General features: G+C 47.0%; 3 protein-coding genes across 3 annotated transcripts in view; all 3 read right to left on the minus strand.

Moving 5' to 3' along the window:
* Positions 1–4,883: 4,883 nt before the first annotated feature.
* Positions 4,884–43,512, minus strand: LOC113585115 (solute carrier family 45 member 4). The gene is made up of 9 exons (XM_035525578.1): positions 43,359–43,512; positions 41,989–42,082; positions 28,757–29,727; positions 16,239–16,427; positions 12,337–12,516; positions 10,008–11,125; positions 9,528–9,627; positions 8,925–9,136; positions 4,884–8,383 (listed from the first exon to the last, which is right to left on the minus strand). Exons 3-9 carry the CDS (start codon positions 29,052–29,054, stop codon positions 8,012–8,014), a joined length of 2,469 nt encoding a protein of 822 aa, XP_035381471.1. The 5' UTR covers positions 29,055–29,727; positions 41,989–42,082; positions 43,359–43,512; the 3' UTR covers positions 4,884–8,011.
* An 11,398-nt stretch (positions 43,513–54,910) lies between these two features.
* LOC113585114 (G-protein coupled receptor 20) lies at positions 54,911–56,098 on the minus strand. Its single transcript, XM_035525095.1, has one exon. It carries the CDS (start codon positions 56,096–56,098, stop codon positions 54,911–54,913), a length of 1,188 nt encoding a protein of 395 aa, XP_035380988.1.
* A 5,607-nt stretch (positions 56,099–61,705) lies between these two features.
* Positions 61,706–72,089, minus strand: part of trpn1 (transient receptor potential cation channel, subfamily N, member 1) — an 18,326-nt gene continuing 7,942 nt past the window's right edge. The window contains exons 8-29 of the mRNA XM_035524928.1: positions 71,701–71,802; positions 71,480–71,578; positions 71,198–71,398; positions 70,861–70,962; positions 70,622–70,720; positions 70,030–70,158; positions 69,795–69,923; positions 69,455–69,571; positions 69,122–69,220; positions 68,596–68,796; positions 68,409–68,507; positions 68,085–68,291; positions 67,614–67,715; positions 67,370–67,468; positions 66,900–67,055; positions 66,605–66,712; positions 66,017–66,214; positions 65,017–65,226; positions 63,517–63,974; positions 62,477–63,393; positions 62,217–62,363; positions 61,706–62,109 (exon numbers count right to left, since the gene is read on the minus strand). Coding sequence (XP_035380821.1) covers positions 61,952–62,109; positions 62,217–62,363; positions 62,477–63,393; positions 63,517–63,974; positions 65,017–65,226; positions 66,017–66,214; positions 66,605–66,712; positions 66,900–67,055; positions 67,370–67,468; positions 67,614–67,715; positions 68,085–68,291; positions 68,409–68,507; positions 68,596–68,796; positions 69,122–69,220; positions 69,455–69,571; positions 69,795–69,923; positions 70,030–70,158; positions 70,622–70,720; positions 70,861–70,962; positions 71,198–71,398; positions 71,480–71,578; positions 71,701–71,802 — 4,137 coding nt within the window. The 3' untranslated portion in view covers positions 61,706–61,951. The remainder of the gene's footprint in view (positions 62,110–62,216; positions 62,364–62,476; positions 63,394–63,516; positions 63,975–65,016; positions 65,227–66,016; positions 66,215–66,604; positions 66,713–66,899; positions 67,056–67,369; positions 67,469–67,613; positions 67,716–68,084; positions 68,292–68,408; positions 68,508–68,595; positions 68,797–69,121; positions 69,221–69,454; positions 69,572–69,794; positions 69,924–70,029; positions 70,159–70,621; positions 70,721–70,860; positions 70,963–71,197; positions 71,399–71,479; positions 71,579–71,700; positions 71,803–72,089) is intronic.

A 72,089-nucleotide genomic window follows, 5' to 3' on the forward strand; every position in this document is an offset into this window, starting at 1 on the left:
GGGTTATAGAGGGGAAACCGCAGCACATTACTTTGGAGGTATCTTAGCACCTGATGGTTACCATAGGTTTTATTACATGCTTGGAATGGGACACAATGTCCCTTTAATATAGGCTACAATAAAAACAGGAATTGTCATAGGATGTTAGCCTGAGAGATGCCACAAGCAAACATCTTTGGTTCAGATATCATCCTTCCCTCAGCCGACATATGGACCATTCAAATAAGATTTCTACATTGAATTACTGTTAAAACAGTAAAATAAATGGTTTGTGACCTAAACAAATTGTTTTTACTGGCTTTTAATATTCCGAGAAACGTATTCTGACAGCTCTTACTAAATTAAAAAAGTTGCCAGGGCATTTCCTGTAGTGGTCAAAGTGGTAACTGCTTGAATGGCAGTGACTGTGATCAGTGTATTGTTGAGTAACTGGGCATGGAATTCACATGTAGTGTGTTTACTGTATACAGAGAATGTCTAATATGGTCTTCTTATAGATTGTAGTGGCAGTTGTTCCTACATGAAAACCTCACATAGGGCTCCCTCACCTCTAATTATGATCATTATAGTCTCAGGTTTCATTAAAGTGTGAAAACATATGCTATGTAGAGTTATAGCACTGGGTATGTAGTATACCATTATAAATTTCATTAAATTAGGGTTTCTACAATCCAAATACTGCACTACATAAAAAATACAGAGCATTTTATTTCAGTCATCAAACAGTATAAGAACTGGGTTACTGTAACGAAGGGAGGCTTGGCAGGATGCAAAGACGAGCCGTCTGACAAACAGCAACGCAGGGATACCGCTAGGTCAAACACTGACAACATTCACGTTTAAACAAAGACTTATATCCTCGCACCACTAACAACACAACGAGGAGCAGTTGTGAAACACCGGGAGGGCGTGGCCATACGGACAAACGAACACACACACACACACACACACACACACACACACACACAGGGAGACGTTTGGGAAGAGGGGCCGTACCGTGACAGTTAACACGATTATTAATTGGCTGATTGTGAGAGGGAATTAAGGGGTGAGGCCAAAGTTTACACTTACTTTGGTAAATATGCGGAAAAAAAACCTTTCATAGGCATGTGGCCTATTGCGATGGAAAACAAAAGACATAGTAAACATTGCCTTTTTATTTTTGTTTTGACATGTATTTCATGAAATAGCCAAAAGCCAAGCTGGATGTTTTATTTTGCTTATTATTTAATCGCAGTTATGGGGCATGAAATACCACGCTGATGAAGTAAATGAAAAACAAAAAACCTGTTTTAATTTTTATTTGTCATAAATACTGGTATCGGCAATTATTCCGAAACTGTAGCTATTTTATTTCAGCTTTCATTTTGAAGGATATTTGCATGGAACATTTTGTATGGGAAAATACATGGAAAATGAGGGTATGCATTTCATTTGATTGTTTTAATTACAAAAACATTTCTGTCCAGATTTCGATCCCGTGAGACCGGCACTATAAATTTGTTTTGCACTTTTTAAAAACTCCTTCTTTTTCAGTTCGTAATCTACATGTCATTTTCGACCGCACACTTTCTTTTTCGGAAACATGTAAACACAACTAAAACTATATCTTTCCCCTTTGCAAGGTTACTCGCCTCTATTCATCCATCAGTCTTCAGGGTGCAGAAATACTCATTCATGCTTTCGTTATCTCTCACGAGATAACTCTTAATAAACTGAAGTATATCCAGAATCTAGAAGCTCGGCTACTTACACATATCACCCCAGTACTCTGTCAGTTAGAAGTCTGCATGTATCACCCCAGTACTCTGTCAGTTATAAGTCTGTACATATCACCCCAGCACTCTGTCAGTTACTTTGCCTTCCCATGGCAACTTGTGTTAAAACTCTTTATCATTGCATATAAAGCACTAGTTGGACTTTCCCCTCTCTACTTCTCTTAACTCCTTCATCCATATGTACTGTTCTGCTCTCTTAGCTCTGCTGACTCAGGTTTACTGTTTACATCTCACATACAACTGTCATCTATGGCTGCTAGATCCATCACTTCTGTAGCTCCTAAACTTTAGAACTGGCTGCTTCTTCACCTTCTGAACAGCACACATCCCTTTCAAATATAGATTAAATTAAGACTGATATTTGCATACAGTGGTACTCTGTTGAAAGTCAAAGTAACACCCCCACAACTCAGTCTCAGTTCACTAAGTTCACACGTATATACATATGTGTACATGTCTTATTCTTTTCTTTGTATGTCTATGTGCTTTTTAAATTTCGCTTTATTGACTTGTACTTTTTCTTTTATATTGTACAGCAGCCTTGGCCCTGAAAAAAACACACTTTAAAATTATTATTACTATATTTATTTGGCTTCCTTGCAAGTGTTAGTGTGACGTGAGGTTTGTTATTCAGTTACAACAAATGACCGCAAAGGTCAACCTTTGGGCCTGTGCAAAGGTTGAATTTTTTTTGGACTTCCAGTGCTTCTAGACTACAGTTTAGTATTTCTCACCTACGGAGGATACAGCAGGGTATTCTGGGACGTGTTCATCTGTTTTCTGCTTGGCAACATTTTATGAAAATACTCTCTGAGGATGATACCACAAGGGACTGCATGGGCGCTGAATGGACATTTCCATGCTGACACTGCACAGAGTGGAAATAGAAGGATGGAGACAGAGAGACAGAGAGAGAGAGAGAGAGAGACATAGAGAGAGACAGAGACAGAGAGAGAGAGAGAGAGAGAGAGAGAGAAGGAGACCTTTCTCCATCCCCCAAGGATCAGGTGAATTCACCTAACTTAACCTCCTCTCATCTCATCCCTCGAGAATTAAGATCTCCCTCTCCAATTACCACGCCACACCCAGCATGGACACCCTAACAAACACACGCACTACACATATACTACACCACACACACACACACACACACACACACACACACACACACACACACACACACACACACACACACACACACACACACACACACAACGTGCCCAGTCCATGCAACCATGCAGTGCTCAGCATGCATCCAAACAACATTGTTGGTACAAATGAAACACACACACACCTGCACACACCTGCACACACACACACACACACACACACACACACACACACACACACACACACACACACATGATTTAAGGCCCCACAATCAGAATATGGTAAGTTTTTCTTTTTACTGAGCCCCCGGATCTGCTCTATTTCCATCAAAATCACATGTAGAAAAAACAGTATCAAAGCAGTGTGAGATGTGCAGTTTCCTTCAGTCTCTCTCAATTACCACTCCAGCAGTCAGCACAGTACACCATCATAAAACCTGGTTAGTGGAAGTAACTTCCATTGCACACTGGCTAATCTTTACGGATGCTGGCTCAGCCCTTTGTCAGCTAGCTAGGCAAGCATTTTGTATTCCCAGCATAGTGAACACAGTGCTTCTGAGCCCAGTCCCTGAGGTGTAGCATATAGAGCTGAAGTTTCGCATTAGTGGGGATCACTGTAACTGGCTTCCTATCCCAGATCCAAACACAACCAGTGCCATGCTGTTAGGAAACACTAAACACCTCTTACACATGCATGCGCCACTGGAGAGAAATACACTTCTAATATATTTCTTAATGGCGATGGCTATATCTGTGTTTATCCATTTATTGATGATGATAATGGATATATATGTTAATTTGGTCAATGTAATAAAAGACTCTTTGTTTAAAGGTTGCTTATTTTCAAGCATGATTAAAACCTATTTGTTCTGCTATGATAAAAGTGTGATCAGGTCATGGTAAACTGCGGGATTCTAGTAGGATTATAGCTCCACCCATTAGACCCTATAGTGGTTGTGTAATGACCAGTGCACTGGGGAGTATTTAGCGAATGTATGGATCCATTTGAAGCGACTCCTCATTTTCTCAGTCACACCATATACCACTGTGATCTGGAATTAGAGAGCACTAATACCACAGTAGCAGTATGCAGGAATCCAGGCCACCCTGATGTAAACCGCCTGTACAGCAGTGCCACCTAGTGGCAACGTGCTGGCCTGCAACTTCAGAATTCTACAAGTCTTGGTGCACACTAGTTAATATTATTATGCTGTAGGATATATTAAGAAACAGATATCTTCAGGGTTTTTCTACTTTCATACAGGGAAAGGTGTGAAATGTCAGATGTGTAATAACAGAAAGAAATGTAATTTTGTTCAGCGATTTACTAATATAAGTATATTTACACCACTGGAAGATTTGCTATTCTTTTTTTCAGCAGCCTTAACATTTTAAGATTTGACATGGCATTTGTGTTTGGGGGAAGGGAGGTAATCTGAAATATTTTAATTTAATTGAGACTTTCATTTGGAGTGATGAGTTTGCTCTGTTTTCTAAGCAGTGTGTTTCTAGGCCTGTGTTGCCATGGGGTTGAGTCATGCAGAGATCTTCGTCTGGGGCTGTTTGTCCTAAGGTCTCAAAATGTCCTAATGTCCTCATGGGACTTCTGGTCTTTCATGGCTAAAGACTAGTCGCCAAGCCACTTTTCAGGTTTAAGTTTTGATGGCTATTAATGCAATGTAGGGGTTATATTTCACTGGGAGACACCATATATAAATGACGTATTCATGAACACTTTATCTCTGTCCACTGGGATCTCAATTATAGCCAGTATGTTCTTTATTATGCCTGTTTAATCAGGAAAATTCTGAGAACTGGATCTTCATATCCATGTTCAGCAGTTTCATTCACACATAGTCCAGAAGTGCATAACATATGACTAGTACCAGAATTTCTTTTTACCATTAAACTAGATGAATGATCCAGTTGTGATATATTTCAAGCACCCGTAAAAAAATGGCAGTTTTCTGAACATTGGAATCACATGATGCAAAGGTTCTGAATGTTTCAGGTGAAATTTAATGCCAAGTTAAATGTCGTAACACATGGCCGAGAGCCACGGCGCAGTCGTACATATGAATGTCATACTGAATCTCACACCCAAAACAAGGACAGATAAAACATACTGCAGTGGGAAGGAGGAGGAAAAGAAGAAAGGAATCAGGATTTCTTCCCATGATTCTTTAAAGGTGCGTTCATGACAGTGTTCCTGAAGTTCTATATTTGAGGGCTTGAGCATATTCGCAGACATATACAGACGGATATACAGTTTATATAGAAAACAAAACTAAAATATTCAGCCTTTAATAGCAGCAAAAAAAGTGTTGAAAACAAATACAGCTTTGAAATAAGAAGGCAGAGCGTCCACAGCAAATGCTACGCTGAAGTAGCGCCCATCCGCTTTCTTTACAAATAAAGAAGCAGGAAGTGAGCGCAAACAAATCAGTGAAGCAAAATTTGAGCGACTTATTTCCACACGCCACGTGAACAATTCTTCAGTACTTACACACCTCTGAATGCTAAATATAATGAGGAAATAATACTACTGCTTGAAGTGTTACCTGAAATAAAACGTTTCCTTAGAATAAAATATATAATATATACCAGGACTTGTGAAGAGAAGTGTGATTTTGTAACATGCTCATAGACACACAACATGTGCTCACAACCCCCACGTCTTTCCATCTCAAAAACATTTTTCCTTTGCATTTAGAATGAGTGTAAATATATCTCTTTATAATTATATTTTCATCTTTAAATAATGTCAAAGCTTTTAAGGAGAAAGAGCTAAAAAAAAATAAATATCCACAGTTTTTATTTTGCAAGATGATTCTTTCCTCAAAACTCTGGGGGACGCTAGATTAAGGTCACTCCCGAACTAGCTGGCACCATCAGCGGCGTCGCGCTTTTCATGCTAAGTCTGATCTTGTCAGTGTCAGGGAAGCCAGCCCTGTATGTGCAAACTCTTCGCCACGTCAGATCTTTTGCTCATAGCAGAGCGATAAACAGTATATACATTCATTACCTGACCTGCCCCCTGGTTGAACGAAGGCAGGTCAAAGTGATGCCCCCTAGTGGAGGAAACTCCCTCCCAACCCCACGGGCATAGCCCCAGGAGTGTCCCCTCCGCTTAAAAACAAGCGCGACACACTTCAAGTATTTCCAAACGAGACCTGCCTCCTCCCCCTGAGCACATGTCTCAGCTAATTTAACTAATAAGTGCATTTCTTTTAGCAACGCAGACATATCAAACATCCTCTCATGCACTAGGTAGAAAAAATTTACCACACTAAAGTCAACATGTTCTGAGGCAGGTAACATCATTATTGCAACTGTGTCTGATTTGTCAGGAATATGGTGCGGGTGTGCGGGTGTGGTGTTTTGTTTTCAAGTTTAATTTCTCCTTATGCACATTACAAAAACAGGTTACAGCTTATGGTGTAGGTTTAATACTCTATAAAGTTACATATTAGTACAAATCTGCTTTAATGGAACATAGACATCTCTATGTGGTCAACATGCTGCAATGTCTCTGACGTGCTAGATGGCATGAAGGAAGTAGCATCGTGTCTAGTGAACATTAGAAGAGCATCCCGCTCTTAGATCTTCCAACCTTGAGAAGACGCGCAAAAAGTCTCAGCACGCCAGGCCAAGTGTACGTCACAGCCGTGGCTGACCGGGAACACGACCCCAGCTCATCCTTTCTCTCAGTTGTCTCGTCCAAAAGCCACGCTGCAGCAGACCTGCTGTAGAGCCTGTGCCTCAGGCTTCCGTGGAGCACGGTTGGTGACCAGGCACGGGAGGAACCAAGGTGACGGAGATGAGGTGGAGGAAAACGGGGTAGGGGTGGGTCCTGGGTGGAGCCTTCCTGCATGCAGCAAGCAGGTGACAATGTAAACAAACTTCTAGTGAGAGTGTGGCGCCCCCCTGTGGACGCATAAAGTGCTTAGGGCTGCCAAGATGGCGCCCGTTGAAATGCTATGCAATGCTTCTCGAGCACGTCACCTTCGCCACCGGGCGCAGGCACTCCAATACAACGAGCGCTGGCACTCTGTCACAGATGCCAGCTCCACATGTGCAAATCACACACGCTGCTATGACCACAAGGACACGAAGAGGGGACACACCGACAGCTGGAGCTCCGTCAGCTCACACCGCGCAATCCTCCTCAGGGTGTCTCCCGCAATACTCGCACACTTGTTTATTTTTTCTTCATTTGGTACATGCTCAAAAAAAAAAAAAAAAATACTTGCAGCATTACTCTGAGATTATTTGTGATGTTGTGAAGCGTTTGCACAAATGGTAATGTTGAAAAGAGCTGTGGATAGAAAGAGCAAGTGCAATTCTGACACTTGCGCGCAAGTGCAACACACACTCACAGGCAGAGTAGAGGAACATGGGAAATGTAGGAATCCTTGAGTGATTCCTGCTAGTACTGACCTCAGTGGCTGTTCACAATTGAAAACACTTTAAATACTTAAATGAAATGCAGAAACAGGAATTTCTGTCTCAGTTCTAAACCTTTGGATGTTTTTTCTTAAAACATCAAGATTCCTTCACACATCTGCATATTACTTCTTCAGAAAAAAAGAGTCAACATAGTTTAAAATATAGAAACAAGACCCAAAAAAGTAATTATATTGCGCAGCTTTTGGTAATCACACAGTCCTCTCCTAGACCAGAGGCAAAAAAGAGTCTAATTTAATAGTTTTAATTTAACATGATTCTAATAGTAGTAACATAACTGACAAGGAAAAATATCATTTGGCTCATGCAAATGATTCAGCTGTGATTCAGATATACAATGAACTTTTTTGTTTACATTTTATTTCTTTTTTTTCCCCCTCCAACTTGAGCATGGAGTGGAAGTTAAAAACTGTAACTGACTGAACTTTATGTTGAAAGTGAGCCGGAGCCCAAGAGCAGAGCACCCTTGCTGCCTTGTTTGAGTACTGCTCAATGCTGCCCCCTGGAGGCGCCGAGAGGGAAAGAGCATGCATCTCCCTTCACCGCAGCACCCAAGATCTGGGACAGACGGACAGTCGTGCACACAAACACTAAACCTCACACAAAAGAAAGCCACGCCCCGAGCCCCCGGCCGTGGGCGCACGACCTCCGCCTGCATCACAGCGTGGACTCGTGCTCCACCTTGCACGTGGTTGTGGCGGCACCCTTGCGGGTGAGCTTCAGGACGCTGGGCTTCTCGGCCGCTGCCTGCTCGCCGCGCTCGTTGCCCGTGGACGTTGGGGTCTTGGCCTGGTCACCTTTTGCTCCCTCGCCCTCACCCGGGTAGATGACCAGGAAGCAGGAGGTCAGGAAGCCCAGGAAGGAGCCGCCCGATGCCACCACAGGGATGACCCGCACGCTGCCTACAGCGTCCACCACCGCGCCCAGCGCCGACGCCACCAGGATCTGAGAGATGTAAACCTGGCACGACAGGATGGCGCAGTCGATGCCGAACCCTCGCTTGGAGTTGCCAGGGCTGTGGTGGATGTACTGTGGAACAGTGGAAAGAAGCCTGGTCAATACGTCATGCCGCACAGCCCTCCGGGGAAAACCTGTTCCCTGTGAACACGGTCGTGTTAGCTTTCATAAACACACCCTCAGTCAAAGAAGGCAGTCTCAAATTCTCCTCTTTTTGGCTACCATTACTACTGCGGGGGAAGCTACGGAAGACGCTGTCGCCGACGGTAATTTGATGGAGACCCAAATGAGGTTGGTAGTATGCTGTGGAAGTGATATATGATACAGAGTCCAAGCAAAGTTCTATTCAACTATTCCATATGGATACAGCGTGTGCCAAAAGCCACATTTGAACGTCTTCCACAGAAAGTCATAAAAGAGGTTGGGTTATTTGAGTGCATGCTGTAAATGTCACACATACTGTTAACTAGCAGACAGGCTGAATGGCGTGCCAAGCAGCAAGCCGAACACTCAGAATTCTTTTACCGACGATTAATCCGAGGAATTAAATGGTTTGGCACGGACTGCTGTAGGTTCTCTAAAAGGCCAGCAGAGCGGAGCACTGGCGCCTCACCTCTTTGATGTCGTGGTACTGGCCGAGCAGGGCGTAGGGGCAGTAGGAAATGCTCATGGAGATGGCGCCCATGCTGCTGATCATCACCATTGAAACGTAGACGTTTGGAAAGAGGGCCATGACGGCCGTGCCGACGGAGAAGCCAGCGTGCCCAGGATGGTAGATGACCTTGATGCTCAGGTCAAAGTTGTCCAGGTACTTCTGGAGTAAAACTGGAGAAAAGAAACAAAGCACGTTCAGAACAAAGTGTGGACCCCACAAAAAAAACCAAAAAAAACCATGCAGGGGCGTTTCCGTAACGGCTCGCGGGGTTAATGCTTGTTCAGGACAGCGTGTGGAGGGCCTCCAGGGTCAAGCTGTGGAGAGAGGCGGCGTGCCAGCTGCTCCCACTCCAAACTCGATACCTCCCGATACCTCTGTAACCCTCCGAAACAGCCCCGTTTCCGTGGCGAAAGCTAGCCGGCCGCTGTCCCCCGCACGCTAACCCTCGGCACTGCACTTTGTCGTAAGGACACGCAACAGCGGGGAGATTTGGGGCAAAAAGGCAGAGGCTTTGTGCGGGGGGGTGTTTGTGGGCTCATGGAGGGATGGGGGATGACTCACCCGAGCAGACAGCCGCGGTGGCAGCGTAGATCACCAGTCCCCAGCATCCCATCTGCACTCCTTTATGGTAGTTTTGCAGCACCGTGGAGTTAGCAGGAGCCTGGGAACACAGACACCGGCTCAGACAGACTCAGGGCGTCCGGGAACAACGTGGCCACGTGGCTCTAACGTTTCAGCTTAACGGGGAAGTAAAGTGCGGACTTGAATAAGCCATCAAAAGTAAAAGTAATATGTCTCAACGTCAGACACTATAGCGTTTTCTGGAAATAGTTTATTTCTTAAAGATCTTTAACTCAGGTTCTCTAAAACAACGTGTTTATGTCAGAAAATGAATGGTCCGAACGGCAGTTGTCTACAACAAAACCTGAAAATGTCCGAGACTAATACGAAAGTATGGTAGATGTTTTACAGCGTCCTTGAGTAACAACCGTAAACCGCAGTGTCGTCGTTTGGTGACGTGGAGAAGAGGTGATTTCTCACCGTAGGGTCTCCCTCGTAGATGACCTGCCCCATGAAGTCAGTGTAGAACACGGCCTCGGCGATGACGGAGAACCAGGTGAGCAGATGACAGGCGCACAGGTGCAGCAGCTCCCTGGGCATCTTCAGCATGGACATCCACAAGAGGCGCACGGTGGTCTCGCCCTCGCCCTCTTCGCTCTCTGTGTCGCCGCTAGACGTGGTGTTGCCACTCTGGTGCCGGGCCCTCTGCCTCTGTGCCTGCTTCAGCCGCTGCTGCAGCTCATAGATGTCGTTCATGCTCCGTGACGGCTTGATGAGCACGGCGGCGTTGGCGCGCCGGAAGCGGTAGCGGTGCGACCCCAGGCGTCCGTAGTAGGAGAAGGTGTGAGAGGACTGACGGTAGAAGGTGTGGCGACGCCGGCGGGCCGACGCGCCGGCAGGCTGCGGCGGCCGCGGGGGGCCACCGCCGTCCCCGCTGGGGCTGGACGTGTGGCCGTTGGGGACCTTGGGCTCGGCGGGCCAGGCGTGGAGCGGTGCCTCCTCGTCCTCCGGCTCCGGTTCGGACAGGCTGAGGCGGCCGGGCGGGAGCTCCCGGCCGTCGGTGCTGTCGTCATCGCTGCGGCGACGCTGGGGCGAGCCGTGGTAGGATGGGGCGCGCTCCTCCAGGAAGATGGACGGCTCGATCTGCCGCAGGAACAGCGCCTCGTGGTCCAGGTGCTCCAGCGGCCCGTCAGCCATGGCCAGCACTGAGTCGCTCTTGCTGCGCACCAGCTCGGCATGCAGGAAGTCCAGCTCCAGGTCCTGCTCGGAGCGGCGATCGGCCAACACCACCGAGCGCTCGTACGGCTCATCCTCGCCGATCAGCTCTGGGGCGGGCGAGGGCTCAGGCGCCGGCAGGCCCAGCGGGCCGTTGGGCTTGCCGTAGGAGGACGAGACGGTGTCCCCCACTTCCTCCAGCCGCTCCTGCTGGGGGCAGTACTGCTCCTCCTCGATGCTGAACAGGTGGAGCCCCACGGAGACAGTGAAGAGCAGGGCAGCAAACACAAACAGAATCTGTTCCTGCGACTTGAAGACCATGCCCAGGAAGGTGTGGGTCCAGTCGAGGCCGCCGAAAGCGTAGCCCACAGCTCCTCCCAGGCCTGCCAATACACAGACAGCGACTTGGTTTATGACCTTCAAACAGTGGCTAAAATATGTGAACAGAAACAGCCTATTTCTTCCAGGTTGGAGTCAGAGATTAATAATGGACTTTAATGTACTAAAATGGTACTCTGACAAACAGATTATTACCTCCTAGTAATAAAAAACACCCCACAACACAATGTAGCATAGCATTGGTGTAAACAGTCCAGTCTGTGGCGGTAGGCAGAGAACACTAAAGGTCTATTTGTGTAGTAACATAACTACTAAGAAGTCAAGATGCTAAATGTGTGTGTGTGTGAGTATCTGTGTATCTCTGTGTGTGTGTATTTGTGTATGTGTGTGTGTCTGTGTGTATCTTTGTGTGTGTGTGTGTGTGTGTGTGTATCTCTCTATGTGTACCTGTTGAGATGCCGTGGATGTTGAGGAGCACTGTGTGCACGTTGGAGGTGTGGATCCACTGAGGAGGTGTGGATATCGACAGCACTTTATGTGTGTGTGTGTGTGTGTGAGATGTGCTTTTTGAAAAGGCCCGGAGGTGCAATAGGGGCTGTGTGGCTCGCCTATGTCTGCATGTGTACATGCGAGTATGTGTGTAACCTGCTGAGAAGGCGTGGATGTTGAGAGCACTCTGTGTGTGTGTGTGTGTGTGTGTGTGTGTGTGTGTGTGTGTGTGTGCGTGCGTGTGTGTGGAACCTGCTGAGAAGGTGTGGATGTTGAGAGCACTCTGTGTGTGTGTGTGTGTGTAACCTGCTGAGAAGGCGTGGATGTTGAGAGCACTCTGTGTGTGTGTGTGTAACCTGCTGAGAAGGCGTGGATGTTGAGAGCACTCTGTGTGTGTGTGTGTAACCTGCTGAGAAGGCGTGGATGTTGAGAGCACTCTGTGTGTGTGTGTGTGTGTGTGTGTGTGTGTGTGTGTGTGTGTGTGTGTGTGTGTGCGCGCGTGTGTGTGGAACCTGCTGAGAAGGTGTGGATGTTGAGAGCACTCTGTGTGTGTGTGTGTGTGTGTGTGTGTGTGTGTGTGTGTGTAACCTGCTGAGAAGGCGTGGATGTTGAGAGCACTCTGTGTGTGTGTGTGTGTGTGTGTGTAACCTGCTGAGAAGGCGTGGATGTTGAGAGCACTCTGTGTGTGTGTGTGTGTGTGTGTGTGTGTGTGTGTGTGTGTGTGTGTGTGTGTGTGTGTGTGTGTGTGCGCGTGTGCGTGTGGAACCTGCTGAGAAGGCGTGGATGTTGAGCGCCATGTCCTGCTCTTCTGTGTCAGCCACGTCCAGCAGGTATGCTCGTATGGGGCCTTCGGCCGCATCCGCGCAGAAGTCCAGTACCACCACGCCCAGTACGGTCAGCACGATGCCAATGGGCTGCTTGCTGGGCATGTCGCCGATGGCCAGACCTGTAGCGAACATGGCAAAGAGAGAGCGGCTCTCGGTATTTACTAACACATATCCCTGCACTAAAGCAAAAAAAATGGCGGTAAAGATTCCTACCACGTAAGAGAGCAAACAGACGCTATGAACCATGATCATTACACAATGTGGGGTTTTTCTGTATGTGCTGATGTGTTTGTATGCCTGTGTCTATATGTATATGTAATCCAATATAGATTAGTGTGTGCAGATACATGCATACGCACACGCACACGCACACACACACACACACATGCACACATACGCAAACACACACACCACACACCCTGGGGAAATGCACTTTATGTATCCAGACCAGCTGTCCTAATACATGAAATGATGTGTTGCCCAGCACTATCAGAGTGTGTGTGTGTGTTTGTGTGTGTGTGTGTGCTAATTGATCACACTGGTTGGTGCTTGCGTTCAGGGTAGGGCCATGATAAGAATGTTTCAGGCCACAGTAATCTCATGCCAGTTTGGAGCATATAAACAAGTTAAATAAAGACAAAACATACGATATCTGGCAATAGAGAGGAGTCTCTTAAAATTAGTGTATATTGAAAGACCCAGTTAGAAATGTTAGTGTCGGATCTCACATTTCCAAGTCTCTGCAATCCAGCTTTCTACCATCTTTAGAATATAGCTCGAACCAAAGACTTAATGTCCCAATGAGACCTTGAGAAACTCATGCACATTTATCCCCGCCAGGAATGTAACTGGACTCCCCTAGAAGACCCTTCATTAGCTATAACTGACAGAAAGGGAATGGCACGCACTACTCCAGTTCTAGAGAGAACAGCGCAAATTACTCCAGTTCTAGAGAGAACAGCGCAAATTACTCCAGTTCTAGAGAGAACAGCACACATTACTCCAGTTCTAGAGAGAACAGCACACATTACTCCAGTTCTAGAGAGAACAGCACACATTACTCGTTCTAGAGAACAGCGCACATCACTCCAGTTCTAGAGAGAACAGCGCACATCACTCCAGTTCTAGAGAACAGCACACATTACTCCAGTTCTAGAGAGAACAGCGCACATTACTCCAGTTCTAGAGAGAACAGCACACATTACTCCAGTTCTAGAGAACAGCGCACATCACTCCAGTTCTAGAGAGAACAGCGCACATCACTCCAGTTCTAGAGAACAGCACACATTACTCCAGTTCTAGAGAGAACAGCACACATTACTCCAGTTCTAGAGAGAACAGCACACATTACTCCAGTTCTAGAGAGAACAGCACACATTACTCCAGTTCTAGAGAACAGAGCACATTACTCCCGTTCTAGAGAGAACAGAGCACATTACTCCAGTTCTAGAGAGAACAGCACACATTACTCCCGTTCTAGAGATAACAGCGCACATTACTCCTGTTCTAGAGATAACAGCGCACATTACTCCCGTTCTAGAGAGAACAGCACACATTACTCCCGTTCTAGAGATAACAGCGCACATTACTCCCGTTCTAGAGATAACAGCGCACATTACTCCCGTTCTAGAGAGAACAGAGCACATTACTCCCGTTCTAGAGATAACAGCGCACATTACTCCCGTTCTAGAGAGAACAGCACACATTACTCCCTTACAGTCTCTGATTAATATGGCCACAAGCGCTGGAATTCTCTATTTGAAAAATTGGAGATCAATAGACAACCTTAGCGTGTTCAAAAAAAACCCAAAACATCTCTACTTACATATGTACTTAGTTATTATTGCATCCAATAATATTTCATTATTTCTATAAAAGGCAAAGTGTTCCATCACTTTAAGTTTTAGTGTAAAGCACTTACAATGTGTTTCTTTGTTCTTATAGTCATTCTTATATTCAGATCCTTTTTGTTCTTGTATTCATTTTATTCACTTATTATTCTTTTCTGTTTTATTTTCTATTCTCTATTTTATGTTTATTACATAAAGCACTTAATAAAAATGTAAGCTTTACATTTTATTTGCATAATATATTATTACGGGATCTTTTGCCCATTTGAAACATAAATGTTATACGATTGCTTCCACTTTCTAATCCTTTAAAAAAGTCAGCAAGAAAGCATTTTACAAACTAAAAAAATGACAACAAGTAAGAAAGAAAAAGGGGTTATAGAGAGAGCGAACAAGAGATGGAGGGAGAGAGGCAGGGAAAGGGCATATGGGGTGAGACAACAGATAAAACAGACAGACGTACAGACAGATAGATAGATCGAGAGAATCTGAGAGTGAGAGAATGAGACGTGTTGCAGTAGTCATGTGTAAGCCTGTGTGTGGCTCTCTTCCTGCCCACGGAGCTGGTGCTGACTAGAGACAGGAGACAGGAAGTTGTTCCGGATAGCCAATGAAAGGTAAAAAAGGGGCACAACAGGAAATCTTTCCCTGTGAACTGGTTCCTAGTCCTTTCCCATGTCACTGAGACGGACAGGGTTCACAATCTGACGTGCACCTCTCTCTCTCTCTCCCTCTCTCTCTCTCTCTCCCTCTCTCTCTCTCTCTCTCTCTCCCTCCCTCTCTCTCTCTCTCTCTCCCTCTCTCTCTCTCTCTCCCTCTCTCTCTCTCTCCCCCTCTCCCTCAACAGCAGACTGTGTGGGGTAACGACAGGTCACTCTCCCAGCCTTTGCTAAGCCTTTACTCCTGTATCATACTTCAGCTACAAAAAAGACAACTGCTGTTTGAATGAATTATGCCTACTTTTGACTAAAGTTCTTGTTTTTGTTTCCTTATAGAAACATCTGTTCTTGTATTTCCCAATAAATAACATCAGATTAACTACCACATATCACGCACCCTGTCCCCAACCCTAACCCTCTAAAAACCTTCCTCGAATGACATTTCTCTAGTCTCTACCTGCTTTTTTATTTGCTTTCACAGAATCTTTTACAAAGGCGCACGTCTCGGAGCTGGGTGACCTGACAGTTGGCTCCTAACACAATTCCCACCGCATGGAACGTCCTCGGCAGTTTCGGTTCCCGTCATTAACACAGGCACTATGGGAGACGTCTTCCTTCCTGGAGTTCAACCACAGGGGCTCCACCCCACTGTCACCTAAGGCGGCAATTCTGTAAGCGTGAATTGTTAATTAATTGACGGTGATTACGGTGACGAGGAGAAAAGGGCAAATCCCAGGTGATGAGCCCTAAGGTTCTCCCTGGCCTGCAGTGTTGAGTGGTGTGTCGAGCCTTGAAGGAGTGCATGGATGGGGGCACTCTGTTGGGGGACAGAATTCCTGTCTGAAACAGAAAAGGATGCAGCTGACTGCTGCTGAGATCTGGGTGGTCCCTTGGTGCTGCAGGCCGTGCTTTTCGCTGAATTATCCCGCCTGCTCCAGCCTACCTTGAGCAGAGTCATGGTTCAACACGAGACACTCTCGTCCTTCTTCATCTCAGGATCCTGCACCTAGCAGAAGGCTCCTAGATTCTTTAAATAATCTGGCTGTAGCGACATGACTGACTTAAAATGTTTGCTCATTCACTCTCAGACAGTGACTGTCAGTCACTCTCGGACATCTTACAAGGTGGACGGCCTTTCCTCTGAAACGTTTTCATTCTTCTCACAAGAAAACGATGCAGGAGGTATACAAACCTTATGGTAACGTTACCGATTATTGATCGGCCTACCTTCAAAGTTGTGTGTGTGTGTGTGTGTGTGTGAGAGTGTGTGTGTGAGTGTGTGTGAGAGTGTGTGTGTGAGTGTGTGTGAGTGTTCCCTCTCCTGGAGCGCACCTATCAGGGAACCGTTGAGGAAGAGTGCCACGCCTATGAGCACGCCCACGCACAGTGCCAGGATGAAGGGGCGACGGCGTCCCCAGTGAAGCGTGCATCGGTCGCTGGCCGAGCCAATCAGAGGGGTGAACAGGAGGCCCAGGATGGGGCTGAGGAACCACACCAGGCTGTAGTACTGCTCTGGAAGACCTGAGGAGAGCAGCACAAAGTGGAGCTTTCAGTGTCAGGGCTGGAAAACGTTAAAGTCAGACTTCGCTCAGACTGATGTGGAGAGGACAGTGCAAATCGCAGGATAACATTAGACTCTGGGATATTAGACTTAGCAAGACTGCCACACAAACCATAGAGAAAAGATTTATATTTACAGCATTTGGCATAGAGAAAACATTTAACTGGATTTAACCCCCCAACTCGAATCTGATCTAAGATCAGTTTTCCTTAACAACCCAGTAAAAAATGATACAGTGGGGATGCTTTTAAGCTGCTTCATACATATGGGCCCAGATTTATAAGATATGCAGGTCAATACAATATCATATTACAAAGAGCTCCCAGATCCCTCAATAATATGTTAGTTATTGATATAGAAAAAATATTTTGTAGCAGGGTGCACTTTTTCCAGGTCTGTGGTGTGCTGGGGTTACACGAGTGGAAATGAGCTCCACCCGTAACCGTTCAGCCCCGGAACAGTGAGCTCCACCCGTGACCGTTCAGCCCCGGAACAATGAGCTCCACCCGTGACCGCTCAGCCCCGGAGCAGTGAGCTCCACCCGTGACCGCTCAGCCCCGGAGCAGTGAGCTCCACCCGTGACCGCTCAGCCCCGGAGCAGTGAGCTCCACCCGTGACCGCTCAGCCCCGGAGCAGTGAGCTCCACCCGTGACCGCTCAGCCCCGGAGCAGTGAGCTCCACCCGTGACCGCTCAGCCCCGGAGCAGTGAGCTCCACCCGTGACCGCTCAGCACTGCAGCAGTGAGCTCCACCCGTGACCGTTCAGCACTGCAGCAGTGAGCGGTCAAAGCTGCTTGGACATGGCACATTTTGCCTGAACCGACTTTGTGCCTCATGTTCCAGCAAAAGGGCCGAGAACTGGAGAAAATGCATACACGCACGCGTGCTTGTGCGAATGCACTCAAGCTCGCACGCATGTGCGCACGCTTTATCAGAGTGATAAGTAAAGGCACTGTGAAAACCACGCGGGAACCAGAATCCAAAGAGTGACTGCTGAATGCTGCTGTGGTCAGTCTACGACAAACAAGGAGCTCTAAGACTCTGCTTACAGCACACCGGCCTCCACAGATTAGGAAACACACAGAGAACTGTAAATCTCTGACTGGCAAACACGGCATCAGAACACACACACACACACACACACACACACACACACACACACACACACACACACACACACACACACACACACACACACACACACACACACACACACACACACACACACACACACACACACACACACAATTAAGCCCCAGTGCTCAGTAATCTAGTTATAAGTGAGCATTTATCATGCTCTTACAGGCAGTATGAAACCTTTAGGACTCCTGCATAAAATCTCCCAGTAAACTCATCCAGATCTGTGAGCCAGTTGGCATAGTAACTGTGATTCGGCAGAGGGCCTGCATCTGTGTGTGTGTGTGTGTGTGTGTGTGTGTGCTTGTGCGCTGAATGAGGGCACTGACTAACAATCTCCACAATCATCTGAGAAGAAGATTCACTATAAGTGGAGAATTAAGCATGTATAGTCAAGTAAAGTTCATACACACACACACACACACACACACACACACACACACACACACACACACACACACACACACACACACACACACACACACACAGTGGGGTCAGGGCAGCTGCCAAGGCTGTCATGAGATACGTTGCTCTGTGTGTAGGTGGGCCAGAATTCACTTTTCTCTCTGTGGCTTCAGACAGACACAGAGAAGGTTCCAGAACTCCAGAGCAACGTGTGGAACAACGCGATAAACAACCCTGGAACTGTCCAGTGAGTGATAACTCACACACTCTGGGAAGTGAAGGTGTGCATGAATGTGTGTGAATGTGATCTAATAACAGAGTTAAACTCCATTTTGACCTCACTGGCCCTCGCCAGTACAGCACTTTACACTAATGACCGCACTTGGCAGGGAACGCAGGTCCTCGTACGCGTGGCGTTTCAGAGCACGAGGGCTGTTCTGGAATCATCTCCGGCACATCGATCCAACTGCATTCACTAGGTGAGGTAAATGCACTGTGAGAAACATGATACGCTCCCTCGCCGTGCCTTGAGGGCAGTGGAAAATTACTTGGCATGGTGAGCAAAAAGCAGGCGGATACAGAGCACCTGACACTGGCAGACTCTGAGAGCTCTGGGGGGGGGTGGGCAACACACTACCTAATTACTGCAGGAGAACACTCTAGTGTGTGTGCGACACACGCCGCATGTCAGTACTCCAGGTACTCTGATGATTAATTAGCAGGCAACTATAATCCAATTATAATTTACAGCTGATAGTTTCTCACATGCACTCATACACACACACACACACACACACACACACACAAAATATGATTGCTATCTTGTCCTGTCTCAACCACACCTACTGTATATGCGGCGTATGTTAAATGACCACTGCTCATGCACTTATGGAAATATTGCTCTAGTGTTGATTAACTGAACCATCCTAGCACACATTGTTTGAAATGATACTTATTGTTGTAATTTTGTCGAGGTATCTGCGTTGCCTCCTGCCTCCAGCAGTATCCTAGTCCAATAGCATCTCGGACTGTAATGTACTTGTACTGTACTGGATGGGATGCATCCTATGAGTAAATGACAAAGCACCTTTCTAAGTCGCTCTGGATAAGAGCGTCTGCTAAATGCCACAAACATAAATGTAAATCTTGTATTCATGTGAGAACGCCCGCAATGTTCTGTTCTGTGTGCGTCTTGGCTGTAGACGACCTAAAGCTTGATTTCTTTCTGTGCCTTGGCACCACATAAGTGCCTCACACGCCGCCTGCACCTGCCACCGTGTCGGGGGGTTCACGGCCGTGAGAAGAACCTTCCAGAAGCTCTCCCCTGGGGTCAGGGCAGGAGCGGCGAGACAGGCTGACGTGTAACGGGAACCACGGGCACTGCGACCCCTCGAGCAAACACTTCCTGGCCCTCGGCTGCTATATCCACGCCGGAAAATGTTTTTATATTTCTGCTTTGCCTTTGTTCAGTTTCCCAAGTGTTTGTGTGTTCTGCCTGGGCCTGTGAATGAACTGAATAGATTGGAATCAGTTGGTCAGAGTTTGTTTTTTCCTCGAAACCTGCAGTGAGTAAACATGCAAACAGGAGGTTAGATCACAGTAAATAATGACAGCAGGGTTTGTTTTTTTAAAGTTGTTCCTGGCAGGTCAAAAATGGCTAACAATACTGAGAGCATAGAAAGTTGTAGGACTCCAGGAAGCAGAGATAGAGATAGGGAGCGAGAGAGAGCGAGAGAGAGATGTACTTTTGTCAGGTACTACGAATTCCAGGAAAATTCCATTTTCTGTTTCAACGCTACATTTCAAACAGAACCAGAGCAGATCTGTTTTTATTGCTGGTGTATCCTGTGCTTTGGCTAACACACTTATGGTGTGGACAGGTGCAGTTAACACAGCCCAGTAACAAAGACCACTCTGCCTACTCATGACCCCATGATTCTCACACACACACACACACACACACACACACACACACACACACACACACACACGTTTCAGTGAGTACCTGAACACTACTTCTGACGCATGACTCAGGCCGTGACTCATTCAGTCTGTAAAAAACACAATGACTTTGGCTCCTTTCCCAAACGCTGCCTATTCACACACTGTTCATGAGAAAATCAACCTCAGCCAAAAAACATGGGACTGTAGGATGAGAGAGAGAGAGAAAGAGAGAAAGAGAGAGGGAGAGAAAGAGAGGGATAGACAGAAAAACAAACAGGCAGGGAAAAAGCGAGAGTGGTGCATGTAGCACTATCCGTAGACAATGCAGCAGCACGAAAGGAAACGTGCTTTCTCTTTGCCTTCACTCTCGAGCTTGCTCTGTCTCCGTCTGTCTCCCTCTCTCTCCCTCCATCTCTCTTTCTCTTTGGCTTTATCTCTTCCCTTCTCTCTGCCTCCCCCCATGCATTTGGTGTCGCTTTCCCGAAGAAGGCTGGGAAGAACGGATCCAGCCCTCTGCCACCTTTAGTTGTTCTGTAGCGTGAAGTCTCACAGGAAGAACTCCAGAATTCGCAGAGGGTCGAGGTAATTGCAGGGCTTGGCTTCTCTCATTCATTCACGAGCACAACTGTGACAAATGAGAACGATAACATGGCAAAAGCGTGCTGTGACCTGGCAAGCGCGGCAGCGTTGAGCCACAATCATGGAGCTGCATGGGGTAAAGTGGCACTTCTAAAGCTCAGAGCTCGCTGAGTTCAAGCAGGGACGAGGCTCCATGACAGGCTTCTGGCACTGGAGCCAGACATGCGGTGTCCTGGACCTGTGTCGTCCTCCGCAGCAGAGAGGCTTGTGGATGAATACCACTACTTTCTCCTGCCATACAGGTCCCAAATCAAACCAAATACAGCGGTTTCTGAAAATCAGAACAATTTCAGATTTGCAGCCTATAGTCACAATCTGAGAAGCCCTCCATCTGATGTTTAGAACTTTCTGGAAGTTTCTCTTGGTCAGCTTGTGTGTGTGTGTGTGTGTGTGTGTGTGTGTGTGTGTGTGTGTGTGTGTGTGTGTGTGTGTGTGTTCAACCAGGCCATGTTCTCTCACAGTAGCCAAAACTTATTGTTCCTGCTCTCAGCTGTTATGAATTATTCAGTGATGTCCTACAAAAATGCTAAGATCCAAATGTTAAAAGACTAGAGGAAAAGGAAAAACAACAAACAAGAAAGAAAGAAACAGACAAACAGAAGTGGAGAAAAACAGAGGTAAGAGGAACGATAGGGAACGATAGGGGGGTAAGAGGTAAGAGATAAGGGGAATGATGGGGAACGATAGGGAGGTAAGAGGTAAGGGGAACGATAGGGAAGTAAGAGGTAAGGGGAACGATAGGGAACGATAGGGAGGTAAGAGGTAAGAGGAACGATAGGGAACGATAGGGAGGTAAGAGGTAAGAGGAACGATAGGGAAGTAAGAGGTAAGAGGAACGATAGGGAACGATAGGGAGGTAAGAGGTAAGAGGTAAGAGGAACGATAGGGAGGTAAGAGGTAAGAGGAACGATAGGGAACGATAGGGAGGTAAGAGCTAAGAGGAACGATAGGGAACGATAGGGAGGTAAGAGGTAAGAGGAAAGAGGAACGATAGGGAGGTAAGAGGTAAGAGGAACGATAGGGAACGATAGGGAGGTAAGAGGTAAGAGGAACGATAGGGAACGATAGGGAGGTAAGAGGTAAGAGGAACGATAGGGAAGTAAGAAGTAAGAGGAACGATAGGGAACGATAGGGAGGTAAGAGGTAAGAGGTAAGAGGAACGATAGGGAGGTAAGAGGTAAGAGGAACGATAGGGAACGATAGGGAGGTAAGAGCTAAGAGGAACGATAGGGAACGATAGGGAGGTAAGAGGTAAGAGGAACGATAGGGAACGATAGGGAGGTAAGAGGTAAGAGGAACGATAGGGAACGATAGGGAGGTAAGAGGTAAGAGGTAAGAGGAACGATAGGGAACGATAGGGAGGTAAGAGGTAAGAGGAACGATAGGGAAGTAAGAGGTAAGAGGAACGATAGGGAACGATAGGGAGGTAAGAGGTAAGAGGAACGATAGGGAACGATAGGGAGGTAAGAGGTAAGAGGTAAGAGGAACGATAGGGAACGATAGGGAGGTAAGAGGTAAGAGGAACGATAGGGAAGTAAGAGGTAAGAGGAACGATAGGGAACGATAGGGAGGTAAGAGGTAAGAGGTAAGAGGAACGATAGGGAGGTAAGAGGTAAGAGGAACGATAGGGAACGATAGGGAGGTAAGAGCTAAGAGGAACGATAGGGAACGATAGGGAGGTAAGAGGTAAGAGGAACGATAGGGAACGATAGGGAGGTAAGAGGTAAGAGGAACAATAGGGAACGATAGGGAGGTAAGAGGAACGATAGGGAACGATAGGGAGGTAAGAGGTAAGAGGTAAGAGGAACGATAGGGAACGATAGGGAGGTAAGAGGTAAGAGAAACGATAGGGAACGATAGGGAGGTAAGAGCTAAGAGGTAAGAGGAACGATAGGGAACGATAGGGAGGTAAGAGGAACGATAGGGAACGATAGGGAGGTAAGAGGAACGATAGGGAACGATAGGGAATGATAGGGAGGTAAGAGGTAAGAGGAACGATAGGGAACGATAGGGAGGTAAGAGCTAAGAGGTAAGAGGAATGATAGGGAACGATAGGGAGGTAAGAGGTAAGAGGAACGATAGGGAACGATAGGGAATGATAGGGAGGTAAGAGGTAAGAGGAACGATAGGGAACGATAGGGAGGTAAGAGGTAAGAGGAACGATAGGGAACGATAGGGAACGATAGGGAGGTAAGAGGAACGATAGGGAACGATAGGGAACGATAGGGAGGTAAGAGGAACGATAGGGAACGATAGGGAATGATAGGGAGGTAAGGGGTAAGAGGTAAGAGGAATGATAGGGAGAGACTGGAAGGAGAAAAAGAAAGAATGAGGAAGGGGAAAAAATGAAAGAGAGGAAGACGCTTTAAAAACCAAACATAAAAATAATCATTACACAATCCTCCAGACACCTATAGAAGAGGATAGCGGCCAACACGCTGAGCTATTCACACACTGAGCTATTCATCCATCCTCATTTGTGTGTGTGCGTGTGTGTTTTATAGAGCAGAAAATGATGCAGTAAGGCAGAAGCTGCCTCAGCATTACTGTAGAAAGCTCACAGTGGCCCCCCCATCACATACACACACACACACACACACACACACACACACACACACACACACACACACACACACACACACACACACACACACACACACACACACACACACACACACACACGTAGAATGCAAGCTCGATGATTATAATCAGTGTACGTGTGAGTGTTAGTGTGTTTCCCCTTCAGGATGCTGCAAACAGCCTCATCTTCCACCTCCCTTTGGACATAATTAAGAGTCTGTGAGCTGTGCACACACACACACACACACACACACACACACACACACACACACACACACACACACACACACACACACACACACACACACACACACACACACACACACACACACACACACACACACACACACACACACACTCCGCATCAAGGGTAACTGAAGTGATAAAAATGTTACAAATTTAAAAATTTAAAAAAGATAAAAATTTATATTATCTGTCATAAAAATTCACATAAATGCGTTAATTCTGCATGCCTCCTTCTAGTTGTGACATATGGTCCTGAAGCTGAATTCCAGCAATCTGCATGTGAGACGCAACATACCCATGATGCACTGCTGAGAGAGTGACGGGTGAGGACTTGCACAGAACAGTGACCTGCATCCTCATCTCTCTTCTTACACACGCGCACGCACACACGCACGCACGCACGCACACACGCACGCACGCACACGCACGCACACGCACGCACACGCACACGCACACACGTGCGTAAGCCTAGCAAGCAACTGAAGAACGTCTGCCCACTTCAGAACTCTTAATCGTCCAACCAGGAGCCTCGCTCTCCTCCCCCCATTCAACCCTCTCTAGCTGATTCATTTTGCCCATTGCTGTCCAACAGCAAAACAGAGCAGAGAAACTGCAACTCACTTCCTCCCAACTGTGTTTCGGGCTTCAAAGCGAACACATGCTCTGCAGACCGTTCTAAGGGCGGTCCGTTGGGACGCTGTGAGCAGACGCTTCTGAGCAGCGCCTGGATACCACGCACGGGGAGCATGTGGATGGCTTCTGCACAGCAACATCGGAGACCAGCCAATCAGGGAGGGGTGGGGGGTGGAGCGTGTGCCCTGGAAGAAGAGGGGGGCAGCAGGCTACTTTCGCCAGAGAGCCAGATGCACCTCTCGCACGAGGTCTGTGCACAGAGCCGCTGGTCCGTGACACAATGTGATGGCACAGTGCAGGGGTTGAGGCTGTGCAGTAACACTGCCAGGTGTGTGGTTAGCACACGCATGTGAGGCTTTCATCTTGTTTAAAGAAGAAAAAACATTTAGGGGTGTATTGCTCTACTTCTGCAGGTGTAAACTTATGACAAACCCTTAGGACAATGGGACAGAACTTCCCCTAATAATGGTAATTCTGGAAAGCGCCACAGTTAAATATAGCTGGGCGTTTGGGGTTTTCCTACGGCAAATCCTGCTCCGTTAGGAGCACAACGCGTAGTGAAACGCAGTGCGGGACAGAGCAGCTAGCGCCCCCCGCAGACTGGCAGCGTAGGGGACTTCCGTTGTCTTCATCCATTACGGCTCCCCTCTTCCCAACTTAGAAGGCTGCCCTTTGGGGGCTGGGACTTCCTACAGGGCAGTGGGGCGTCAAACATGGACTACCACGGAAGACAGGGATGAAGCCGCCACCCCGGGGCTGCAGCAGCATTTCCTGTTGTCGCGAGTGAAGCAGCTGATGCATCATGCATCAGCTTTGAGTGCAGAGGCAGACAGAGGCAGACAGAGGCAGACACTATGAGCCAGCAAAAGTCAAGGTCATCAGAAAAACCTCATGTCAGCACTTGGCAAATTAGCAGTGGCGTCTGCCAGGGACGGCGAGCGGCAGCAGTACAGCAGGTGGGCCGCTTGCACTTTTCCGCTCCTCGTGTTGGAGCTGATGTGGTGACGGACATCTGATGATGCGTTATCCAGTTGCAGGCATTGCGTAATTGCTCAAAGCTCCGTGTCTCCCCTTTAACTCGTTGTAGGCCAGTGTTTCCCAAGTGCCTTCCACACGACATGATTAGCAAGAACACGAATGAGTGTGCCCTAAGCAGCACGTGCACATAGCACTGTGATGGTGTCTTCAAACCTGCCTTTGAAAAACCCCAGCTAGTCAATCTAATTAGGATAACATTTCCAGAACGTCTGCTGGAAGTCCCACAGTCCATTATTGATTGCAAATGAGACCCCAAGGAGCTGAATGAGAGAGGTCCTTTTTTTCAAAGCAATGTTATGTTTATCTATAACAGAAATGATAAGAAAACCTCAGTAATTAAGATCCAGTATGTACTAAGAAAACAATGAGTAGTGTCACTTAAGTCTAGCTTTGGCCAGAATTTGAGGATTCTGAAGGCCAAAAGATCACGACCGCGTTAGCGTGCACGCTAACAGCACCAACGCACAAGCTAACAGCAGTAGCACGCAGGCCACGCGCTACTAGTCAAGCGACCAGTCACAGAAGAACGCTCGCAGCCGTATGTTCAAATATAAAAAGAAACCGCCCAGCAGAGTCTAAAAGAGTAATATTCCCTCCATTACCACAGTCATTTGTCTCATGAGGCTCTGTGCTGGTTTCTCTGGGGTAAAACAAACAGTGCAGGGAAGAAGGGTAGTGGGCCCCCCGGCCTCCTGCGGCAGTTCCCACGATCAGTACTCGCACACGGTTCCTGCCCACCGGAGCACTAAAGAGAAAAAGAAAAGGTGAATCCCCAGGATAACAAATTCAGGCCACAGTCCGTGAACACGGTTAACGTGTCAAATCTCAAAGGACAGAGAACGGTATAAAGGAAAAGAACCATTTTTGTCGTAATTGCGCAAGCTGTCCTTGTACAAGCTCCAAGACAATAAAGAGCTCCACTGTTGTGCATTAATTTTGCACTACAAGCCATGAAAAGGGAGAGAAAGAACGCAGTTAATGTCAACGACTGGCAAACAGCACAGGGAGGATGTTTGTCTGCATTTGCCATTACATTTAGCTGACACTTTTATCCAAATCAACTTACAATTATGAACACCACTTGAGCAATTGAGGGAGAAGGGCCTTTGCTCCCAACAGTGGCAACCTGGTAGTGGTGGGGCTTGAACTGGCAACCTTCTGATTACTAGTTGAATATATTAATCACAGAGCTACCACCGATACATACGCAGAGCAGCTCTGCGGCAGACCTCACCCACGTGCAGTACTTCTCTGTGGGGCGATACTGGGGGCTGAACCCAGAAAACGCTGCCAAAAGCTGGCTGATGCTGAACGCTTCAACAATGCTGCAGACGTCCTACACTCTGTGTGTGTGTGTGTGAGTGTGTGTGAGAGTGTGTGTGTGTGTGTGTGTGAGTGTGTGTGTGAGAGTGTGTGTGTGTGTGAGAGTGTGTGAGAGTGTGTGTGTGTGTGTGTGTGTGTGTGTGTGCACGGGCGCGCACACGAGCCTGCTGGGCTTGTTGGCACCCGCACAGACAAGCACAGCAAAAAGACCTGTCTAGTCATAGGAATATTAGGTCTCCATATTTTAACAAAATGCAAACCAAACAAACAAACAACCCCGCCCTAAAATACCCACAGACGTGTGTGTGCTTTCAAACACAACAACAACAACAACAACAACAAAAGTCCTCTTCCACCTTTTTTTTGGAATGGCAAATACAGCTGTTGGATCAGGGATGACCATGCAGATGCTGCAAGCTACATGCTAGGATGTCCAATCCCTGGACTCCTCAACGACGTCTACAGTGTTATTCCGTAAGGCAACAATGCAATATTTGTTTTCAACATTCCAGTTATTATTACATTAAGTTAGACTTTTAGTAAACTGTGCTTGAATAAAACGCCAAGATTGTTACTAATCACCTATCTTTTTTTTGTTTGCCTACAACATAACTGAATTGTTACAACTGTAAGACAGGGTCTGTTAGTAAGCATTAGGAAGTGATTACTGTCTTCCAGTTGGCTTAGCAAGGGGATTTTGAGGAGGTGTATGGGTTCACCCTCTCTTGGACTGTGTCAGGTTTCATGTAGTGAGTTAAAAAAGACTCGTGCATCAAACATAATTCCACAGGAAATCCAATATTTTGAAGACTAGACATTGGAATGTGAGAATTCCAAACAGCACTCTGCACCCGTATCGAGCCAAAGAAGACAACTTTTTCCATACTCAAACAGACATGCATCCTCACTAACATGTAGACCTAGGCAAGATTCCATACTCAAACAGACATGCATCCTCACTAACATGTAGACCTAGGCAAGATTCCATACTCAAACAGACATGCATCCTCATTAACATGTAGACCTAGGCAAGATTCCATACTCAAACAGACATGCATCCTCACTAACATGTAGACCTAGGCAAGATTCCATACTCAAACAGACATGCATCCTCACTAACATGTAGACCTAGGCAAGATTCCATACTCAGACATGCATCCTCACTAACATGTAGACCCAGGCAAGATTCTGGATCTGACTCAGAATACAGAGTGTGCACTGAGGCCTTGTCCTTGACTAGTGGTAAATAAATGCTGGCTACTGGGGAGAAGGAGACCTCCTCACACCTCCTCAGACCTCCTCAGACGTGCATTCACATAATGTGCATGTCAATAAAAATATTCACACTGTTCAAAAAAAAGGCTCCGGGATGGAATGTCTCCACACCACAGCGGATCAGACTGAAGTGTGTGTGTGTGTGTGTGTGTGTGTATAGGGAGGAAAGAGGTGGTGTCAGACAGCATCCTGTGAGGATCTCTGTCTCCCTGCTACTGCGTCAGCCATGTGAAGGCAGACGAGAAGGTCCAGGTAACTGACTAGCCTATGAGCTCTGAGGAGCTGACAGGCGGCTGAGCCGTGAGATTAGACGATGATGGCTTTGGGTATTAAATGTAAACGGCGGCACAGCAGTGAACCTCATGACTGAACCCGGCAGTCCTTTTTCTACAGGAACTCGGTCTTTAACTACATCTCACACTGTTCCCCATTTTACAGCTAATCTGTTATTAGGTGGAATGTCTGACGCAGGCACTAAGTCCCATCTGGTTATTTTAATCTTTTGCCTGGTCATGCTGCAAGACTGATCTTCTCGTGCTCTCTCTTGTAGGCACACACACACACACACACACACACACACACACACACACACACACACACACACACACACACACACACACACACACACACACACACACACACACACACACACACACACACACACACACACACACACACACACACACAAACACCTATTAAGAGTTGTTTTGTGATAGGAACACAGTAGTAGCATTTAATCACATTAAAAAGACTACCAGAGAGAAGCACTGTCATCTTCCACTCAGCAGATCTCAGTCAATACATGGCACTCGTCATTACTGTGGGGGGCTCATAAGCATGTGTGTGTGTGTATCTCAAGGGATTATTGATTTCTTCTAGCCTTATTCAATGGTTCCCAGCTGAGTGATCAATGGCTTTGAGACCCAGCTGTGGCATGCAGTCAAAGTCCTTCACTGAATGTTACAGTAGGATCAAGAACTATGGATAGAACAAAAACATGTGCACTTGTTCCTCAAGGCGTCTTGGGCATGGTAAGTGTGGGCTGGGGGGGGGGGGGGGGTCTTTCTTACCAATCTGAAGCAGCACGGGCGTCACCAGGGCTGTCTCCATCGCGTAACAGAACTCCCTTCCGAACATGATGGCTCCGTGCATAACCCACTGGCGCAGGGGGATGCGGTCTATGGAGGCCTCGCTCGGCGCGTCCTCCTGACTCTCCAGGTCCTGCCCACTAGCCCCACCCACTCCATTAGCCCTGCCTCCTCCCCGTCCTGCCGAGCCTCTGGGGGCCGCCTTAGCAGGAATCACCACAACCTCTTGCACTTGCATAGTATCCGAATCAGTGTTCTGGGGGGCCATCGCCGTCGGCATGCAGTAACCGAGTAGAACACCCCGGGCTCCGTAGGCACGTTGTGTGCAACAAAAAAGGAAACAAAACAAAAAAAACCCAACAACCCCAAAACCCAACTCTGGATTAAAAAAAACCAAAAAAAAAACGGTGTGGGTTTAATTCCGAGCAGCTCCTTTTGGTTGGTGAACCTGCATCATCTAAGATGCTCTTGTTGAACAACTGACAAAAAAAAAAAAGCTCAATTAAGCAAGATACATTCCATGTAGGTTTCTCAAGGATGGCTAGTGGAGCTCCCAGTAGAGCCTCATCCGTCGTGTCATGGGTTGGGGTCTTTTTTTTGGTATGCAACCATGAGGGAGATATGGCTTTATCATGAGGTTACTCCCTTTGGTGTGTGCAAATGTGTGTATAAGTGTGTATGTGTGTGTATGTGCGTGCATGAAAATGTATGTGTGTGTGTGTGTGTGTGTGTGTGTGTGTATATGTGTATGTGTGTGTGTGTGTATATGTGTGTGTGTGTGTGTTTACTGTCTATTGGAAATAGTAAAAATCCATATAATTTGCCATTCAGTTAATACCAGTTTCATGATTTCTGTGGAGGAGGTGTTGTAGAGGGGAGGCAGGCAGTGGGCAGGGGGGCAGGACACACAGGTGGGAGCTCGCTGGTGAATCCCCATCGAGTGGCTGATCAATCTGCCAGAGAGAGAGAGAGAGAGAGAGAGAGAGAGAGAGAGAGAGAGAGAGAGAGTCAGTTCTTTGTGTCATGGCAGATCATGCTATACCTTATATCACACACACAGCCACCAACTCTGCTACTGTATACAGCCCTTACTAAGGCAGGCTGATGGATTGAGAGGCCTTATCTGTAAGGCATGATTAAAACCTTTAAGGCCTTTAATAAAGCCCGTCTGGGGTTTCCCGGATGGGCTCAGAGCGAACAGGGGCATTAGCGTTCTTGCAGGGATTGGGCACAGCTTGCATCCTGGTGCTGAAGAGACAACGGCCTCCTCCAGACGGCAGTCCAGGCCAGCAAAGAAGAAGCACGTGGAAGAAAAAATTAGCTCATGGAAGCACGTGTAAGAAAAGAAAGCTGTTTATTAAAAGTCTCAATATGACTGAAAATGAACAAACAACAAAAGCACAACTGGAATCTGCACAAATATAGTCAGAGGCGTCACGCCCACAAAACCTGAGGTGTGGGTGCACCCTTGGATTTTTCTAGAAGCTGATAATGAACTTGTATCTGATTATTGCACTGCTCATGCATCTAATTTGGAGGTTATTTCTCAAACATGTTGAAAAAGTCGATAAAGAGAGACTCAGTCCCCCAACCCATCTTCACTGGGACATTATAAGGTTGCAAAGACTGCATGACTTAAACCACTTCTAGAGGGCAGCATCTCTGACCTTATCTCTGTTGCATGCACATGCACGTGTGCAGGAACATTTGCCGTAAGAAACGCACCTTCTTGGGTGTGTGCTGTTTTGTATATTTATATATCTATATGGATATATGTTCTTATTTATTTAGTAAAGCATTAGATTCTAAATTCCTTGCGTGTGTTTTCAATTTTAGGCTAGGCTGTAGTCTATTTGTACCACCTCAAAACATCCCTGAAACCTGAATGCATCTCTCTCGCAGATCCACATGCACTTTGCTCCAGTCTCGATCTTTGGTCGAAACAGAGAATATCGATCCTCACCAACTGTTTTTCGGAAGAGACTTCTTCCATAAGAAATCCATAAGTCGTTTTCACCAAGACTCTGCCATTCATAAATGTTTTAGTTGAGAATAGTTATTAGGTAAGTACAGGATCTATGCACATGCACATTTGAGCGTTGTTATGCTTATGTAAAATAGTTCATTGTCTGTTCTTCAGTTGTATACTATTATATGTTTAAATTCCCATATTTTATCATTTATAATGGTTTTAAACAGTAATTGTCATTATTTTAGAAAGGATTATGGTCTCCTAAAATAAACACTACACTAACACTTCAAATCAAATATTACTTAGGAACCATGTCCTCCAATAATCAGTGAAATAATATTTAAATATGTTACATTTATCTGTCTCCATGGTGCAGAACTGAAGAAAAAAGTCAGAACTGTGAGTAATAAAGTAAGAGCCGTGGTTAGGGATAGGACTGTTCCATCCCAGGTTTAATAACACAGCAGCCTTTAGCTCCTCACTAAGCACGAACGCAGGAAACGGGCGACACAGACATCCAAACGAGTCCAAGATAAAGAGAGCGTGGTGGAGATTTTACACATTTCAGGTCATTGAAAGACGGGTAAATGTTCATAGCTAACTTAGCTAAAAATGTATAGCTAACGTAACTTTTGTGAAGCCTGGCGGGACGTTTACTCATGCTTACACAGCCGCACCAGCTCCGCCGAGGGCTCGGGGTAAAACTCACGGAGCCGCACGCTGCCTGATTACCCTGCGCGTTAACGGCTGACGCCGCAGTTCCTTCGCGGACAAGCGGATGTTTTATCGTTTAATTGTCCGCTCTCTGGCACTTAAAGATATGCTCCGACTCCGCTGTTTGTGCAAGGAGCTGATAAGATTCACGTCGTAACACTCTAAGACTTTATGGTTATGGTTTTGCTTTATGGAGTCCTAAAATGGAAATCTTAGCCATGATATTCAACAAAAAGCGCAAATGGTATTGGTAAAATAAAACAAAAAATCATACATATACATTTCACACAATGACCTTTCAGCCTGATTGAAAGCAACATAAATTTATCATATTTTTCTTTGTAGTATAAATGTTAAAAAATCTCTAGGCCTTTCTTTCTTACAATGAGTCTATAACTATCCATACTGTTGCTGTCGAAGATGATTAATTCTTTAACTTTGCAATCTACAATATTGATTCAGCTTCACAGAGATGAGAGATCAGATTGACAGAGTCAGAACGTTACATTTTAAGATGATAATAAACTGGTAATCCTATACATCTGACCTGCAACCTCGGTACATTACCCCACCAGAATAATCACAGCATTGTCAGACACTAACTACTTACAGATTACAACAGGGACTAATTAGACAGACAGCAGCCCAAGACAGGCTAAGAGGCAGGCTGTTTTAGATGGAAGGGTTGCTGAAGGATTTCATCACTTTCTGCTTAGTGGAGCGCGAGTGGACTGGGAGAATGATCCTTTACTCGATTTGCTCTCCAAATCCTGAAAGGCAGTTTTCTGGCCTGCCTTCTCAGCTGCGGTTAAGACAACCTTTTACGGTGAGCAGGCCGTGCTCGGACAAAAAAGATCCGTCAGCACACATTCCCAACACCTGAAATGTAACTCTCATTTATCACCCTGGCAGCTCAGGGTCCCTGTTCCATTCCTGGTTACCTGGTGACATTCACACCTCTCAATCTCTCTCCAACACATTAGCTGTCAGAGCAGCGGGAGGCCTAACTTCAGCACTCGGCTGTTATGTAGCCGCTCCTCCCACGGGGACGGCTTGTGCCGGATGACACGCTCCAGGGGGACCAAGCCTCTTCCATCCCCTCCTCCATCATCTCCTCCATCACCTCCTCTATTCTCTCTTCCATCATCTCCTCCATCCTCTCTTAGATCACCTCCTCCATCACCTCCTCCATCCTCTCCTCCAGCTTGGAGCTCCTGCCTGGATGGAAGCTTTGCAGCTATGACGAAAATCATCCTGCATCCCACATGACTTCACCTTCCACATTCCAGTAAGGCACGTACAGTGCTAATAGTTCACCAAATGTATCAGCATGTGCTACAGTTGTTTAGCAAATATTTAAAATATAGTTGAATAAAGTATTCAGCAAGAGCGGGATTTCCAAACTAGCCACACAAATGCCCACAATAGGGCAAAAATGACTAAATCGTTGGAATGGAACAGATGTGAAAGCCTTTTGAGATTCAGGATGGCTTCCTACCCAGCTAAAGGACTGCGTTCAGCTGAGCTGAATTCAAGATAAGCATAAATAACAAAGAACAATGTACTGTTCACATGGAGGCTCAAATCTGCAGGACTGAATCAGTCTAGCTTGCACACCTACTACAGGGAGTGCATCAAGGTTAAATCCACAATACCTACTCCTGAAGAAAATGTCTTTGGTTTCATAACCAGGAATGGTTTTGTCCCCAGGAGGTTACAGGAAGTTAGAACTGTGTTATGACGTAACAGAGAGCGAAGCATCATGCCATGATTTCCATTGTAATTGAATGGCAGTGATTTCCATCAGCTGATCCAAGCAGTGAATCAAACTCATATGTCCCTCTGTGGCACAGCAAAGGGCTTTTGAAGAAGGCAGCGCTACAATAACTGTAACGTTTACTGCCCGAGTGCCAAAGAGTGTGGAGCAGGACGCACAGACTCTCTCGACGTGGACAAACATTTATTTACATAAAACATAAAGACTATAGTGGCACTCCTGTGTAACACAAACAGTGAACATAGACACTTAACACTAATGATGTTTAACATTAACACCAGCTAGACAAACATGATTATGAATGTTACATTTAGACATTAACTCACGAACAACACACTACATCAACAATGACCAACAACACTGCACACACTGACACTGGTTTAAATACACAAAGACAAACAAGGTGCAGGTGTGTGCAGGCGTGGTTACAAAACGAAGATCCTCCCACTGCACACCATGTGACTCGCGAGAGGCGAGCGTTCCGCGACAATAACAGACTAGACCACCTCATAAATGCATTACAAAACAAAAAGCAATACGCTTTGCCAAAATGCCCTTTAGGCAATGAATCAAGCGCTTGACTCAGAAGGGAAGGAACCCTAAACAGGTGACTGATTAGCAACGCTGCCTGGAAATTGTCATCTCTGTTCAGAGGGTTGGCCTGAGACACGGCTGCTTCTGACCTCTCCATCCCAAGGTCTATCTGAGGCCATTACACATATGACTCACATAAGCTTGGGCTCTGCTCATCACACATCACTTTAATGCTTCTGGAACAATGCCCCCCCTCCTCGAAATAGTACTCCACATCCAATACGGGTCAGAAGTGCAATCTCATCTGTGTGTCATTCTCACTCTCTCTCTCAAACACTGACACGCACGCATACAAACACACACACGCACACACACACACACACGCACGCGCACCCCTATTAATCATTTAGGATGTGAATGAGCTGGAGGGACCTTAATCAATCAGTGATAAGAACAGCCTGTCCGTCTCGCCCCCTTTACACTAAGGGTTCAGAAATCCAGAGGACTACTCTCTCTGAGTGCCTGAGAAGAGAGCCCTATAAATGGGACCCTTTCAGCATACAATGCACGTACCAAAGGACAGACAATAGTTTCCATTTGCCATCTGCAGTGCAGACAGAGAGAAAAACTGGGTTATCACTCTGTTGCTCGCTGGGGACACAGCCTGAAGATCCTGTCTGTCTCCCACAGGCTGTTCAAAGGAACTTTCAGTCTTGGCTAAGGCGAGGGGCGGTAGGCTTGCCTTGCTGTACCATGGATGACTGGAGTCGTTTAGGCCAGAGAAGCGTGAGTGAGGATGTGCTATCTGCAGTACCTGGTCTACAGCCCATCCACAGATGCAGGACGCCGGCCACAGATGCCACAAAGCAGTAGTCAGTAGTACAGCTGAGATTACTTTAGTACGGGTGATAAATTACATCTGAGACAAATTATAGCTGAGAAAAAGCAAACATCCACTCCTTTTTCCGCCTCTCTCCCTCCCTCTTACACACACACACACACGTGCGCGCACACACACACACACACACACACACACACACACACACACACACACACACACAGGAGTTAATAGGGAGTGTGATTGATTGAATCGAACGTGCAGGCTACTTTATATTCCAGCTCTGAGCATCCTGACCACGCATGTCACGACACACCCTGCAGCAGGACAGAGTGGCACCTCACCGCAGCATGTGGGTCACGGTCAGCTTGGCGCATGCTGCTGGCTTCGCAAACACCGAGCCCCAATTGTTTCTCAAGAGTGTCTGGAGGCCCAGACAGAGAGAGAGACATGATCTTACACGGCACACAGAGAAAGGATGTCGCAGTTTCTAAGTGCTGCGCTGGTATTAAGTATCGCGCTGGAGATTCACGTGCAGAGAGCGCAGCAAGGGAAAGACACATCATGCCCTGTGGTGCAGGAGATTCTTACTGTGGCTCCCTCGGAAAACGATCCCGTCTTAGATTCCTCCACCGCACCATTGTGTGTGCGCGCACGTGTGTGTGTGTCCACGTGTGTGTGTGTGTGCACTCACAATAAAAGCCCACTTCCAGTTTCTCCTCACAAACATAGATTTATTTATTCAAAATAAGTATATTTGTTATGTGTGTGTATGTGCCAATATGTAGCTCACAGGTAGTTCCTCCACATATCAGGCTATCATGCATTTCTTTGCGTTTGTGGTGCAAACACTCCTGTGTGCCCATGCACACAGCAAGAACAACAACAGCAAACCAAACAAAAAAACAACATAACAACCCTGCACTGTGCTATGCAGCTGACCTAAATTACAGTGCACACTGCAGGAGCCCTCTAAGTGCAGTGTAGCTATCAGGTTTAAATTGGCACATGTAAGCAAACCCGTGGGAGGGGGCGGCCCAAAGCCCACACCAGCCGCCTGCTCTTAACCGTTGAGTTGGCCCGCTGAGCTGGCCCGCTGTCACCCCCCTGCTCTTAGCTGTTGAGCTGGCCCGCTGTCACCCCCCTGCTCTTAGCAGTTGAGCTGGCCCGCTGTCACCCCCCTGCTCTTAGCAGTTGAGCTGGCCCGCTATCACTGTCCTCCACTGTTATTTGTGTCACATTCATCACATCCACACATGGACAGCAGGCCTAGGCCCCTTCCCAGATTTATCTACAGTCTATTACTCTGCACTCAAAACCAGGCCAGCAGGACTGTAATCAACACACTCTGAAGTCTCCATGTGGAAAAGTGCTAGCACAGGAAGCATGGGTACCTGCCTTACAGACAAGTGAGAAAGATACTTTAGAGTGGGACTCAGTAGAACATCTCTTAGAGACCCTTCTTCCTACCCAAAAGTCCCGTTTACCAATTAGGCTCCATAAACGTTTGAAGCACACATGTTCAGGTACGCGGGGTGGCTTAGCACACGGCAGGTCACCCAGGCCCTGAGATCTTTCCTGAGGCTTCAGCTGATCCAGAGCAGGTCCTCCGCGGATATGTCAGCAAATGAAGGCTAATGCAGGCACAATGTGGTCTGAGCTGTGATGCTCTTATATCACCCAAAGGGCAGGCGGGGCTAAGAATAGATGCCCTAACCGAGTGGTCTGCAGCTAACTTGTGAGAGAGAGAGAGAGAGAGAGAAAGACAGACAGAGAGGGACAGAGAGACAGACAGAGACAAAGAGAGACAGACAGAGAGGCCATGATTCTTTTGCTCTAGAGACTTTCACCTTCTCAAGAAATATCTGCTTCATCAACAACCTGACAAATTCTGAGACTGTGGCATCCTTCCAACCTGTGAAAAAGCTGCTTGCTATGCACCAAAGTACACCATTAAAAGTTCATACTATACAGTGAGAGACACTAGTGACATTTAGCACAAACTCCCCGAGAGCATGTGGAGACAGCTAGCCAGACAGGAGTCCTCTGAGGTTAAGATAGGTCATTTCAGAATATAACACATTCTCATCAGAGGCTACACGCTGTCTCATATCACTTCAAGAAAGAGCCCATGTCCCATAGCTGCAATGAACACTAATAAGAGGTAGTCATTTCATGCCTATGCCAGTGGCATCATGCTATTCACAAGCTATTCTATTTTCACAGTAAGTCGACTGGAACTGTACCAATCTGAACGGCCGTCACAGCGCCATGTCCCTCTTACCTGTGGCATCTCCTCTGCCAAATAATCTTCCCCATGAGGACCATCTTATTTTTCAGCCGCTATTAGCTTGTAAAAACATTAAAGTATTGTTAGCATGCAACTTCTTCTGATGACTCATGAAGAGATTCTCAGATGTACAGTATGACTAAGAGGAGTTCCTGAAAATAAGTGTATCAGAATGGCAGTGATGCCTTAAATACGCAAGAAAACACAACCCAACACAACCCTACACAACACAACCCTACACAACCCTACACAACACAACCCAGCACAGCCCTACACAACCCAGGACAGCCCTACACAATCTCTTTCTTACTTTACCAATATAAAGTTCAAGTTGGTTGATGATTCTATTGATTATAGAACAAAGGACCAATAATGCCAAGGTAAATGAGTTGTACAGGCAACGTGTATTGGAGTGAGCGTTCTGAGCTCTCATCCTGAGCACCAAGCCCCCCACCCGAACACCAAGCAACCCCCCCCCCCCCCCGAACACCCAGCCTCTCCTCTTCATGTTCTACTGCTGCGCCACCCACTGGGCATACTTACGGGGTGCAAAAAACAGATGGCAGAATATTAACGGCAGATTATTGCAAGCAACGCTGACGAAGACAATCCCGTCAAGACGAGGCAGGGAGGTGGCTGAGCTCCCTGTCACGTGAGAAGTCAGGCGCTGGGGGCCTGCAGAGGCGAGGCAGGGGTGAGGATGCGGGTCCGCATCCACTGCTGGAGGTGGCGGCGGGTGGTTGGGTTACACTCAGCTGCGGCCTGGCGGGGGCTACTTAATCCGGCAGGGTGAGGCTCGTCAGCACGAGTCCTCTCTGCGGCTTTGAGGATGGAAAACACTCTTCACTCCGGAAGCCTCCCTTTGCGGACTGGCGTGCATCATTGTAACAACGCCTCTGAAGAGTCTACAGAAACCTGACAATGCTTCGCGCTGACATAGGAAAGCCCAAGCACTCCCCTCCACCTGCAAGCAGCAGAACAGCCACACCACAGACACATCGACACCTAACAAACTAGCAAAACATTTCGTTTTGGGGTGGTATCAGTCTGCTCTCTCTACGCCTTTTAGCAGCAATAATACACTTACCTAGAACGTTTAGCACGCTTAGCCTAGATCTAACCAGGGATTCAGTCTGAACTTTAAACCACAGGAGGACAGAAATGTTGGCAGGAAAAGACCGTACTTTCTCCCCGACTGCTCCTGTATACTGCTCCTCCTCCTCCTACTGGCCAAGGCGCAACACCTAACACACAGTTTCGCCCTGACCGCGCTGAGCCGTCCTGGAAAATTCCAGCGTGTCTGCATGCCCGTTTGTGTCAGGGCAAGAGGCCGAGCCAGGGGCAGAGCTGGTCGGCCTTGGACACATGCCTGCGCTCGCACCGCCGAGGTTAGCGCGACTTTTTGGGAACCGAAGTACTCTTCCCCTCTCTTAGCGCTCAAAGTAGAGGAAGACAAAAGAAGGGGGATGCCTAACACACACACATACACACACATACACACATACACATACACACACACACTCGTTCGTGCGCTTACATAAACACCCACTCTGCTCCAGTCACACACACGCACGCATGCACAGGTATGTAAATAGTCGCAACTGAATATTGAGTGTGTGTGTGTGGGGGGGGGGGGGGGGGATCCGGGGGGGTTGGGGGGAGGAGGGAGGTGGGGGGCTTCCTTCGCGGACAGGCAGCACACAAAGCGTCCTTTATGAGCCGTGGCTCTGTGAGAGCGCAGCACAGACAGCTTACAGCCACCCTCTCATGCTCAGCGCTGGTCAAGACCAGGGCACAGAGGCAGCGCTTGGCCAGATCACCCGGGGATTCATTCAGATCCGTATGGAAAGTAACCTGGGGCACTTCCGCAGGTCTCGCGCTCCAGAGCGGCAGGAAGAGAACGCCCCACATCAGACCGAATGCAGATTTGCTCGTGTAACAATTTGCTGCACTCCTGCTGGTGTTCTGGGATGGGGCTGGATGGGGGAGCATGAAAGGATGGAGAGTAGGAGAGATGCAGAACTAGATGCAGTTAGGCTTATTGTTAAACATGTCATTAGTGCCAGGAGCAGCTAGGAGGGGTCCAGGAACTGCACCCCGATCGCCTGGTAATGCGCTGAAGCCAAGAGTAAACCATCTGTGCTGGCTCCAAAATGGCAGGGGAATTCAAACCTTTCAGACAAGCTACACTGGTTGTGCCACCAACTCTGAGGATGACGGCAATGACACGCCGAAGGTCAGCTGTTGGCATGCTGCCGTGGAAACCGATGTGCGATCAATGTTGAAACAGGCCGGGGCGTAGGACGGACTGCACTGGGAGAGCCTTGAGGAAATATTCAAGACTAAAAAACTGTGTTCACCTTACAATCGAAACAGGCAAAAGACATTTTATATTTAAAGGTATTATGCCACAAAATGACAAACCGGTTCCTTCAAGACAAATACCAGCATGAAATAAACAACAACAACAACAACCATGGCAGTAACAACTGCTTTCCACATCCATGCATCAACCTGGTGATGACTTCAGTTTGTCTCAAGCAGGCAGACAGATGGAGGCAGCCTAGACCTTTCCAAAGTAAACACACAGAATCACACACACACACACACACACACACACACACACACAGACACACACGGAGAGTGAGAAGCTTTGAGACATTAGGTAGCATGTGAGGGATGGTGTCCCTTTCACTAATGATAATTCTTGAACTTCTTCCAACTCTCTCCCAGAAAGCAAGCTGCCTGAGTATGAGAATCTTGCATGCTGTCTCTATGGATACACACATAGACAGACACAATCGCACAAAAAACCCCACAACCCTCAAAAGTTACACAAACTCTGTTTTCTCACGTCAAGTCAAAAAAGACAAAGAAAACTGGAAGGTAGAAAGACACTTGAGAAGGTTTTCATCAGAGGCTTTGTTTCAAATGAAGTGAAATTGGAGCTAAATGGCGAGGTCTGGTAGACCGGTTGCAGCAGCGTGAGAAACGCAACAGCCACCTCACATCACACGTCACCTCCTGCGGCTTCGACAAGATCATCTTCGCTCAGGACACATCGCTGACCTTCAAACCACCTAACTGAGCATCAGGAAACTGTTTTTTTTAATGTTTTTTTTTTTTTTTGATGGGGGGGGGGGGGGGTATCTGAAAGTGACATCTGTAGAACCAGTGCAAAAGTCCATCACCTGAAATGTCTCACAATACATATTCCGTAGTGGCATCATGTTCAGACAGGGGCGTTATGACGCAAACAGAGCGTAAAACCCTGTGCCACGTTTGCGCGTACGCATAGGGCAGATAGTAGGCAACACCTGAACGCTGCCCGACAGCCCAATCTAGTTTATACATCACCTTTGGAAACCAAAACAAGAGAGGGTGAGTTGATGTTTGACGGGAAGAAGCCGTAGCCTAGATACCACCCACAAGCACAATCAGTAGCCAGCGCTAACCAGCCAACTCCCAGTAACCTAGCTTGGTTATACTTCAAAGGTCCTTCCATGCCAGTTACAGTTACCAGCAACTCTGAAGCCTGGTGAGTCTATTTAGGCAAAAACCTACGCCGGTCTGGGCAGGATGGAGCATGGGCACTGAGAGTGGAGGAGGAGGTGGAGGAGTTCCAAGGCTCAGCACATCTGGAAAGAGAAAGCAGGCATTTGCTGTGAGGCCAACCATAAGCTGCATGGCCTGGATTCATTAATATCAGAGAAAGAGAGAGAGAGAGAGAGGTGGGGACAGAGCCAGAGTGTGGGTATGATGGGCACCTGAAATGACTCACGTTTTACTGAGAATGGCCACTCTGCATTAATGAAACACTTTAGCACTTTACATATGAGTCACAGTGGAGCAAGTAAGAAGTAGTGTACTGAAAGAAAAAATGACAAATTACAGAAGGTCCTGAGTACAGCAGATACCCCCCCCCCCCAGTAATGCTTCTGACTCCCTATAAAAGTCCCTGCCCTGCTAAAACAAAGCTAAACCCCAATGTTCAGGAAAAAAACAATACAGTGAAATAGAATAATGTTCAGAAATTGGTCATTTCAGAGCTCACTTTGAGCACACTGATGTCTGACCTTCTTTTCTTTCAATATTCGAAGAAAAATGCTCGCAACTGCAGGTTAACGAACCAACTGAACCAATGCAACATTTCTTGCATGTGCGTGCACGCACACACACGCACGCATGCGCGCACACACACGCATGCGCACACATGCACGCGCACACATCTAGGTGCACATTAGAGCCTACTACACTAATACATGAAACCGATCTGAATCTGGCCTGCATTATGTATGAGGCCGCTGTACAGTATTTTCACATTTCAGTGAAGTCAGTACCATGACTCCATTCATGTTGTGGAATATTTCTCTGATGTAGTTACAAGTGCATTACAGGACTGTAACAAAACATTTGACTCACTCTAACTGCTTATCCTTAATGCAGATTATCATCATTTGGTGAAGGGAGATCCTTTTAAATGCATTATCTCTATCCACTCTACGTGAACGCCAGTATTTAATCGCAGCCTTTCATAATAATGCTAATAGTTAAGAAGGCGTTCAGTGCTTGGGGGGGGGGGGGGGGGGGGGGGGGGTGGGGGGGGGGGGGGGGGGGGGGGGGGGGGGGGGGGGGGGGGGGGGGGGGGGACTGGCCTGGCCCTGGGTTAAGTTAGTTTTGATGGGGGGGGGGGGCGGTGCTCACAGATGGTTGGGGCTCTGCTTCCCTCTGACAGTCATGTGAACAGCTCTGCTGAGTCTGCCCCAGTGTTAGGCAATCAATGAGGAAGGGGGAGCTAACGTGATCTCATTATCACACGCATGCACATACGCACACACACACACACACACACACACACACACACACACACAAAGTGAACATGTATGTTTTAGGCATACACCTCTGGATTTAACGACAGAGCAGCAAAATCCCATTTCAAAGAAACAGCGCCATACGTGATACTTCTGCTGTCTACCAATCATGTATGGTGTGCATGTGTGATTACCTCGGGACATCAAACATACCCAGTTGCAGTTATGCTGAACCAGGCTTAGCACTATAGCCTCAGCACAGCGCTCATGAGACTCACCAAAAGGCCTTGAAAGCTTCATAAATCTCCGGTGCCTGCATACAGCAGCGGCTTTTCTACAGACCCGGCCCCAGCCCAACAGCAGTCTTGGCACCTGGGAAGGTCAAACAAATGACAGCGGTCATCGCACGGCTCTCAAAAGCGAAGCGGCGGCAAACACGCAAGACACCAGGCATCCCGAGCACTCTGCAGCACAAACACGACGCACGCGCGCACCCGCACACACCCGTCTGCTTCACGTCACAGGCGCGCGCGAGGACGTTTACATCTGAGTTCAGTGCAGTGCAGGCCAGGATGGTCAGAGCTGAGCTAGGCGTGATTCTCTCACATGATGCGATAGCGACAAAACTCCGACGGCACGAAACTTCTGCTTTCGGGGAGCGCAGCACAACACCGCCTCGTGACTTTCTTCTGTTTAACAAAACTTCATGCACAGTCATGAACTACCTGAAAACCAATGGCAGTAGCCTATAGCGCTATAGTTTCTTCAACAGGGAATAGCTAATTGAGTATGAGATGGCTACCCAAACACCACCTTTTTGAACAAAGATGCAAGGTCACCCGTGATGGTAAACATAGCGAAACTCTTCAGAGCAGGACCGTTAGCTGTGTATCAAATTTGCGCGGATGTTTTCTCATTTATGCAGTGATTCTTACCAATTTAAGTGATGTTGGGTTAAGACGCTGGAATTCGGTCTCCCTGCTAAATTAGATTGCGTAACGATTCCGCTGTAACAGCTTACCTGGACTGTTACTGCCAGCTAGCAGGTGGGTACGGGGGACTTCAACACTGGCATGTTTCATCTAGTGTAGATTACAATCTAATGCCGGTTGATTAGCACTGAATTTTTCAGTCTGAATCATTTTTTAAAAATTAACTAAGTTATTATTCCAGTATGAGCAACATGCGGTTCCGTCGGGGAAAAAAGCTGCAAAAATGCATCCATGACAGTCACGACTCTTGGCTATCTCAACAAATGCGTGCACTTGATGACCAGACACTCGTTGCACTGACTGTTAAAAACAGATTCCATAAAACAACCATTTCGGGATGTGTTTTAACTAGGACTGCAACCCTGCTGATAGAGATCTCATTCTTTGGCTTGAAGCAAGCAAACCCGCCTTCTGTTAACAAATTAAGCCACTAACGCCACTTTTGCACCAGTAGGCAAAGGAGTCTGTGGGGCAGCACACCATGGAAAAATACAACCTTATAACGAGATGGAAATGACTTCTTTGTTATCGATGCTCCGCTCCAGCAGCGTTCACAGCGTCCAGTCAAGCCGCGGCGACCTGAGATGCTGCTCTAGTGTTACCCAGCTAGGATATTGATTTCACCACAAATATAACTCAGCATTCAGAATACTCACCCGGATACCTGGCGTTTGACACAAGAGACCGTGGGAGTGTGCTACTCCTACAGTGTGCGCCGTTATCCTACGCTCCCGTTGTAAGGTATTTTTGTTTTGGTGCATTGGCCAAAGCCTCGGGGACGTCTTCCAGTTAAGCCACTTTAATGCGCCTTTAAAGGCAATATCTGTCGGAAATAAACGTGCCGCTTCCGCTGACGCACCACGCGTATTTGAATAAAGGGGCGAGGATTTGGAGTTAAAGGTAAAGGGTCTGGACGCGCGTCTTAGCTGATGTCGTTCCCCCCCCCCCCCCCCCCCCCACCGCCCTATTTTTTCATAGATAGATAAGTAGTACCATTTAAAACAGTTAGTGGAATCAAAAGCAATATTAAAATAACCACATTTCAAAGGAGCAAAAATAAAATAAGAGACGAGCTCATTTATATGTGAAACTTTTAAAAATCCATAACACGATTATTATGCTATATTTCACCCCTCTCGTGTAATATATTTTCTTAATTAATTCAGATACAAATCCACACATGTAACTTTCATCATTATTCCATTTATATATATATATATATATATATATATATATATATATATATATATATATATATATATATATATATATATATATATATATATATATAAAATTTATTTATTTTTTTCTACTGGATTTATTTGGCGCTAGCAAAGAATACGAAACAGAACATGAATAGGCTATACTGCCTCTCTAGGCAACACGTCTTCTCTGCGTGTCTGTATGCACTACTACTCTTTAGAGTAGTATTCTTTAAAGTCAAAGATGTAATCAGTTTTAACCAACTTTCACGCAGCAAAACGTGTCTGGCGTTGATTAACGGCTGCCAGGGATGGATGTCTGTCGTCCTGTATCTTCTTTATAGGTCCTCTTACCCCGGACATGATTTTTGCTTCGTTATAACTCTCTCCAGTTGTAACTCAAAACGTTGAAAGTTGATATCGCATGACATTTTAAAAGCTGAGTCACTGTCTGCATGAAACTCACTTAATGTGTTTTTCACATCGTCCACATTATGATTTACAGTGAAGTCCTCTGCGGTGCCAGAGTGGGTTTGCCTACAACAGTAATAGACTACTCATGAAACGGAGTAAAAGCTCTTCATGGACATTCTCCTGGACGCTCTGGGCTCCTGTTTATTCAGGACTTTAACTTTTCTCTCGCTCGTTGTGCGCCTGTAGCTGTTTTCCTGGAACGGGGTTTTATTTGTCCCACCTTGTTGAAATGTTCTACCGTAGCGCATAGGCCCATTCGTCGATCAGGCGACATTTCTACCAACGTAAATTATTATAGAGTTAGTATATAAACGCCCTTATAACAAATGCTATTAACATATAGGCTATATATAACTATAGGCAGGGCAACTCGATGGGCTAAAACACAGAAAATGATTTTAAAAAATACAGTGTTAATACGGAATACAACAGAAATGTCCTTATATGATAATTTATTAATTTTAAAGGTATACATTAATATGTAAAAAAAACCCTACTAGATAAAGTGAAATAAATCAGTCCATTATACCTTATCTACAAAGATAATTACATGTGGTTACGTGACAGTTCAAATCTATTTCATGTAGCCTACATTAGGTAATAAATGTACTTCAGCGCCATCTAATACATCAGCGTCAGGCTAATGTATGAACTCTTACGCCCTTGTCGGCCTACGTACAGGTGAGTAATTGAAAGCTAGCCGTAACTCTCTGCGATTTGCATTGTGCACACTTTAAGAACACGAAGAAAAACGATAACATTAAGCTAAGTTTATATAATGTGATTCACGATGTCACAATTTATATTAAAACACAATAAACCATTGCAAAATAGTTATCATTTAATAACTATTGTAATAACTAATGCAATTATTATATTACACTGATGATGAGAAACAAGCAATACAAACCGTGGGTCAAAAAAAAATAAAAAATAAAAATCCAAGTTCGAGTATACGCATTTATGGACGTGCCGCTAATCACGAGAATCTCGACGTAATAGTTTTGGTTCCTACTCGGAGGCTCGAGGGAAGGATGAAGCTTTAGCTCACCTTGTTAGAGCGGTGGCTCAGCGCATGCACGGAACACGTGCCTTCGGGCTAGCCTGCTTGTATGTTTGAAAGTAGCAGAATTCTGTGGAACAAGACGAGCTTAAAGTTAATTGCTTGTGACAATGTTGCAAGTGATTTCTCTTGATTATACTGTCAACTTACTCTATATTGGTTTGTTAAAATTGGCTTCTGAGACATGTACCCACTTCAAGAGACAGGCCTACTCAGCTGGTCTGATAAGACACTGGCCAACAGGACACTGAATGCTTTCTCTGTAAACCAAGTAACTTACAGTGTTACATCTCTTGCTTGAATTTCACACACAAACAAAGCTTTGACTTCAGAAAATGTTTCTTAAATTTACCATCTCTGTTTGTGGGTTGATACCTCTGATCTTCCTTGATGGGCAGTTCCTTTCGTCATATAAAACTCGGCTTCCCTTTTGTTGTAAAACGTTTTAAAACGGAGGTCCTGATCGTATCGCCATTTAGGGAGCTGGGCGCGTGTGCAGATCTAAGAGATACTAAGCCTGCTCTATTGGCACACAGCAAAATTAAGTTACTCAAGTGAGACTGTCTGGGGTCTGGGCATAATTAATTGTGAAGCCATTTTAATTTGATTTCAGCATTAGATGTTGGCTACACTGTGATCTAATTGTGATTGTGGTCTGATATAATGAGGCACTGAAATGGACTGGACATGGGAGAAAGAGAGAGAGGTATAGCTGGAAATTGCCCCTGACATTCCAACAGGTCTTTGCACTGCACCAGGAGGCCAAGGAGATATTTTAAGCAGATTTAAGATATTTGCATCCACCCAAAATAATTCCTCAAGGTAAAGGGCAGCCCTTTCCAGTCAAGGAAGCCAAAGCCAAGAGTCTTTGGGCATTTGCAAAGCATTATATAAATATAATGTATTATTATTGTTGTTATTATTATTATTATTATGATTGTTGTTGTTGTTGTTATTATTGTTATTATTATTAACCCACTCCCACAGTCTTATCTAATGACAGCAACTGCAACACTGCAACACTGAGATTAGTCCCTGAGGTCCCCTCCCTTCCAGACCTTGATCCACTGCTCATTTTGACCAGTTTCCAAGTCCTGCGGTCTGATTCCCGGTAACCACGTTGCAGGCTGCGCGAGAGATGCAGGGGGAGGTCTAGCTTGCGGCTAAATCTGATAATCTCCTGTTCAAGCCCGCTCATGCCCGCTCATGCCCATGCAGCTTTATTATTGTTTACTTTCTCTTTCCTCTAAGCCTGGTTGTTTTGCTGTTTTTCCAGACACTTTTAATGAGGTTTTGGTCATTCTGGAGACTTACTGTGTGATTTGAAAAGACATTTACTTCCTTTCAAGACGATAAGGAGACAAAAGTGCCTTTCTGGTGTTTTTTCCTTTTTTTGTGGGGTGGGGATGGTGGTCAAAACTAGTTCTTACGTCTTAGTAATTAAACCATGGGGACAGACTAAGTCTGCATACCTGTTCATATTCCAGTCTATTCCAGTTTAATTAAAGAAGTAAAATAACGGGATTAAATGTAGTTAGAGAAAACTGAATGCATACCTTTACTGAGAAGCCAAACCTCTTAATTACATTAATTCAACATCCAGTTTCTAAGTAAAATAAATCTGACCAGGCAGTTCCATTTTAAACATAACTTTTTGATATGAGGTGATGACAAATGATGATGAGTATTGGAATATGCAGATCAACATGAGATTTACGATGTTTTTTTAATTTGATTTTTTACAGTTGTTACAAAATTGACAGTTATTTGAACAGTTTGTTATTTAAAAACCTTTCATTTTAATCTATTAGACAAATCCACCACTTCATACTTACACATAGCTTGACTAATATTGTGCAGTGCACTGATGGAAGTTTGGTCAATGAACCATTTGTTGGCTTTTAGTTCTCACTATATGCACTTTGCACTTCAGCACTTTGTTTGGTCAATAAAAAAACAAAACAAAACAAAACAAAACAAAAAAAAATCTGGGCCTGCCCAGTCTTTGCTTTTTGATGTGTGAGCTATTCTGTTTTCAACATGCAGAACTGTTTGCTGACCTAAGCACCCAAGTCTGGATCCTTGAAAGGAACTACAACATTTAAGGTGCATTTTGGAAATTCGCTATTTTTTGAAATTATAATAATCCACCCAGCACTACTACTATACTCTGAAGTCAGTAGACAGACCCGTCCAGTGACCCCGCGTACGTTGTGTCAATTGTTATTAGCCTCTTTAAGTTCAGAGTGACCTGGTTTTGAGCAAAGGTTATGATTTTAATACACATGGCTTTATATACACATACACAGAATATCCAGACCTCAGGAAGGATTCATGATAGAAGCTACAATTGTGCAGCGAAAACCAATTCCTTCCGAGCATACTGAACTGACTGAAAAGAGACGGAAGCCTACAGGTGCACCATAAATATAAGTGATCACAAAAAGTGAGCAAAGTGAGTATACATTAATAAAGGCTGTCCAGTAAAGGGAGAAGACCGAGAGAGATAGAGAAGAAGAGAGAGAGAGAGAGAGAGACCAGTGGAGAAAGAAGAAGAGGTGGACAAGAGTCCAACACGTTTGGCCAGTGTGCCCCCCCGCTATTCTGGCGGGTGTGAAAGTGAGTCGGAGCTGAAGCAGACCCTGCAGATAAAGGGCCACTTCACACAGAGGAACAATGGGCCTCTGGAAGCAGGCCAGGCCAGAGGCCAGACGTAGCGCTCACCCACTCCGCACTCCATCAACACAATGGCTTCCTGGCCGGCCTCTCCGTAGCCCGCACCTGGTTGAAGATCCCAGTGGCCCCTATCTCCACACAGCCTTGTTTGGGCCCTGGCCTCCCATGGGCCCTGGCTTCCTCTCGCCTCTCCATCACTCTGGGCACTGATAGGCTCCAGAGCGCAGTATGTCTCGCCTGATTCCATTTGAGGGAGGAGGACATCCATATGTCCTGCTGTATCCTGCAGACACACAGGCTGAATGGAATCACTAGCACGTTATACTGTGTTGTGTTACCTCTGTGTAAGGTCACCTGTGGTACATAAGCCCTGCTAGAGCTCATCTTACTCACATAGAGGATTTAATTCCATTGTTTTATAGTATTCTGACTCCCGCAATGTTATTTAAGATAAACTGCGTATTGTTTGGCATTGAATCAGAACTGGAACGGATGCCAAGCACACCACACCCACTTAAACATGTCATTAAAAGCCCATATATAAGGGTCAAGGGACATCGGGACATTGAAAGACCTGGCTGCTTGTTCTGACACAGCGTGCTTGACACACAGGCCTCCTGCGGCCAGAGATCGTGTGATAGACCCAAGCCCGTGGATTCCGCCGGAGCAGGAAGCCTTCTGTGAGATTTCCCACTGCTTGTTATTCTTATGCACGTATTACACCAGGAAACTCACACTCGGCTCCTTTGACTCATTTTGTGTTCATACCCCACCGGCCACCAAAATATTACTCCAGTCAGCCAGTTCCCAGACCGTATATGCACGGGCCGGTGGTCTGGTACACACACGTGGGCACTAATCCCACAGACTCGGTATCGAGAATTTGTCTTTGCATTGTTGCCACAGTGCTGACGATTCAGTTTGGAAAAAGAAAAACACCCACATCCTTCCAGCTACCAGTCTCATATCACGTCTCAGACCAATACATACGCCGTATCTAACCTTCGCCATTTCCTCTTTCTTAGTTATACTGCAGGTTTCGTTTTGTTTTCTTTCCCCTCCTTGATAGTTTTGTTGTTGATGCTAGTGGTAGTGTTTGACTAGTGCATCCAAGAATTCCTATGATTCATCTTGCTGGTTGACTGTGCGGCTGGTGGATTTCTATGAGACACCTGACCATTACATTTATTTGTGTGACAGGGCAGTGAGGCACACAGCTTCCACACAGACGGTTTATTAAACAGGACACAAAGAACAACAAGGAACGATCACTGGACGACAAAACGACCAACGATAAAGTTGATAACTAACAATAGGGCTGCTGAAGCGCAGCGTGTACAGCGCACACTGGGATAAACCCAGACAAAGAACAGCTACAACACAGGGACTTAAACAAGCACTGTGGCTAGGCACAGGTGTCATGAGAGACAGACTAACACAAGAGGGGCATGCTGATGGAGGACAAGATGCACACAAACACACCACGAGCCACGAGCCGAGTGGTTACACTGACTTGGGGGTAGGAGTCTAAGAGAGGGCTGTCACAATATGGATATCCCATTCCAAATCCTTGGGCATTATTATGGTATTAGCACCCCCCCCACCCCAACACTCACACACACCACTCTTGTGGGAAGGCTTTCCACAACATTTTGGAGTGTGTCTCTGAGGATTTGTCCCCATTCGGTCAAACGAGCATTTGTGAGGTCAGGCACTAGAGTTGGTTAAGAAGGCCTGGCTTGCAACTGACATTCCAATACATCCCAGTGGTGTTCAGTGGGGTTGAGTTCAGGGCTCTCCGCATGACACTGGAGCTCCTCCACACCAAACATGTCAAACCATGTCTTTCTAGAGCTTGCTTTCTGTTCCTGTTGGAACAGGAGAGGGCCTTCCCAAACTGTTGGTATTTGGAATCATATAATTGTCTAAAATGTCTTTGAGTGCTATAGCATTAATAATATCATTCACTGGGACCACTGGAACTAGAACGAACCCTGAGAAAAGATTCTGGACTTTCAGTACTTTATCCTGCGTCCACCAAACTTTACTGTTGGCTCTGTGCATTCAGGTAAGTAGAGTTCTCTCAGAATCCTCCAAACCCAGATTCATCCATCAGCCTACCAGACAGTGAAGCGTAATTCATAACTCTAGAGAACACGTTTCAGGGTCCGGTGGATGTGTGCTTTACATCCCTCCAGCCAACACTTGGCTTTACGCGTAGCGACCTTAAGACTTCTGCGTAGCTTCTCGGCCATGGAAGAACATATTGTGAAGCTCCCAATGGCTTTCTCTTGTGCTGATGTGGCAGTTTGGACTCTGTGCAGAGTGAGGCAATAGAGCACCAGTAATCTGCACGTGCTACAGTCATCAGCACTTGGCAGCCGCGGTCTGTGCCTTTGCTCATAGACATTTACATTTCACAATAATAACTCTTACACGTGAGACAGAAATTTGAAACCGATTTGTGGTGAAGGTGACATCCTATAACAGTGTCGCACTTAAAGTCAATGAGCTCTTCAGTATGACTCGTTAGTGTTGGTTAGTGACTGCTAGTGTTAGTCTATGGAGCTTACACAGCTTTGTGCTTGATTTCAAATACATGTTATCAGTGTGTTGCTGAAATACCTGAACTCAATGATTAAGAGGGGTGTCCACATACTTTTGGACATACTAAAGAATTTAGTAAATATGATCTAAGCAACAAATATACTGTATATGATATAAATATTAAGTATATACATCTATAAGTGTAAATTATATATATATATAAATATATATATATATATATATATATATATAAATTTTATATATATATATATAATTATGTATATGTATGTATATATATATATATATATACATATATACATATATATGTCTATATGTATATGTATATATACACATACATACATACATATATATATATATATATATATATATATATATATATATACATACATATATATATACATATATATATATATATATATATACACACGTATATATATATATATATATATATATATATATACACGTATATATGTGTGTGTGTGTGTGTATATATATATATATATATATATATATATATATATATATATATATATATATATATAAATGATATGTGATAAATTTGATATATTTATGATGTAAGGGGTCCCTTGTAATGCTGCATGCCCTCCAGACATGCCATCACTCCGGTTCATGATGGCAAGGATCAAGGTGCTGATGATGTGTTGAGCAGTTTTGCAGCACCCGTCTCTGGGCCTTCTTGTCAGATACAGAGCAGGCTGCCACACCACACTGGGACACAACTGGTTGTAATTCTCTTAATGGTGCAACGACAGAATCAGGGCCAGGTTGTTCCAGGCTGTTTGCGTGTCGTGAAACCTTGCTTTGGCCTATGGAGGCAGGTTACCCCTGAGATATGAACTGTGACGACTTCTTGAGGTTTGTTTGAGAACAAGGTGCTCTCTGAGCCTTTTGTTTTGATACTGGAGTGCTAAAGCATCTCTCACATTCTCAAAAGGTGACTCATTCAGTTCTCTGAATGCTGCAGCAGAGAAAGAGAAAGAAAGACCAGCAGATGCCCTACCCTACCACTAATGTCACTGTGCCCTACCCTACCACTAATGTTACTGTGCCCTACCCTACCACTAATGTCACTGTGCCCTACCCTACCACTAATGTTACTGTGCCCTACCCTACCACTAATGTCACTGTGCCCTACCCTACCTCTAATGTTACTGTGCCTTACCACTAATGTCACTGTGCCCTACCACTAATGTCACTGTGCCCTACCCTACCACTAATGTTACTGTGCCCTACCCTACCACTAATGTTACTGTGCCCTACCCTACCACTAATGTCACTGTGCCCTACCCTACCACTAATGTTACTGTGCCCTACCCTACCACTAATGTTACTGTGCCCTACCCTACCACTAATGTTACTGTGCCCTACCCTACCACTAATGTTACTGTGCCCTACCCTACCACTAATGTTACTGTGCCCTACCCTACCACTAATGTTACTGTGCCCTACCCTACCACTAATGTTACTGTGCCCTACCCTACCACTAATGTTACTGTGCCCTACCCTACCACTAATGTTACTGTGCCCTACCCTACCACTAATGTTACTGTGCCCTACCCTACCACTAATGTCACTGTGCCCTACCCTACCACTAATGTCACTGTGCCCTACCCTACCACTAATGTCACTGTGCCCTACCACTAATGTCACTGTGCCCTACCCTACCACCTATGTCACTGTGCCCTACCCTACCACTAATGTCACTATGCCTTACCCTACCACTAATGTTACTGTGCCCTACGCTACCAATGTGCCCTACTCTACTACTGATATCACTGTGCCCTACCCTACCACTCTGCTCTACCCTAACCTACCCTACCCCCTATGCCACTGTGCCCTACCCTACCATTGATGTTACTGTGCCCTACCCTACACTACCACTGATGTCACTGTGCCCTACCCTACCCTACCAGCTATGTCACTGTGCCCTACCCTACCACTGATATCACTGTGCCCTACCCTACCACTCTGCCCTACCCTACCCCCTATGCCATTGTGCCCTACCCTACCACTGATATCACTGTGCCCTACCCTACCACTGTGCCCTACCCTACCCTACCCCCTATGCCATTGTGCCCTACCCTACCATTGATGTTACTGTGCCCTACCCTACCACTGTGCCCTACCCTACCACTGATATCACTGTGCCCTTCCCTACCCTACCACTAGATGTCACCGTGCCCTACCCTACCCTACCACCTGTCACTGTACCCTACCCTACCACTGATGTCACTGTGTCCTACCCTACCACTCTACCCTACCCTACCCTACCAGCTATATCACTGTGCCCTACCCTACCACTGCTGACACTGCACATATCTGTAAAACAGTAATTGCCAACCATGAGAGAAATATGGATTAGATTTGAAGAAACTTTGCACATGCCTGCACATTTTGATGTAACACTGGTCTGTGATTTTGGACTGCATGACTAATGTGTGTGTGATTGTGCCTGTGTGCGTGCTTGCGTGCATGTTCATAAAAGAGTTTCCTTATTTGTGGTGGAAGATGCTGATGCGAGCAGTTGAAGGTGCTTAGTGTGATCATGAGACTGCTGGGACTCTGAGAAGCTTCGCTATGTATCATGACGTCTGCCGCTGCAGTTTAACCGCCTCTCTCTCAACTGCCCTGACACTGCTCAGAGGGAACCGGATGCTGCAGCTCTGTCAAGGTGGAAGAATATACAAGCCTGGGCTCAGTCTCGTTTGTATCTTGAGAGAGCATGTCATTCAAATGAACAAAACTCACAAGCACATGCGCCAAGATCATCATTGAACTCCCTACCTTTGTGTGTGTGTGTGTGTGTGTGTAAGTGAGGATGTGTGTCTATTTAGCTACTGAATGTAAAATGGATTGTACTCCCTTTTTTGGTAGTTTTGCGTGTTTAAAACAGATTGTGTTAGAATTCTCATTTATTTGAACGTCACTACATTTAATTCACCTATTTAAAACATTCTGTTAAGAACTGTGAAAGTGTAAACCCTGATTATAGATTATTTATTTGAAGCGTAATGGGGCACGCTAACATTTCTTCGGGAGTAGTTTTGGCTTTCACCTTACTTTAGAACAATACGGTATCATAAGGTGTATTTTTCATGAAACACTGCCCTCTTGTGGAAGATATAAAATCCTAATAATTGTAGTCTTTCTCAATAAAAGGAACAACGCGGTCCTATTAAAATGTAAACAATCGTTGCGCGTTGCTTTCCTCAGTGTTAAATGTCTTACTTTATTAAAATTTCGTAAAAAGAAAGTGCAAATGAACATCAGTGAGTCTGTTCTTTTCACACTTCACACATTCATTCGCCATCTAAACATCAGGGCCCCGAAAGCTTGAAACCTTTTAAGGCAGCATGGTGGCTTTCTTTTACGCTATCTTCAGGATAACATAAAAAGTAAAAAGAAAAGCAAAACAGTTCAAGTGTGTGGCAGGCTCGTGTTTTGGATTCGACGTTGCCTAATGGAACAATAGGTTCAAACAAGTCCCGAAAAGGATTCGATCTCGCAAATGTCAGATGAACTTCGCAAGCGGTTCCTCGTGCAAAGCGCCCTGTGGAGGAGCTCGAGAGGCTGTGCTGCCCCTGACTCCGACTCTGTCCTCCCAGACATAAACACACTAGCCAATCTGTCCATTAAATCAAGTGCAGAAGAAAATAAACAATTAGGCAAAGAATTCTGTTTAGAGTGTGCAGTAAGGGTGTGTGGGCAGTCTTTCGGCAGTAGATGGGAGCTTGACAAGCATCCCTTCATCAATGGTGGTAGCAATGAATTACAGGGCGAATGAAACCACAACCCGCAGTTCGCTCAGTAATACGTGTTTAGTTTCACTTTGACGATCTTTTTTTTATTTTCCTAGTAATAAAATCAAAAGCATGGTTAATCATCTGCACGGTTACACCCTACTAAATCGCTAAAACAGGAAAGGAAAGAACGGATGTCAACCACTCTCACACTCTGCCACACTGGCATTTGATGCTTTTCCTTGCACTAAAATCAGTACATACACTCTCTGGTCCTCCAGTTAGAGGAGAATTCTCTTGTCACATACATACATACATACATACATACATACACGTAACATGACTCATTCCTGCTGAGTAGTTAATACACTGCCCTCAAGGGCAAAAGTTAGGGGCTCATTCCTCAGCCACCATCCGGCGAAGGACAGGAGCTAAAATCCTCGTTTTGGCCCCATGAGGCTCTTTCAGTGCACATCTGGAGATTCTGGACCTGCCTTTTCTCCTCCTCCTCCTCCTCCTCCTCCTCTTCCTCTCGCTGCCTCTCTTTTCCATGCTGGCAGTTCTTGAGGAGGCAGGGCACAGGGGCTGAGGGCGAGAGCGGCCACGCCGCAGGCGAAGGCCACAGCCGATCCGGACTCCGTGGAGCTCCGGCGGGCGCTGGGCACGAACACCACCGCACCCCCCGCCCCGCCCTGTCGCGCTGCCCTACCGCGGAAGGCCCGGCGCAGGGCCGAGCGGAAGTTGTCTGGCACGAAGCAGTAGACGACGGGGTCCAGGCAGCTGTTGAGGCTGCTGAGGGTTACCGTGGCATGGTAGGCCACCACATGCTGCTCTGTACTGCCACCTAGGTGGAAGTACAGCACGGCCTCGCGCACGTGGAACGGCGTGAAGCAGACGGTGAAGACGGCCAGCACGGCCAGCAGGAGGCGCACGGCACGCGCCCGTCGGCCGCGGCTCTGCGGCATGAGGGCGCCGGCGGCCAGCGCGCAGGCCACGCGAGCCGTGAAGCCCACGATCACCAGCAGGGGCAGCAGGAACTCCAGCACGGTAAGGGCGAAGAGCGCCGGTAGGCGGCAGCACGCCGAGCCGCCGAACTCCAGCGCTGTGGTCTGGAACGAGTAGGTGACGACGACGGCGAACAGCCACACGGCGGCGCTCACGGCCCGGGCGGCGGCGGGGCTCCGGCAGCGCGCCGCCGTCCCTGCCGCCCACACCACGGCCATGTAGCGGTCCACGCAGATGCTGGTGAGGAAGAGGACGCTGCAGTACATGTTGACGAAGTAGCTGAACGTGTGCACGTAGGAGCACGCCTCGCACGCGCCGCCGCTGTAGTAGAGGGCGATGCGGGCGGGGAGCGACAGCGCCACCAGCAGGTCAGCCACGGCCAGGTTGATGGTGTAGATGACGGGGGCCGTGCGAGACTTGGTGCCCATGCAGAAGACGTAGAGGGCCAGGCTGTTGAGCACGAGACCAACGGCGAACATGAGGCTGTTCACCACCGTGAGGGACACCCAGAGGACGTGGAAGTCCTGGTACAGGACGTCATCTAGATGGGCCAGCCTCTTCAGGTAGGGCACCCCCCAGAGGCGATGGGAGGTGTTTACAGGGGGATCTGGCGTAATGTTGAAAAACTCCCGCAGAATGGTCTCCATGGCTGGGAGAATGCAAACAAACAAACATACAGAGGAGACTTTGGTTGCTTTGTTTTGGACTTTTCTCACACTCCATTTTTTGGGTAGTGCCAGCGTGATGTCACCATGTCTCATGGGCATGAGAGAGGCGTGCGGTGCCATACATAAGTTCAAATTGTCTTTTTCTTAAAATTTTTTTTTTATTTACACATTTAACACATAACACTTAAGGGTCATGTAGAGTAAAACTAAAAGGGCCCAGGCTTGGATCCACAAAATGGGAAAATTTATGCTGGAAACGTTTCTTTATTTTGGCCCAGGTTCCCATGACACCATCTTAAACTATGAATCCATAAATCAAACGAAGTCTCACTACGTTAAACAGCACAGCACAAGGCGAGAGCGCAGAGCTATTGTAACATAATGCATCTGTCTCAATTAAGAGTGAAGCCATAGTGAGAATGATTGAGACTGGTGGTTAAAATGCATGAAGCTACCCACACATAACAGTCCTAAAGAATTACAGAGCAAAGAAAGAAAAAGGTAAACCAGAGGAACTCACACCCAGAGGATTATGAATACATTTGAGAACACTACCGTATTTTTTTAGGATTCAGAATAAAAGGGCATAGTCTATATTTTTTCTTAGTGGGAGATGCAATGAAAATTCATACTTTTCAGAAAAGCTCTATATAAGACTGAGAATGGTTCTTAATGGATGCCAGACTTAACAATAGCTAAGAAAAACCAGCCATCTAGAATTTAAGCAATAGAACCAGTATTTATATAAAAAAGCAGTGGTTGTCATGCAGTGTGGATTTGTGTGGATGGTTAAACATCTTAACATTACCCATGACCTTGTAACATCCTACAACCTTTTCTTTTTGCATAAAACCGTACTGCCTTTTATAACCTACTTCCCAAACCATGCTGTGTTTCTAGACGTTCACTTCTCAAGGTTGGTGAAGAGCGGTGTAATGAGGCTGTGAGGAAACCATTACCTTTTAGAGGTGGTGGAGCTCTCCAGTGGTGCAGAACCTCCAGAGGTTCAGATGCAGGCTTCTCACGACTACTCAGTTACCAAAGTTCACTCGCTAGAATCACATACTTCGTCAGCCACAGAACATCATATACAGAGACACTTCAGAACACACTTCAGAAGTGGTAAAAAAAAAACCCCAAACAACCCAGACCAGTCGAAACCTGGAGACCCTCGTTTTTTGTTTAAAAATGTCTCGTCTACGCCTATGTCACATTGAATAGTCTTCAATTTTTTTTTCTTGGTAGTGTAGTGCTGCCCATCTGTACCTCTTAATGATTTCTGATTCAACAATCCCCTGAACCTCTCAACGAGTCACTATGTGTGTGTCATAGCCCAGGGCCTCTCTCTCTCTCTCTCTCTCTCTCTCTCTCTCTCTCTCTCTCTCTCTCTCTCTCTCTCTCTCTCTCTCTCTCTCTCTGTAGCTGTGTGTTTGCTTTGCTCCTGTTCTGACATCACTGCCTGTGAATAAATGGTTCAAACCTCATTGCACAATGTAGCGTCCTATTAAGCCTTATATGGGAATCGGCTCAATATTTTAAGAAAACAAAAATAGTTCAGCATTAAATCTACATTACAAAAATGATTCATTTGATGAAGCATTGTTAGAAATTACAGCACTGCCCATAACAATCTTTTGTAGTGTGTTTATACATGTTTCAGATTGTGTTAACTTCATATTTCAGTTTGAGTTGATGGATGCAGCTTATTAATGCAAGTTGCACATGTATGCACATCTAACCTCCTAATTCACATTCAATAACCCCCCCCCCCCCCAAAAAAAAAAGTTATCAGTGTTTGGAAACAAGCAGAGATGTCAAATGTGGATGTAAAGCTGTGCTTCTAATCACACGGTGCACCTAATCTTTACATTATCGTCACCTTGAAGAAAGGTGCAGGTTTAAATACCAAGCAGTTACACACTTAATTTAGTATAGAAAAGAATAGTTTATACGTCAAAAGTGTGTGTACCACACGAACAGACTGGTTTATAGGAGTATAGGAGTGTACAGAGTTTGTATATGTAATATTCAGGAAATGGATGTCTTATCCACCACCTTTTCTTCTTTTGAACAGGGAGCTCAGGACAACACCCAGCAAGCGTAACCAGCTTAAATCGTTCTGTAAACAGACCTTCCTTAACTCATCCATGTCTGCTGGGGAAGCATCTTCAGTCGCCTGGCGGGGGTCCAGTTCTAAAGTGACTAATGTGACACATGACTTTATGTGTTCCATTCAGACAGGGCCCCTGGACGACAGGATGGGGAGATTCGGGTGGAGTGAGAACATCGCCTGTGTCCTCCGTCAGCCGTGTCTCCAAGAGCAATTTCTGCGCCTCTCAGTGTGAAAAAAACCCCCAAAAAACAACACAGTAGATTAATATACATTTACCAGTCACTTTAATAGAAATACCTTAATGGGGTATGTTTCGAGACTACAGCTTATCTGCCATAGAGAACCATTTTCCATCCCTTCATCAGTGAGTTTGTGAACAGAGAGTGTCTCTAGGGTGGATATTATTTAGGCTTGTAGCGTGACATACACAACGTTTTTTTAAAAGAAAAGTCACCCAAGGACCATAGACGCATAGTTTCCTGCCATATAGCATTTGTTGCCAGAGAAGGACGTATGCAGATCCAGTCACTTCCGCTGTTATTCTACACAGTTTACTCTCAGTAACACGTTCTTATTCTCTTCACTAATTCTCAGTAAAAAAAAACTCTCTTAGACCTCCATCAGGGAAGATTCGTTTGCGCTCACAAATAAAGAATAATGGCTCAAAAATAACTTGAAAGGTGTTATTAGTAGTAACCCTGACAAAGTTAGGGATTTCTGCACTCCACATTCCTGCAGGAGTGTGTGAGGCAGAGATACTCTTCAACGTAATTCTCTCTTCTCTGTGTTTCAGTTACAGGGCTTAAGCACTGGGCCTTTGTTTTGAAAGGTCATGTTTCACCGCTCTGACGTGACTCTCTCGAGCAGGACCGGGGGTGGTCTGCCATCCTGAACCCCTCTGCCATTGCTAAATCTCCTGGGCCTTTTTATTTTGCTACGACAGGCCTCGCGCCTGAGTGCTGCCACACTGTTTGCCTCGCAATCATCTTTTGTAGCACGAGGAGAAAGAAACATTAGCGATCATCCGCTTTGTATCAACCTAGTAATCCAACGCTGGAAATGGTACCCATGTTTAAGAAAGGATGTGGTCCCGAGATCTGTTCACACCATTCAGAATAAACAGAAGGCTGTTAGAATACTGACAGGGCTTGTCAAACACATAGTAATTCTATCACTTCCAGCACTGTTGACAGGACTGTAACAGGTTGGGGTCACGCTAGACTCCTCAGCCTTCAGGCTCTAAACATGTGTCATTATGACAGAGGCCAGAGTGCCAGTATATTTCAGCACTGGCATTTAAAACTGCCTATAAACTAGCGGTATTATAACATCCACTCTCCTGCGTACGCAGAGGAACCAGCGGTGGGAAACTGCAGGTGCGCGCACGAGCGCGTGTGAAGCCTTCCTCAAGTTCTTTCCTCCCCAGTCTAAAGCTATTAGACTGACACTTCATGCACACACTTTTGAGTCTTACGGTCGTAGTCCTAGAGTAATGCAGAAAAGATATAGAATAATGAGGAATGATGAGGCACTATAAGGGACCTATGGCCTAAAGATGACTAAAAGACCATAGATTTAAAGTGACATACGAAGTGTATGTGAAAATGTTTGTGACATTTTTCTTTGGAACTTTTATTTTGACACAGTTCCTTGCTTTTGTTTTGTTTTTGCATACCATATCATTACAGTGTAACAAAATACTTTGCTACTACTGATTGGAACTACTTATCTATAATAACTTTATTTATTCTTTTTAGTAGGCATGTACATATGTTGAATTTCTGGGCCAATCCAATAACCAATAATTAGCACCTCGTTGTGGCCAATATGAATATTAATAAACAATAATTTTAGATTTATGTATTTTAATATGTGTATATAAGCATTTTAATGCACTAATGGAACATCAATACATTTTATATAGCCATGTCTCCAGGTAAATCAGACATCATAATTACTGTAAAAATATGCTGTGCTTAACACAAAGGGGAAGAAAAATAGTTTATATAAGTAGTTAATTTTATTTCAGACCTTGTTGTAATTCTATTAATGATATTAGACTTAGGCAACAAATAACCAGACCAGTGAGCCATTACAGTAAATGTATTCAAACTGAACATGATGTGATGTTTTGTCATTCCTGTGTGTTTTATTTCTTTCATGAAGTTCTGAATTGTAAAAATGTGCCAAATGACCTTTGTGCATGAATGAAGCATGTCATTAGATTACATTTGTAACCACAAATTGTGGTTAGTCATTTGTATAATAATAATAATAACAATGAACATTTGTGCATATGAGCTGGAAGCCTCCTCACGAAGTCATTGAGGATGTAAACCGCCAAACACCTTCAAGACAGAAACAAATACCTGAAGAAAATAATTACTTGGAAAACCAAATAAACTCCAGAACACTCCACTGAAACATGCATGATTTAACAGCCCCCCCCCCCCGAAAGGAAAACATCTTTCAAGTGCTCACGTGAACGTGCAATTGTGCTTAATTTGCAATTAAAACAGAAAATTCGTATTTTGATTTTGTCGATATAAATGCAGGGCCAAACCTTTCCTCATAAAAGTGTAAAATATGGAGCCATCATGGGTGTTTATGTCGCTGCTCCTCTCCCTGCCTCAGAGAGACTGAACCTGTGACTTGCTTTAAGCGTTCACTGCCATTAATCTCCGAGTGAGCGGGGGACATTTTGTTTTCATTTAGCTTCCATCAGGTTTGATAGGAAACACTTCCTGCAGAGGGCTCTGAGGGGATGGATGGGAGGGCAGGATGTCATATATCTGCCTGTGGGCTTTTTGGACACTTACCAACACCTGTTTATTCTCAGGCCAGGGGGCCCGGCGAAGCCTGCGCAGATGCCTTCTTTGAACGTCTCTCATGTCTTGGTTAGCACGCGCAGCAAGGCATAGGCAGAGTTTGGGGCTTGCGGGTACCCCGGGGCAGGTTTTTTCAAAAGAATGGATTCAGTTGGGGCTATTCTGAAAAACCGGGCCAGGCATATGAGTTATTTAAACCTGACTAGTCAAACAGGTGATTGAAACCGAGTGGAAAAACACCTGACTAGTCAAACAAGGTTAAACCTGAGCGGGGAAACAAGTGAATTAAATAATGCACAGGTCATTCCCATGTTGTTACATATATCAAACGAAAGTTTTCAGTTTTAAGAAAAACTATGAAAGAAAGTAAAAGATCCCCACAGTAAGGACCTTGTCACAAAAAAGTTACATAATTATGGCATTTCAGATTTAGTGATCCCAAAAGGTAGTCTATTAGTTATTTTTAGGGACACCAACTCAAGAGAAATGAAACGGAAGAGAGGACAAACAAGGTCACTGAAAGATATCACACTGACATCATAATAGTACAGCAGATTTCAGCAGCTCCAAATATTACTCAGTATTCTTCCAGTTTCATTTAAAAAAATGTACGTTAAATAATACTGTAATTAATATTTCAGAGTATTAAAGGCAGTGGCATTCATTTATTTCCCTTAAAAAGCATCTACAGTACATCTATACAGTTGGACATGGACACAATTGATATAGATGAGACATAGAGCTTCTCCAGGAACAGGCTTGTAAATATAAGGATTACATAGAGCATGTAAAGACACTAAAGGAAACGCGGATTGGAAACACAGTGACAACACGATAGTCCTAGACGGCCGTGGTCAGGTTAAAGGTGGTGTTGGTAGCAGGCTGGTTCTTTCACGGATGGGGAAGCGGGTCTGCATAGCTGCCAATGTCTGGTGCCACTCTGTCCTTTTGGCCGCGTAGAGCCAGGAAGCGTTGCACCACCACCGCCCAGTCTGTCACACTCTCCACTTGCACCTGCCCTCCAAGGCTGGGCATCGCCATGGGCACCCCTGCACGACATACGCAGGACAGAGCCACGTCGTCAGCACAGTAAATGACATCGCTCGTTCGTTCGTTTGTTTGTTTTTTTTCCCGCAAGCCGAGCGTGGGTACTCGCCCTCGGGGAGGATCTGGGTTCTCCTGTTCCCTCGCAGCCAGCTGACGGAGGCGTGGGCCGATGCGTCCAGAGAGCCGGCGTCAGCTGCCCCTCCTGCTTCCTCTTCCTCCCCCATCAGATCCTGGCCCTTGGACGAGCACAGCTTCCCTGTGGAGGCCATCGTGAGTTGAACACGCAATGAAGTTAAATGCACAGGTCATGTGTGCTATAGAGCACAGGGTTTCATCAATATTGAAGTCAAAAAAAGGGTCAGCTTGTACCTCTGTGTTTGCAGAGAACCTTGATGTGCGAGAAGAGGCTGGTGAGAAGATTGAAAGGTGCAGGCGTGCCGGACTTGCGGCTCATGTCCCTGATGAGGACGGCGCGGCCGAACTTCCACTCGGTGTCTGACTGCGCTTGGATGCGCTGGTATGTGTCGCTCATCATGGCGATGAGGAGGTTGACCAGCACAATCACCGTGACAACCAGGTAGACGCCGAATGCCAGGTGCGCCAGGGCGGTGGCTGCAGCAGGCGAGCGCTCCAGGGCTGGGATGTCCTCCTGCTCGGTGAGGCCAAACAGGGCATAGAAGAGCAGAATCGAGACGTCCAGGGGGGTGAGCTCCTTGCCCTCGCTAGGCCCCGCCCCCTCGGTGGTGTTCCCATCCCCGCCCGCCGGATACACGGGCTGGCATATGGCGGCGAGGCTCAGCGAGAAGGCCGTGTGGAAGAGCAGCAGGATGACGGCGAAGCGGCACAAGTCCTTCATCAGGTCCCTGATGATGATGGCCCACGGTCCAAACAGGTGGTGAAAGGTGAGGAACTCCAAGAGCTGGACGAAGCCCAGCGTCATGGCCACGGCCAACAGGACGTTGCGGGCGAACAGGAAGTGCGCGGAGCTCAGGGGCCACTGCTGGATTGCCACGGCCAGCAGGTGGCAGAGGAGAGCGGCGGCAGAGAAACCCAGGAGCAGGAGCCTGATCCAGGCCAGCCCTGCCCGCTCACCGGGGTGACTGAGCTCCGACACCAGCATTCCACACAACCAGGCCAGTAGGAGCCACTCGCACCAGCAGGGGAGCAGCCGGCCCTCGGACAGAGGGCACACGGGCGGGTAGACGATGGTTAGGATAAAGAGGGTCAGGAGGAAGACATGGGACACCAGGTGACTCATGAACTTCACTATGGGAACGGCGCTGAACCTGTGCAGAGAGCATACATACAGAACTGTTCTGACCAGTAGGATGTGGTCTGAAACCTGGCGGTTTATTCAAACAGAGCAAATGGCGGCGACACGTGACGTGTGCGTGCTGACTGGGGTGTACCTGTGCTTGAGCGGCAGAGAGAGGGCCAGCCACACAGGTGGGCACAGCAGCAGGCTAAAGAACAGCAGCGAGGACCTCCAGGAGTCCCACTGCAGGCCGCCGTGCCACACCTCCGTCAGGTACTTCTGCACGGCCGGGTGGGCCACCACACCCTTCTGCCTCCCCTCGATCAGGCAGTCCAGCACGCTGGCCCCTCGGTGGTCCACGGCCCGGAGCACCAGCCCCGCGCCCCTGCCCTCGACCGAGGAGGTCAGGGTCAGGAGGTCGGAGGCCACGGCCTCGCAGTGGCGGGCGGCGGCTTGCAGGTCGACGGAGCGTTCCTTCTCCCTCAGGGCAGCCAGGGCGAGGGCGCGGGAGAGGCGCACGGCTGTGGTGAGGGGCGCCGGCGAGTGGAGCGCCAGCTCCTCCAGGGCCGTGTTGGCGTTCAGCCTCCCACAAACCATCAGGTCGAACACAAACTGCAGGCGATAGATGTAACACACACAAACGTCTGCCAACGTGGAACAAGATCTGACCCTTCCCTACATCTTCTGCTTTGGGAGGCCTTGTCTCACGCAGGAAGGCCGCATGCAAGCCATAGCAGGGTTGACCCCAAGCCTACAGGATTCCCTTCTCATTTACAAAACCTTTCAAGGACAACAGGTACACAACAACTTAGCTATAAGGTTCAAAACAGAGCATGGCAAATGCATATTTGTACATAGTGGCTCTATATATTTAGGAACAAAGATAGTAGTGAAACGCTTCAGAAATGTGGGTAATAATAACAGACCAGCCCACTGGTACAGTTCTTACCTTTAAAATCACATATTACATTTGGAGGCTAAACACAAAATACAGACACAATCTGCACTAAACACAAATCTACATGACAGCAATAGCGTCTACACAATCTAAACACAATCTATGTGACGGTGATACAGTGCAAATCCACACAATTAATTAAGTAAACAGAAGTTGCAAAGCACACTATCGATTAAAATGACAACTCCACATGGCCTTCTTAACCAAGCCCAGTGTTGGCACACCTTCTCAGAGAGTGTGAGGGACTGCAGGTGAAGAGGGCATTCATAGGTCCCCAGGTGAGCAAAGGTGACCTAAATGCTAGCCGTGGATTTACCCCATCATAACGCTGCTCACAACATGCTCTGGCCAACACTCAGTGGTACAGACGGACTCACTCTGAGGTGGGAGAATGCTATACGCCATTCAATTCTGCCACCAGTCCAAGAAATAAACTCAGTTATTGTAAAACATTTTGTCAAACACAAGGAAAGAGAGCAATGTCCGAGAAACCAGCAGTTTTTCTCGAAGATGAAAGGACTATTAAGAATTGTACAATACTGCCCTCTACTGGGCATAGTAAGTCAAGACGAGTGTAAGGTCTGGACCGTAGACTTAGTAAGTCACTAACACCAGTTGCACATGGACTGCACAAGAACAGAAGTGGAGAAAAAATGCGGCGAGGTGTGAGAGTCATGTTGACGACGTGGACCTCACCTTCCTATCCTCGAGCAGACGTAGCGTGTTGTTGTCATGGCGGCGGAGCAGGAAGCCGACGGTGGCCTGGTGGTTCTCCTCGGCCGCGTACTGCAGCGGCGTGCGGCCGGCTTGGCACTCGGCCCGTGTGGATGCGCCGCTCTCCACCAGGAAGCGTACCACTGCCAGGCAGCCGGCCTTAGATGCGTAGTGAAGGGCACTCCAGCCGCTCTGGCACAGAGGGACGTGTTAACCCAGGCTACACACCACGCCGCAGGACAACAGAGGGACGTGTTAACCCAGGCTACACACCACGGCGCAGGACAACAGAGGGACGTGTTAACCCAGGCTACACACCACGGCGCAGGACAACAGAGGGACGTGTTAACCCAGGCTACACACCACGGCGCAGGACAACAGAGGGACGTGTTAACCCAGGCTACACACCACGGCGCAGGACAACAGAGGGACGTGTTAACCCAGGCTACACACCACGGCGCAGGACAACAGAGGGACGTGTTAACCCAGGCTACACACCACGGCGCAGGACAACAGAGGGACGTGTTAACCCAGGCTACACACCACGGCGCAGGACAACAGAGGGACGTGTTAACCCAGGCTACACACCACGCCCGCAGGACAACAGAGGGACGTGTTAACCCAGGCTACACACCACGGCGCAGGACAACAGAGGGACGTGTTAACCCAGGCTACACACCACGCCGCAGGACAACAGAGGGACGTGTTAACCCAGGCTACACACCACGCCGCAGGACAACAGAGGGACGTGTTAACCCAGGCTACACACCACATTGCAAGACATCTGAGATTTACATGCCATTGGCCTTCATCACCAAATACCTTAACAACCATAGAGTTTGCTAGCAAATGCGATAACTGATCAATGGGAATAAATAAATATTTTGCTGTGAATATATCAGCTCCACTGCTCTTAAAGTCATGTGTGGGGAGATTACAAGAGGCCCGAGGGCATACGCCACAGTGGCGGTGCCTGTCTCACCTGGTCCGTGTGGTGGATGTCAGCACCCTGGCCCAGCAGGGTCCTCACCGTGGCGACGTGGCCATGGGCAGAGGCCAGGTGCAGGCACGTGCGCCCGTGCCGGTCCCGCAGGCTTAGCAGGGAGGATGACTTACTGAGCAGGAGGCCCACAACGGCTGCGTGGCCGCTCTGGGCGGCCAGGTGCAGAGGGGTCATGCCCTGGAGACGCACGCACATTCCACGCCATTATGTTCCGTGAAATCATGTGACCATCTGACTCATTCATGTGCATTTATTCATTTAGCAGGTGCACTTATCCAGAGTGTTTACAACAAGATGGAACAGATTTTATTTTTATATATTATAGGTTCTGTTTCAGTTTTAAAGGTGATCGTGCAGGAGCCAGACATTTTCAGTAGTTTCTATTGCCCCAAAGATATATCTCAATATACACAAAGAAATACTATCTTGCGGTTTAGATTTTTATCACAAATTAAAGGATTCTTTTCTTTCATATATGTTTTTACTTGAATTGATAATGAACAAAAATGGGTATAGGTCTGTGTGTAGGTGAGTGTGTGTGTAAGGAAATGGTTTGGGGAATATTGCCTCAGAGTTTGTCTGAGCATCAGCCTGGACTCCTGGAGAGTTGAGCAGCAAACGCACCACATTCTCATGACCCGACCGAGCTGCTAGGTGCAAAGGAGTGTACCCTGACTGCACACACCCACACACACACACACACACACACACACACACACACACACACACACACACACAACAGAAAGATAAACCCAAACAGAAAACAGAAAGGTCTGTGTATGCGGCCCAGCCTTTGCCAGCCATGGTGTGCATGTATGAATGCGTGTGTGCGCGTGTGCCGTGGGGGAATGAGCGCCGGCACCTCGGGAGGGTGCGGCTGCCTCCGCGTAACCTCTCTGCTGCTGCGTCTGCCTGTGGGAGGCTCACTGCGGATAGCTGCTGGCACCTTGGTCAAAATTTCCCTGACAAAGTCCACTTGTCCGAAACAGGCGGCCACGTGTAGAGCTGTTAGCCCTGTCTACACACACACAGAGACACACACACAGAGACACACACACAGAGACACACACACAGAGACACACACACACACACACACACAGAGACACGCACAGTTATTCAATTTCCTTTCCATTCAATACCTACTGTGTTTACAGACCCAGTTTCCAATGGGTGTGTGATGTAGGAAAATGAGATTAAATCGTATCCCAGAAGCCACAGTGGAGCACACACACACACACACACACACACACACACACACACACACGCACACGCACACGCACACACACACGCACACGCACAATGTGCTCACATACACACATCTGGCTGTGGTACCTTGGAGCTAGTGATCTTCAAGGAGACATTGGCTTTCAGCACCTCCAGGATGTGTGTGTGTCCATTCCGGGCAGCCAGGTGGACAGCGGTCATTCCGTCCTGCGGAGACACGCCACCATGGGACGCTGTGCCGAAGTTTCCACGCATAATGCGTGCTCTCAAGCATGGCACGAATCTGTGCATTCAGAACTGCTGCGTGAATCGTCCGTGGTGAGACCCCGTGTCGAGGTGTTTACAGACTCACTGAGTCCTCCTCTGTGGCTGAAGCGCCTGCATCCAGGAGGACCTTGGTGACCTCTGTGTGACCCCCGCCAGCAGCCAGATGCAGGGGACATGACCCATTAGCCTGCATGGACAGACAGCTCGTGGTGCTTTACAATAAGCGTGTGTAACAGCTGTCTGCTGTAAAGATGCCTACAAGAATAAAAGCTCAAAACCAAGTTAGTGAATGTTATATGAATGTTTACCCAAATCTAACTTCTAGCATTCGCAAGCTTGTACAAGCTTGTATTAGGTTTACCTGCAGTTACAAAATCTCTTTAAAACAATAAAATATAAAAAATTAATGTAAGCTGTCAGCCCACATTATATTCTGAATAATTTCAATGTGCAGAATCTTATCCTGATGCTTGGTGTTATATGGATTTGGCTTGACTTGATATGCTCAGAATCAACACCTGATCTGGAAGAACTGTGTAACCTTTGCCCTCCTGACCTTGCTGTGCAGCGTGGCGGCACCTCCCTGGGTGAACCTGAGCAGTTCGCGGGTGACGGCCACGCTGCCCTTGGCGGCGGCGATATGTGTGCACGTGGCTCCGCCGGTGCTGGCCAGCGTGGCGAGCTCGGGCCGGTGCTTCAGGAAGAGCCTGACCACCTCAGAGTGGTCACTCTCTGCAGCCAGGTGCAGAGGGGTCTGTCCGTGCTGAACGCACACACACACACGAACGCACACATACAGTAACCCATATTCCCTGTAGTCACACTTATTAAAAGACTAACGAGAATCAAGCAGACCGAAACGGAGGGGTTAAATACTCACGATATCCGTGGCAGTGACATCAGCACTGAGGTTTAGCAAACTGCTGCACACGTCCAGCTGCCCACTGATAGCGGCTAAGTGCAGGGGGGTCTGCTTAGTCTGGAAGGAATAAAACACGTTTGACGAAAAAGAGCCGAAATTTCCATTACTGGTTGTTGGTATGCGACGAGGCTGAGAGCAGGCTGACCAGGGAGAGGGCGTCGACGCTGGCCTGGTGGGCCTCCACCAGCAGCCGCACCAGATGGGCGGAGCCGGCCTGCGCGCTCAGGTGCAGCGGGGTGAGGCCCAGCTTGGTCTTGGCGTTCACAAAGGCCTTGTGGGACAGGAGGACGTCGGCAACGTCGTCGTGGCCCTGCTCGGCGGCTAGGTGCAGTGCGGCTTTGCCTTCCTGCATATGGAACGCCACACGATGCGTCACGTGATTGGGAACGCGGGTGTCACGTGACCAGTGACGCTGAATTCGGATTACAGAATGCAGTTTGACCCGGGCGAGACCGTTGGGTTCTCACGAGGACACGGCAATTTAAAAAAATACAAAGCAATCTGCTGCCCTTCTTCCTCTTAATGCTTACGTCGCATAATATTGTGCTACTACTCGCAAATTTCTAGTAGAAAATCTCAAGAGCAGACTGGCTGACTTTCCGCAAAGACAGTCGGCTGTGGCGATCACACAGACCCAGAGCCTACAGCCAGGGCTACTTTATCTGTCTCACCTCATCAAAGACGTCTACTCTGGCGCTGTTTTCCAGCAGCACCCGCACCACGGCCGTGTGGCCTCTCTTGGCTGCCAGGAGCAGCGGAGACCTGCCATTCTGTTTCATACACACATACGCACACACGTACGCACACACGTACGCACACATATGCAAATCCATGACAAGAAAAATAGTTTGGTCAGACAGACAGCCTTCTGAAGTAGTGAGACGGACACAGAGAGGTTCCCCCATCACTAAAGACAAAGAAGGCTGACAGGCAACCAGCTGACCACACAGACGCTGGCGTGTCAGACCAGCCCAGACGCCTGTTTGGGCCTGGTGCGCCAGTACCTTGGCGTGCTTGTTAATGGCCATCTGCAGGCGGCTGCTGGTGACGCTCGCGAGCATCTCGCGCAGGACCGCGTCGTTACCCACTCTGGCGCAGTAATGGAGCGGAGTCTCTCCTGCCTAAGGAGTAATAGAGACACGGGGACGCACGCTAAACACGCTAATGCACGACAACACACACAAACACGATAACCAAAAAGCCTGGTTCGCTCTGATGGGTGTGGTGGTTGGGAAAACCCTGTGGCTGTTGGACCAATTATTTAGCCTTTTATTACACAACCCTTAGACAAGCTATTCAGCCCATGACTAGGCTGAATGTGTCTGGTACAGCTCGCTGACTCACCTGTCTGGTGGCGGCTGTGATGTCAGCATTATACTCCATCAGGGTCCTGATGATGAGGACGTCCTCTTCATCTCTGTGGAGCATGTCCTTTCTCAGCTCAGCTGCCAGATGCAAGGCGGTCTCGCCGTTCTGCGAGGATACCACACCATCTCTCACCATTTTGCAACGCGGCCCGTTTTGCATATTCGCAGGTGAACATGGCTTTGTTCTTTTTCACATTCTCCGCCTTGCTAACCTGGTTCTCTTGTTGGGCACAGAGCTCCGCCTCCTCTCGGCTCCTCTCATTGGTCAGACAGTTTAAGATGGCTTCCACCATGTGGGCGTGGCAGTGGCGCACAGCAGCATGGAGCGGGTTCTCCCCTGCCTGAGAGTGTACAGAAACAGACAGGCATACAAACCAAAAGCCTTCAGTCAGTGTGGTAGATTGCCCACACTGATTAACGCTAAACTCTATCTACTGAATGATTGACTGATTAGTTGAAAAAAGAGCCAAGTACCCATATCTAGAACTAAAACTAGAACTAAAACTAAAATACCACCATCAAGCACTGTTCCCTAAACCATTTCTGCACTTTATTTTCTGAGTATAGGCTCTGTAGTTATCCTAGCAAGGCAGGAGACACCCGTCTCTACATGCAATATAAATAGCACTTCTTCACCAAGCTGTGACGTTTTGAAAAAGCCACTTATATTTGCTCAGTCTCATAAGTCTTTTCTGAGTCCATCACCTTGGACTGGCTACTACCATAAAGAAAGCGTGTCGCTCTACAGTGACAGGACCTGTGTTCTGGCACGGCGTTTCGTTCGAGACGGGTTTGGGTGAGTACCTTGGATCTCCAGGTGAGGTCAGCGCCCTCCTCTATCAGAGCTCTCATCATCTGCAGACCCCCATGGCGTGCGGTGACATGCATCGCCGTCTCCCCGTTCTGACCCAGAGACAGACAGTGGACTGTGAGAGTGCTTGCTGTACACCAGTGACTCCTGATCCACTCTTCAGGCTGCAGACATTTGAATGAACTGAAAAGGTACGATAAGAACCACTGAGGGTGTGAAGGGCTCTCCTGACCTCCTGCTCTGCGTTCACGTCCGCTCCACTCTTCAGCAGCATCTCGGCCACCTTCTCTCCTTCCTTCACCCTGGCTGCTATGTGCAGAGGGGTCTCCAGAGCCTGCACACGGGACACAGGACCGGGCACCTGAGTGATGGAACTGCTGCTTAATGAAGGCTTATTACCGGCTTGTTACACCATCAGGGGACTTGCGAGGCACGAGCTTCATTACACTCGAGTATGAATAATATAACTCGATCCTTGAACTGAACAGAACAGAACTGAACTCAGTCCACCCTGGAATAAATCAAATAAGGCCCACGTAGCCAATGAAGTGTCAGAAGAAGCCGGTTACCTTCCCCCCTCCGAGTTGCACCTGTGCACCGAATCCCAGTAGCACCTGCACCACAGCAGGCTTGCAGTGCTGCACGGCAACGTGGAGCGCCGTCAGGCCGTCCTTGGTGGTGGCGTCCACGTGCGCCCCCTTCAGGAGCAGCGACTTCACCACAGCCGCGTGTCCCCGCTTGGCGGCCGCGTGCAGGCACACAGCACCTGACTGCCAGCGATAAAAGGAGATCAGGACAGCCGTGCTACCGATCCGACGGTAAACAGCCCCGCGACTTTGAAGGGGCCCTACCTTCTTGGGCATGTGTAGAGGCACGCCTTTCTTTAGGAACGCCAGGGCAGTCTCTGGGTGGCCACACTGGGAAGCAATGTGCAGTAAGGTGCTACCATCCTGCACCAGGACAGAGCAGGCAGACAGCCCATGACAACGCGGCACTATTCCCTCATAACAACCGCAGCCAGGTGTTTGTTCAGTGTCAAGTGACTTCGTGAAAGTGTGAGGGGGCAAATCACCTTTGTTCTTGCCAGCACGTTGGATTTAAACTTCTCAGTGAGGATCTCAACCACATTGGTATGGCCACGCTCTGCTGCGATGTGTAGAGGGGATCTATCCATCTGGAGGAAAGGGACAGAACATGACAAAACCAGACCGTATACTGTCCGGCGGTCTACTGCGTGTTACCACTGGAATAGTCTGTGAAGTTCACGTCTGTGCTGGGTTCCCTGATGGAAAGAAACACTGTATCTTTACACTAGTGGCTGTGAAACCCCAGCTGGAAGACTTTCTTTATACCGAGGTTTTTTAAGACCTCCTGGGACCTCAAACTTCTCCAGGGACATTTTCCCTACAGCTGTGACTGTGCGCTAAACACACGTGCCAGATAAATGACCCACGGCCGAGT

This window comes from Electrophorus electricus, chromosome 4, assembly GCF_013358815.1.
Source record: "Electrophorus electricus isolate fEleEle1 chromosome 4, fEleEle1.pri, whole genome shotgun sequence".
NCBI classification, from domain to species: Eukaryota; Metazoa; Chordata; class Actinopteri; order Gymnotiformes; family Gymnotidae; genus Electrophorus; species Electrophorus electricus.

Excerpts from the sequence above, each read along its gene's own strand:
- LOC113585115 (XM_035525578.1), bottom strand. The coding sequence starts at position 29,054 with ATGCCGACGGCGATGGCCCCCCAGAACACTGATTCGGATACTATGCAA. Across the intron at positions 12,517-16,238 it reads CCTCAACGGTTCCCTGATAG|GTCTGGCCATCGGCGACATG; the intron begins GTGCGCTCCAGG and ends TGTTCGCTACAG. Across the intron at positions 11,126-12,336 it reads CATCCACGCCTTCTCAGCAG|GCCTGGGAGGAGCTGTGGGC; the intron begins GTTCCACACGCA and ends GTGTATTGGCAG.
- LOC113585114 (XM_035525095.1), bottom strand. The coding sequence starts at position 56,098 with ATGGAGACCATTCTGCGGGAGTTTTTCAACATTACGCCAGATCCCCCT.